Here is a 72,089-nt window from a genome sequence, read left to right on the forward strand (position 1 = left end):
AGGGTCAGGGGGCAGATTCCGATGGCAGCATTTGGTCAGGTTATTCATATTCATACAGGTTCAGAGATGCTCCTTTGCCGTGTTAAGTAATTCTTTGGACACGGGCAATAGACAAAATATTAATAATGGTTTATTCCATATTCATTCCAAACTGGTTTGATAGTTTAAATTAGAACATAAAAGACATGAACATGGAACTAACAGTCATGTATGTTTGTATATGTATATGTTGAGCATTTTCAACTTTTCACAGTTTTTGTTTTTTGTTGGTTTTGAGAGACAGAGAGAGACAGAGAGAGAGAATGGCTGTTAGTTTACGAAACACAAAACACTCAACGTTGTGATGTTCATTATTTTAATATCTGCATGTCTGACTGAATTCTTTGTATTTTTGCATTACTTACAGCTAGGTCCAGGACTGTGCAGTTAAAACCAAGGCAGAACAAAATCAGTACAGTACAGTAAGCGAATGTCAACATGATACAGATTCACAGAGACTAAAACTGAAAACTGAAAAAATAGAAAATAAACAGCCTGAAAAAACATTCACATTACAGTGTCTTTACATAAAGTGGAAAAGCTAAACAGTAATATATATATATATATATATATATATATATATATATATATATATATATATATATATGCTAAACATGGAGAATGTTGTTCTACTAAATAGTGCAATACCTAGTTGTCTGTAAGGATTCGCTGCATGCAGACAGGTGCAAGACACATCTACTCGTCCTGTATGTTACAGCTCTAAACATGTACTTCATCTTGCCAAATAGCTTACTCAATAACAGTCACACAGGGACTGGTTCAGCCCAGGTGTGTGTGTGTGTGTGTGTGTGTGTGTGTGTGTGTGTGTGTGCTTAACTAAAATGCTTATGGTGTCGAACTGTGTGCCTGTGGAGCTTCTCATTTTCTTGTGGCACCTTAAGGTTCACACTGAAATGAAATAAATAATAGCAGAGTAATGTAATGCATTATTAACAAGAGACAATGCATGATAAAAGCAGTGGTTTCTGATATCATAATCCAACCCAAAGAGATTTGCATAACACAATATACACACATTAATTGAACTACCAGCAACTGAATCATGTCCTAATTCTCTTACATAACTCTAAAAGTATGTTAATTTCTATTCACAACATTTCACTGTATTTAATGTATAAACATTACCTGTGCTTGGCAACAGAACGAAAAAGGCCCGTAAACAACCCGTAAAATGCACAAGATGTAAGTGCTGATATAAGCTAAAGGGCTCATTTAAAAGCATTATATGTAAACCCTTATGATAAGGTCTTGAGAAGACACACTGTGCCACAACACAAACTGAGGGAAGAATGATGGTATGCTGAATACACTATATGGACAAAAGTATTGGGACACCTGCTCATTCCTTGTTAATAATCACAACCCCACCTCATCTCCAACTCATCCCAAAAGTTTCAGATGGAGGACCATCATTCCAACACAGTTCCACTGCTCCACAGCTCAATGCTGGGGGTCTTTACACCCCTCTAGCCCACACCTGGCATTAGGCATAGGGTCAATAGGTTCATGTTTATCTGCTCCAGAGAGTCCTATTCTATTGGTGTTACTTCTATACAGGGACAAGACAAGCTGTGTCAAGCAATGGGTGCAACTTGAAATAGCCGAATGCATCGATTAGAAGGGGTGTCCACAAACATTTGGACACATAGTGTATTTGTAAGTAGATTCTACTTGTTTTACTTTTAAGTCACATTTAGGGAAGAAGACAGCAGTAGACACTCTTAAGGCAGCTACAGTACCATGTGTTAATGTGTGATGTAGAACAATGCTCATGTATATATTTGGTGCATTAAAGGACTCAGCTGCTTAGCAGGCTGGGCCTAATTGTCATAAGTGTTTAAACTGATCTTGAAAATACAGTCTATTAACAAGTAAACACATCCCTTAATGACTTAAGAACATGCACAAATCTGGTAAAAGTATAAGGGATAATGAAAACATTTTTCATTACATTTATAGTGCTGATATATTTACCTTTTATGTTGCAGAAATTAGGCCTGCCACCAAAGGCAAAGTAGCTAAAGACAGTCTATTCAGGTGTGTTAAAATTCAGTTCTCTATTGACCAATCACAGACTGAAGGAACCGTGTTCTTTGCAATGGGGGGGATTTTAGTGGATGGCTTCAGTCGTCAGCACTGTGCTGAAACTGAGTGTTTTTGTTAGAGGATAAAAGATTTACATGGGTTTTTACAAACCCTTAACATGAAACAACCACTTAAATTCCAGTCCACCAGTCTTTGTCTTGATCACCTTTGCTACAGTTACCAGGCATCAGAAGAAAGCAGTGAGCAATGCAATCTTGTCTAATATGGATTTGATGCGGATACGGTATGATAGCTACAATGAGCGTACATGATTGCACTCACTGCACCAAGTTTCATTTACATCAGTGGTGACGGAGTAAAGGGGTCAGGGGAAGAGCCTGGTAAAGAGCAAGGTGAGCTTGGCTAATAGACCACTGTTCATATCAAGTTTCTACTTTTCCATAAGTGCCCTCTGGAGGTCTGTACTGCTTGGGGAAGGCTTTCAGTTGAAGAGAATTGAAGGCATACTTTCGGCTGCCCACGTTCTTCATGGTGTTCTCCCTCCTGCAGCCCTCACTATGGACAGAGATGGTGGAAAGGGTATAGTTATAGGGGTGTACAGACAACTGGATATGCAATGTGCATACAGTCATGGTTACATTAAAATGTCAACTTCACAGGGGAAGGAAAAAACCTTAAAGTTCAATGGATGTCAATGTAAAAAACAGTTTGTGTGTTTCGATTGGCCTATATATCATAAAATTGACATGATGTAAAGAACACCTGTCAATATTTGTAAAAAATGTAAAAACTGCTGAAATGGAGATGCATGTTTTTTCAAACTGTCTAAATGCTCCTATTTTACATTGTTAGTTAATATTCCTGGTTATATTTCATTCTTTAAATCTTTAGTCTGTGTATAGTGTCTTTTTCCCAACCACGTCAGAAGGACAATAGAAAGAATATAACAGGTCAAGAGAGTTAAATTTTTTTCAGCTAACTCATACCTCAGTTTGAAATGATACATGGATACAGGTGTCTCCATTTAGTACAATTTAATTCAGCAGTGCCTGAAAATGCGCCTTCCCTTACCTTGTTACTTTGTTATTTGTTAGTTGTGGCGTCACTGGAATTCAAATTCATAATCCCCCAAAAATGAGTATGGGCCACAAATGTTTATTTTAGTTGGGTACTAGTTTTTCTTGTATTATTCACTAACTGAGCACTATATAATTAAGACCTGTACATCTATGCATTTTTGTGTGCTTATCTAATTAGTCAATTGTGTAGCAGCAGTGCAATGCATAAATCATAGAGATATGGGCTAGCTTCATCAGGCACTGTTCAGCAATAGTCAGAATGAGGAAAAAAATGTGGTCTCAGTGATTGAGTGTGGAATGATAGATGGTGCCAGACAAGCTGGTTTGAAAGTTTCTATAACTGCTTCTGGGAGTTTCAGGCACATCAGTCTCTAAAGTTTACTGAAGAACATCCAGAGCATCCAGTGAGCAGCAGTCAGAACTGCAGACAGGAACACTTTGTTGACAGAAAAGGTCAATAGAGAATGGCCAGACTGGTTTGAACTGACACAAAGACTATGGTAGCTCTAACACAGGTGTGTACAGAATGTTAAACCTTGAATCGGATGAGCTACAACAGCAGAAAGGTTACATTTCTGTCAACCAAGAACAGAAAGGCCACAATTTTTGACTCTAGTTTTGATAGACATGACAATATGTTCAGTGTTCTTCAGTGGGATTTCCAGTCACCAGACCTGAATCCAATAGAACACCTTTAGGACGGGAGATTCACCGCATGAAAAGAACTGTATGACACAGTCATGTCAACATGGACCAGAATCTCAAAGAACTGTTTCTAATACAGCAAAGAATGTGGGTTGTCTTACGAGCAAAAGGAGGCCCTATCCAGTATCCAGAAATACCTTCTCCGGTCAATAGCCACAGTGCTGAGTTGTTCAGTTGTTTTAAATGCATTTGCATTGACTACCATGTCTCAAATAATGCAATATACAATATAGTGCTAGGCCTTTACTGGTCAGTTACCCATACTGAACAAATCATCTGTCTGTGGAAACCTAAGTTCTGTGCACTCATTACTGGCATGTTGCTCTTTTTTTCATAAAAGGCAGTGGCAGGGCAACCTCACCTGCGCATGCAGTCCAGGGCCTGAGTGAAAACCTGTGGGGCCATGCAGTGCTCCTGCTGCAAGATGAGACACTGTTCCAGAGTGACGGACATGGCCGTTCGGTCCTTTGCACTTTTGCAGCTGGTCACGCGCACACCATTCAGGCGGCGACACACCTAATACATCAGCAGGTGAGCAAATAATGGAAAAGGGCAATCAGGTACATAATACTATACAGGAGCATTCACAGTGTCTCTTGGATAATGTCTAATTTTAGCTGAAGTTGAAAATGGTGACTGATAGATCTGAGTTAAAATGAGACAAAGTATTGGGACAACTGTTTTTTCATGGTTTCTTCTGAAATCAAGGATATTAAAGAGTTTATCCTGCTTATGTTGGCGTAACTGTCTCTACTGTCCAGGGAAGGCTTACTACTAGATATTGGAGCATTGCTGTAATGATTTGATTGCACAGTGAGTGACAGGAGCGTTAGTGAGGTCAGGATGTTGGTCACCACCCTACCTCCTTCCCAAGTCATCCCAAAAGTATTGGATGGAGCACCATCCAAGTGAAACACATTTCCACTGCTCTACACCTCAATGCTGGTGGGCCTTTCGACCGCTCTAGCCCATGCCTGGCATTCAGTATGGTGCTAATAGGTTTATGTTTATCTGCTACTTAAACATGTGAACATATAGTGCATTTGTAGTCTATTTGTCTCACTTAGTGGACAGCAAATTACATGCTGCATCAAATACGGTGGCTAGCTAATAAGGCTATTTTTGTCTATTATTAATAATAATAATTGTACTTTTTGTAGTTTCTACATATTTTACTAGTACTGCGCACATACATCATAATGAGGCCTACATGTCGTTACAGTCACTGGTATACTGTGGATATTTTTACAAGACTTAATAGAAGTAGAAATGAATAGAAATGAATCTATGAATTATGGCGCAGATGTAAAATGACCATACCTCTGCTGCCTGCCAGAGGAAGTCGACATTCTTGCTCTTTCTAGTGTTCAAAATCTGACTGAGAGATTTCAGTAGCTCTGGTACACAGTTCTGACTGCGAGATCGAGGCAGACCTGGGGAAAAAGATAATGCCTCAGTGAAACCATAAACACTCCAATAAATATTAATCAACTGGCTTAAATGACCAGTGCTGTCCTAGCGTGTAAATCTGATGAAAGATGCACATTTCGGAGCTTGTATAGGACTTACAATCCTCAGGAAGCACTTCCTTGAACTGGTCATAGTAGGAGTTGAGTCGCACCAGATTCTCCATATTTACAATATCTTGCAGTGACGTGTCGCCAAACCTTTCAGGTAGTAAGAAGTCCATTAGCATGGGGTGTACATACTGCTATCTTATTTTCATATCACCACAATACTTAAACAAAAAAAGATATTTAGCAACACTGGTCTACTACAAGCAAGCAAAGATGAGAATAAATGCGCAAGGTTTATTTGCTTACTTTTCTGCAAGTGTCTGTTGCTCATTGATTCCTATGTTGAACAGCACTGGTTGAATGCGCAGTAGCATCCCATTTTGAATCTCCCGTGGCAGCACATCAAACATGTTCCCTGGCAGTGGGATGCGGACATTAAACCCATCTCGGTTCCCTGTGATAACTGGCAACATGTCTGGACCAAAGCTGGAAGTTGCCTGGGTGACCTTAAAAGTGACATTTCTAAGGTCCATGATGCCAATGCTCATGTCCTCCAACATAGCCAGCTCCTCCCCTTTAACACAACAGAGATTTCTATTATTCTCATATTTTAAAAGCGCACTGATCATTTGTCTTCAGGCTCTAGATGTTTAGGTTTTAGTCACTTTTTCAACTTCATAAACATAGCAGTAAAAAATCACACTAGTGTTAATTTGATGCTATACCTGCAAGCAAGTAAACAGAGATACAAGCACATAGGGACGACAGCTAGACTTACCATACGTGCTAAGTAGACCCTCAAACTGAACCAGTAGGCCAATAGTGTGGAGCTGCCTGAGGAAGCCATCCTCACGCAGACAATTCCTCAGCTTTGTTATGAACCCACAGATCACAGCCGTCAGCTAAGAAAAGATTTTGATACATTTAATAACTGATGATGTAATGTGTGTGTCTGTGTGGTGTGTGTGTAAATATATATATATATATATATATATATATATATATATATATATATATATATATATATATTAGGTTACAATATACACAATTCAAGTGTGTACATTATTCTAACCCCTTCTAAACCTTCATCCCTAATTAAGTGGATGAATTGTATTTGAACAGGAAGTCTGACCTCAGGCATTAATGATGTAATACCTGATGTAATATAAACTCACCAAGCAATTTATAGGAACAGTATACTAATACCAGACAGGGCACAGATTCCTCAAAATGTTAAAATTCTGTTTAGATCACATGGTCAGCAACAGTACTCAAATAGCCTGTGACATTCAAGTGATGACTTCAAACATCAGAAATTGCTGCCACACAATTGGCTGATAAGATAATTGCATAAATAAACACAAGACTTATTAAGTTGCTTGGTGAGTGTATTTTACTCATTTGGAAATTAAAGTACTCACTTAAATCAGTTTGGAAAGGCAGCCAAATTTGCTTTTGTTTGTATTATGTTACTTTCAGTATCCATGCAAAGTGTAAAGTGTTATTCTCTTTAGTAGCTAATAATGTGTGTTTAGATAAGCATGTCTGCATGTGAGGTTTCTCACTGTTTGGCAGAAGACCACGTCTCTACGGTACTGTAGTGTTAAACTCATGCCGATGGTAGGGGCGCAGTCCTGCATCAGCACAAACACCATAGACTTCTTTGCCTTGTCACTCATCATGGCCACACACTCGTTCAGTGTGGTCAAGAGTGGATACAAAGCATCACTCCATTCACCTGCAGCATCACATATGGAAAAGTAGTGGTGATGAGACACTGCATGGATCCAGCAACTCAACTGGTCCATGTTAAGGTTGCCACACAATCAGACTTACCTGGAGAAGTGCCCTCAACACTGGGGCTTCCGTCTGTAGAGGGAAGAATCAGAAAAGTTTCAGGGACATCAAAAATAACTGTCTTAGTATTAGGTGTGATATTTTTTTCTACTAAGGATGGCAGTTTAGAGTTTAGGGAATAAGATGAGAATTTTAGCACAGTTTATAATCCATGTAAAACAGGAAATTACAAGATCTCACACAGCGTTAAAAAAGGATGTAAAACTGAAAGCACCGAAAACACAGAAAAAGTACTGCTCAAAGTTTCAGAACACAAACTAGTTGTTGTAAAAGTCTCTGGACGTACAGGAGGATCTGTGAGAACTGGGTGCGCATGCAGAGGTCAGAGAGGAGGATGACTGTAAAGATGAAGGTGACTCAGAGTGAGGATGTGATGAGTAAAGCGGGGTAGAGAGGGCGAAGGGGGAGGGCTTGTAGTCTGGGTTGATCCAGAACGCGCTTCCATCGCTACCTCTCTTGCTGGTGTTGGGCTGTGGATCAGAGAGGAAGACGTCCTCACTGCTGTCGCTTTGCAGCCTCTCTCTTGTTATCAGCCTGTCCACACAACGAATCACACACTCCAGACTCTTATCCACATTTAACCACACCTTCTCCTGCAGTAAAAGAGGGAGGGGAAGACAAATAGTATATGATAATCTGATTCTTTTGTGTTTCCATATATTACCTGTATGTCTGGCAGTAAACAGCATGTTATGTATATTATGTTACATAACTGCATGTCATGAATTTTTATTTTTTATTTTTTTACATTTTTTTTTTCCCTCCAAATTTGGTATTTTCAATTGACCCAATTGCCGCAATTAACGATGCGGCATTGCCAGACAGCTGACACGTTTGGAGGAAAGTGCTGGGTCGCGGGCTACACTGCACCAGCTAACCGACACCTGTGCTGGCCAACATGGCTTTAGAATGATGAGGAGAGAGAGCACGGCCAACTATGCTCTCCCGGACTCCAGCTGCTGATGGCAAAGCTGCATGGCTCAAGATTCAACTTTGCAAGGCCATAATGGTAGCAATTTAGACTGCTGAGCCACTTTAAGCCCTTTATAAACAACATTTAAGTACTACATCAAATTCTCATTTTCCATGATGCTGTGAGCTAGTTGCAGATGCTTACCCACTCTTCTTCATGCCAGTCCACATTCATGGAGGCTCTGTTCCCTTTCCCACTCCACTTGGCCTGTGGAGATCCCTGGTCGTTGCGGAGGACCACACGCTCAGTGTCTGGTGCAGATGGAGAGGCTTTAGAAGCGACGAACTCTGGCCGTGCTGAGCTCAGAGCCTGGATGGCTGAGGCCAGCAGTTTATTGTCACATACTGTTACTAGCTGCCTCGTCTGAGAAGAATAGAGAAGAGTGAGCTTTTTAATCCGGATTACACCTTTCCTCATAACAGCAATGTAAATGACAGAGAAGAGCAATATGGAAAGACTTATTTTTATTGAAGGATGTCATATTTGAAATTTAAGCTTGAAATGTTTGACAGATCAGTATGAAATGTCTACTGCAGGATGTGAAACTAATGAGGAAATGAGAAATGGCTTATTTATAACAATGATTTGAATAAGAGCACAATTAGGCAAAAAGCAAAGAGTAAAGAAGAGAAATCATACTGATATACTGGTCTGTGTATTGGCGAGAAACAATATGATATGTATCACTGTACAGGGGTTATGACTCAATATATTGTGACATATTGCAATACTGTAAATTAATTTCAGGAAAACTGCCATAGTATTAAAAAAATGTATGTATAAAATCTTATAAAGTAACCTTTTTCTTTCACTTTTAGAACAGTGGGTCTTGAAGACAGAACACTGCTATCTGGTAGTCAGGGTTTAAACGCAACACAAAATAAACTTTTACACATAAACTGTTAATTAGAAATATACCCCAAAAGTGATTATGATTAATGATTTGGCTTAAGGGTTCAAAAGGAAAACAATAACATAAGAAACTGAGGAGTAGAACAAATGGTGCCACACAAAAAAAAGACTGAACAGGAAAAGAAACTATGTAACATCACAAAGTACAAGAAAGAGGTATTAAGAGCTCCAAACAACAGGCAGTCTGACCTTGTCTGTCAGGATGGCGAGGGTCCTCTCTAGTGCATTAGATGACCTCTCTTTAGCAGCACGGGACAAGCGCTCTGTGTAGTAGCTGACCTGAGTCTTCAATGTGTTAATGTGGGAGATTATCTCTTTTGCTCGCACCACATCCTGGGGCTGGTACACCATGGACTGTGGACGTGACTCTCCAGCACTGGGAAGAGAAAATGATGTGAGTTAGGAGATTCAGTCCATACAACAGTGGTGGGGAACTTCTTGAACAGTTTAGTGATTTTTCCTGCCTAAACATCTTTGATTTAACCAAGCAGTTAACAATCAAGTTGACTATCAAGAGTCTGGAAATCAACAAACTGTTCTGGATTTCGCCCGTCAGTTCCCCACCACTGTTGTACAAGCTGGAACATCAACCCTCCTTATTTGACCTGTCTGCTGTTTTCTTCCTATCTAAATGGTAATGTTGATTAAAGACACGTGTGACACATTTGTATAGTGAAACATGAACACATATATGAACAAATACATGATACACAAGTGCTGCACACAAGGACATTCTACAGCAGTCAAAAAGACATTCCCTGAACTCCACTGCTGATTGACTCTGAAGCATGGGACTTATGGGAATGAAATTTAGAAGTGGCCAAACACTGACCGAATATAACACATGATGGAGCACCAGCACTAATGAAAATGAAGGTTTGAAAATCTGCATCCCCAAAACTCACCCTTCATCCTCAAATGCACTGATTAGAAAGCAAACATAAAAAGCAAATGATTACTACTGCAAATAGATTAGTTGAGAATGAAATAAAATGAAAAGCTTTAAATTCCCACTGTTAGAAAAAGAAGCAAAAACATAGAGCAAATATTTCCAGAGAAAGCAATCATGAGCCCTCAACCATGCAGGCCTTCATTTGCCCAACCTCTGTGATCACATATCATTGACCTTGATACACAGCAATGCTAATTCTAACAAGACTGAGACCTCTATATTCAGCTTTGCAAACAGATATTAAAACCCAGTTTTAGATTTAATTTACTGTCTCTAGTGAAAAGTCATTTTATTTTAGGCTGAATCTAGGCTTCATCTGTGTCTGGAAACCCAGTGCTGTTTAATTTCGGTCATTAAAGAAAGGGTTAGATATAAGACACTGCATCAAATATTGACGATAGAGGTGTATATCTTACTGTTTCTTGGTCTCTTCAAACTTCTGAATTAGTTTCCTAAGTCCACTGCCCTTAAAACCTTGATGATGGGCTGCCGGTGCTCCAATAGTGACCACATCATAGGTTCGGTCTGTAAAGATGAAAGTTGTCTGATGAACCAAACTAACTGAGAGACAAGCCTTACACCAACACTATACAGCATTTTTACCTTAACAGCTTTAAAATCAATGTGACACTCTACTGACTTGTAATAGGGAGAATAGCATTACTGTTGTTGCTACTCTGAATGCAGCGTGCTGATAATTGCAGCAAGAACTGCATAATGCTGCCTAACCTAACTCATATATGTCCAGAATCTGATAATATTTCGGTATCACATCAGTCCACAAGCTTCTTTTACTTTCAGCAACGGTTCTGAAGGCCTTAGCTTATCCAGAAAAAGTGTCCTTTAGCGGTGACTCAAATTACACTTCCCGACTAAAGGGGGAGCCAGGAACAAGAAATTCCACAGTGCTGCTTTAACAGGCATAACATCTGATATTGTGTGATGCAACAGAATATTTTCAGTAAAGAGAATGTCTTACCATAGCCTGACTCGCCCTGAACTCTCATTCTCTGAATATGGAGGTTGGTGGGCACAAACTCTAACTTCCGCTCTGCTTTCAAAGTACTGGATTTGAAAGAAGGACCTGAACAGAAAAATGACAGAAATATGGAGAATTAGTGTAAAATGCAGGTAATGTTGTCATTGGAAATATGGTAGCTTTGTATTGGCTTGTTATCTTTTATATTTCAAGCTATTAGAATATTATTAGTTACTACAGTGTTTTCCTGGTCCTGAAGTGCCACTGCCCTGAAAACTGCAATGTGCATTTCACCTTCACTTCACTCTGTCTCAGTCTATTATATGGGACCTTTAGCTTTGTCTCTAAAAGTCATTAAAATCTGCAACCACAGAACCTGGGCCATGAGCAAGTCCACACTGGCCAAAGTAACATGTAACCGCATATGTGAAAGAAACTTGATGCTGCCTTTATTGTTAAATGCACTGCAATAATTTCTGAGCAAGCATGGTTGTCCATTCAAAACAGAATTTCATTTTGGGGATTGTTACTGATTTGTTTGTAAATATGTTGTCCATATGTTATCACAAGACGAGTAGACAAAATGGTAGGAAGACCCACTTGCAATATAAACAAGATAAACAACTACATGTCCAGTATATAAAATATTAAGGCACCTATTCTAGTTAGTTTATTTGCCAAATGCAAGTACTACTGCATCAATTGAAGACACAGCCATCCAATTATGAGTACTACATTTAAGAGAATAGGATGCTCTGGAGCAACTGCACATGAGCCTAATGTTACCATGTCAAATGACAAGCACCAGCTACAGGGATACAGGGTACAGGGTTTGGAGTATGCAGGGTGGAGGTATTCAAAGACTTGGACTAGAAGTGGTTTTAAGTTATTGTACCAGATGTACAGACTGTGTTCAAGTGTGTGACAAATGCTGCAATACCTATGTACTACATATGCCACTGTGGGTCTGAGCTTATATATTTTCTCCAACATTCTATTAGGAAAGGCTTTTTACCCTTGTACTCGTGAAGGTCACTGAGAGTTTCCTGGTAGGTGAGGATGATGGTCTGATATTGAGTGATGATCTGCCTTCTCAGATTCTCCCAACATGGTGACAATTCTCCCAACTCCTCAAGCTCACACACCCTTTACACACACAGAAGTGTTTACACATGAATACAAAAAGCAAAACATATGTGAGGAATTCCTGATTCCGAATTTGTGAACATATGTACTAACATACACTTTCACACGTGTTACAGCATATACCTGGCAGCATCCTCCTCCAGTAGCAGTTTTACAAACTGTCTGGGTATGTGAAGTGACAACACGCTCTCTGCCATCTGTTCCAGGACACGGAGGTGGTTGCCATCAGTGGTGGGAAAGCGGTACATCCGTGATATTGTTCCCCCAAACACTGCAGCAATGCAGGAATAAATGACTTTCTTGATGTGTTTATTTGACAGGGACAGTAAACAAAAATGAACATCTCCATTTCCTGATGCCGATGTGTCAGATTTATACAAATAGCTCATTTAGATTTGCTGCCACTGAGCAGGTTAGTGCCAAAAAGGTAAATCAATTAGGTCAGTACTGATTGACTACAAATCAGTTAATAAGTCATCTTATCTTAAGAGAGCAAGTGCATATCTGGGCCTGATATCTACACTACATCTATGCTTATTTACTTCATGTATACAGAAGATTCACTTTTAATAGATCAGTAAACTCTTCAAAATAATGGTGTCACAAAGTATACTATTTGTATTTTTGGTTTTTATTATATTTAGAAAAGAGCTGAGTGTGAAGAACTTTTAAATTGGTAAAGAACCTTAACACAGACTTCTTTATTCCTTCAAATGGTTCTTCACACATAGATCTCTTTTACATAAATGGTTCTATTATGGCATTGCTCAAAGAACCCTTTGCAGCACCTTTATGTTTGTGTACTGTAGTGAAGTGTAGAGTGTAATGAAGATTTTACTATGAAATGCTTGTATTAATGCATTTATTACACTGAATGCTTATCACTCTAACTCCTGTCCTTTTGTCTTAATGAATGCAGCGATAGTTTCACAAGCAGTTGAAATTGTAGAGAATTTGGAAGTAGAGTGACTCATACAGCCTCAGCCACTATGTTAGGCCTCATTAAACTACAAAAGGGGAGCATATGGATAATTCATTCTCTTTTAGCAATTAAAGGACTAAAATAAACACCTGCTTCATAGCAAAGTATCAAAGCTGATTTTATTTGAGTCATTTTCTCTCTAAAAATGGTACAAATTCCCATACAACTTAATAAATAAACATTAGAGACTATAGTTCAGATACTAACCTGCCTTTAATAGAGTGTCTTTGCATAGAGAAGCAGACTTTGCTCTTAACCCCATGGATTCTGTCAGGCTCTCATCAACAGCTAACACCATCTGTGACACAGAGCACACAGTGTATGTAAGGATACAATGTAATGTACCACGTACAATGTTTTATGGGTAAAGACTATCATAAGTAATAATGATCATGGCTAAAATGACCAGGACTTTAGTCAGACTGCAATGTTTGCTGCTGGCCATCCAATTTAAATTACCAGGGACTTGTGATTCAATCATGCATTAGACATGAACTCGACTCACTCTGCCATTAACTGTGTCTGTCCGAGTCAGCGGGGCCCTCTGGTCTTTCTTCTCCTCCAGTTGCCAGGCAATAATGGTGATGTTGCCTATCCTCTCATTCTCTGCTGATCTGAGCCATTAAACAAAGATTAAATCTAAGCAACTGTATTCTCCCAGAAGTCCTAAGGACATGACAGTACAGAGCAAAATTAAGATGTGTGGTTCCTATTCTGAGTTCACATACCGTAGTGTGAGGTGTAGCCTGCGATGTTTGTCCTGCAGCAGTTCTTTGACTGTGAACATGGCAGAACCAAGAAGATACATCTGTAGAAAACAAGACAAGACACATGACTCCATGCTGCAAAAACTGATCGTCATTTTCTAAAAGGATTGAATGGTAATTGTAAATCTAAGCACAAATTTGCTATATAATAGTAAACTTTGATGTAAAATCATAGGCAAGCTTCTCACCGTTCCCTGTGAACGATCCTTGACATCATAGACAGAAAGTTTGACTTGAGTCTGCTGAGTGATCAGGGAGTCTTGGAAGAAAGCAATGCTACTGAGGAATATTGGATTACTCGTAGCCTGAAAAGAGAAGCTAAATTATTTAAAATATATACTCATAATATAAAACTTTTATGTGAACTGTGTATAATACACAGTTCAATTTACAACTGACCTGTGGTGTTTTTGCCCTAATCTTTAGAAAATGCAGATATCAGCAGCAATATCTAAACCATGATGTTATTTAAGTCTTTCCCACTCATTGCTCACTGGATTTCTTTGGCTTTGATGAAAGCTATGATTGTTCATTCTTGTTTGTGAGAAGATTGTCATTTGTTTGTCATTTGTTAAAGAAACATTGGATTCTCTGGATTCTCAGACTTTAATGTCTTCACACAGATCAATTTATCAACCTACGCATAGTCATATATAGTATACAGTGGGGAAAAAAAGTATTTACCAATCACCAATTGTGCAAGTTCTCCCACTTAAAAAGATGAGAGAGGCCTGTAATTGACATCATAGGTAGACCTCAACTATGAGAGACAAAATGAGAATTTATCAGAACATTGTCTGATTTTTAAAGAATTTATTTGCAAATAATGGTGGAAAATAAATATTTGGTCTCCTACAAACAAGCAAGATTTCTGGCTGTCACAGACCTGTAACTTCTTCTTTAAGAGTCTTCTCTGTCCTACACTCATTACCTGTATTAATGGCACCTGTTTGAACTTGTTAACAGTATAAAAGACACCCGCCCACAACCTCAAACAGTCACACTCCAAACTCCACTATGGTGAAGACCAAAGAGCTGTCGAAGGACACCAGAAACAGAATTGTAGACCTGCACCAGGCTGGAAAGACTGAATCTGCAATAGGCAAGCAGCTTGGTGTGAAGAAATCAAGCAATAATCAGAAAATGGGAGACCTCCAAGATCACTGCTAATCTCCCTCGATCAGGGGCTCCATGCAAGATCTCAGCCCGTGGGGTCAAAATGATCACGAGAACGGTGAGCAAAAATCCCAGAACCACACGGGGGGACCTAGTGAATGACCTTCAGAAAGCTGGGACCAACGTTACAAAGGCTACCGTCAGTAACACACTACGCCGCCAGGGACTCAGATCTTGCAGTGCCAGACGTGTTCCCCTGCTTATGCCAGTACATATTCGGGCGGGTCTGAAGTTTGAAATACTTATTTTCCACCATTATTTGCAAATATATATTTTTATATTTTTTATATTTTATTGATTTTTTTTCTTCTCATTTTGTCTCTCATAGTTGAGGTCTACCTATGATCTTTTTAAGTGGGAGAACTTGCACAATTGGTGACTGACTAAATACTTTTTTTCCCCCACTGTATAGTATGTTGTGACAAAAGCAACAGTAACAAAGACAATGCACTCCTATGTACCCCTCACCTCTATGATTTCAGTCTGAGCATGTTTTGTCCAGAAAGCTTGAGGAGGAGTGGTGCAGCTCACTGCTACAAAGCTACTGGGCTTACGCTCCAGCGCTGGAGTCACTAACTCACTGCAGGCTGGGGAAAAATCAGAGAAGAAGAATAGCACATAAATAACATATATTACTTAAACATACACTTTATGGACAGTATTGGGACACCTGCTCATTCATTAATTAATTAATTAATGAAATTAAGGATATTAAAAAAAGACTTGTGCCTCTACTATCCAGGCTTGTGCCTCTACTATCCAGGGAATGACTTTAAAATTATTGGCACCCTTTGACAAATGTAACAGAGAAAGTCATAATGATAATAGCATTATTTTATTTTTTTAATAATGCTATTTTATGTAAAAAAAACAAAAAAAAAACAAATAGATGCCACAAATATCCATCCACTTTCTTGTCACTAATTAGGATTGTATTTGTATTATTGTTAGCATTATTATTATTATTATTATTATTTATTAATATTATTATTATTACTACTACTACTACTAGCTAATTATTATAATTTAGATTTAGACAACTCATTTGTCACCCATTAGCATGGAGCGTAACTTGCTGCAGAAATAAGGCAAATCAGTATTTGATATTCACAACTCACATAATGTGTACAGTAACACTTTTAAAATGCTAATATCCAACATCAAATATGTAGCTGGAGCTAAAATTTGTTGATGAGCAGAATAGATCCAACAGCTGACAAAGAATAGCTGCATTATTTAGAGCAATTTAGGACAGTGAAATAAGACATGTTTTAGTCAGCTGTCAATCAGTCTAAATTGAACAAACACACATCTTTTTAACTGTGGAAAAGTGACAGACCTGGAGGCCATCCTGTCATCAGCATTAAGCACAAGGTAAATGGTGAATACTTTACTGTAACATAAATCAGCACCTGATTAACCATAGTAAAGGTGTCTGACATAACGCCCAATAGGAAGGTAGTAAAGTACTTAAACAGAATATGTACAAAGCAATCAATCTGTTAACACCAGTTAACTGTTCCATTAATTCCCATTTTTTCAATTCCTAATACTCACCCAAACTGAACTCCAGCACTGGTTCATCGGGGTCCTGGCTGTTACCTTAAGATCAATACAACAGGTGAGATATTCTGTATGTTTTATCTTATTATGGTAAAACAGCAACCCATAACAACCCATATTGCTCTCTCTCACCCGACAGTGTGAGACCCATCATTTCAGAGGACAAGTCGAATGTGTTGGCGCGGTACACAGACCAGGGTCGGTGGCGAGGGCTGCGCTCTCTCCCTGCCATCGTGGCTCCGATTACACCAAAGACCTCCGGGAATCAGGAGAGCAGGGCTGGAGATCAGTGGTCAAACACTCTTTGTGCCTTCAGTAAAATCTTCTAAAAGCCAGGCCTGTTTTACTCCATAAAACAACCTCGTAATGGGGGAGCTGAAGCGAGAAAGAGAGGAAGGAAATGAGTACAAATATGAAGCCTTCGACATGCCTCAAAAACTGCCAAGACCAGCTGTAAGGCAAATTGAGCCTCAGGACCTGTTTTAATGTAAGGCAGCAGAAGATTTTACGCTAGTGACCATTACATTATTCATTTAGGTTCAAAGGAAGCCATTTAAAATTAAAACCGGATGCCACAGAAACAAGGGATTGAGAAAACGAAGCAGTGAGACCTAGAGAACATCTTCCCTGTTTCCATGGGTGGATAATTCATGACCCTGAGGAAGCATTTAACAAACAAGATCTGGTCTATTCCTTTTGGAATCAACCACAGAAATATTCCCCTACCTGATTTCACCTTTCAGTGATGGAGCTTTAAATGTATTTTTTACAGTCGACATAACTACTTAAACTAATAACAGCAAAGTTTACAAGTATATTTCATCACTCGCTGTTTCTGCTTCTCTGAGCCCTGGAACAACATCTCACACCGCTTGAGGTGTGATTACAGGTATAGGATTACATTTACTGGTTAAGTCATCATGCCAGGATTACAGACTTTCATGTTAATTGGTTTGAAGATTCACACTCTTCCTTCTCTTTCATTATATAGGTTAACACGCTGTGAAGAATCTGGGTAATGTTAATGATAATAATAATAATGGTAATATTATGGATTAAAGCTTGTCTGCTCAGTGACTGAACTTAACTGAACTTAACACTGACATGGCTCAATGTAACACTGACTACTGAATGCAATTCACCAGTTCTGATGCTTTTCTTTCCAAAATGAGCTGAGAGAAATGAAGTGGAGGTAAAACACTGTATGCGTTTTCATTTTGTCATGGTCAGAGATAAGTGTGTATAATAAACATGCTTTTTATATATTGCCAGTAGTGCTGAGCATCACAATTCTATACTTTTAAGGTTTTGACTGAATTGCTTCAATAATAAATCACCTTTTATGTCATCACTGAATACAGGTCAAGCTTAGTCAATAAACCAATAAGCATGTTTAGTCTAAAAACAAGAATAGTGATGGACTGTCTAAAGGACATGTCATAAGCATGTCAAAAGCACAATCTAAACGAAACTGCATGAAGTAGGTAATTTTACTAGAAGACAATTATTTTTATTTAAAAAGGTGTTTTTTTGACCATGGCTGTGTAATGTGGATCAGTGTCCAGGCATCAGTATTAAATTTTAATTAAATTTTAACATTTGATTAAAAAAATAATCAGTCTATTTGTAACAATATTCAGTGCAGGGGTGGATAAAAATGTTATACCACAATATTTATCACAATATTTATTGTAATACACGACTGGAGACAACATGCATCAATGCGCAATATTTTGACAAGACTGCTATTTAAAAACTCTCCAATACATAGTTTATAGATTTTTATTCAACATTTGCTGCACTTCATCTAATAAAAAAGAATTAATCACACTCTCTGTAATAGAGAGTAAAATCATATCATCATATCATCATAAAGACAATAATATAACCCTAACCCCAACCCCTAAATCAGTTCCAGTGTCACTGGATCTTTTTAAATAGTACAAAAGCAAAAGAAACGAGATCAGGCCAGTAGGCATGTGTGCTTATCTCTAAAAATGGAGGGATCTGAGCCTGGTGGAAAGCAAATGTGTATAGCAGCAGGAAGTGGGCTGTGCTCTGGTACGGGGTAGTTTGGCTGGCTCTGCAACCTACGGCATAACAGTCACCCAACAACCCACCAGCCATCCATCTGGGTGTACTGGGCTGCAGCCTACCTTAGAGTCGTCTCAAAGAGAGCGTTCATAATATATTTATAGTGTATGTACCAGTCACACTCTTCTATTCAGCACACTAAATATACAGTGAATATACAGTATGGTACTGCAGATATTCTGCTGTAATTTTACTGCTATTGCAGTCATTATTACAACAGATACCAGCACTTTTTACCAGTGCTTTATTGTATACAAGTATACTGGCCTGAGCAACCACAGTGTAACCACATTTACATCAGGGCGCTCATACTGATGCCACTTGTAGGGGCTAACTTGGAGGGGCTACATTTTACAGATATTGTTACTACAGAGCTAACCAACAAATTTAAATGAATCGCAAAGTATAATACCATACCATCATTTCAGTTTCAACTTTCAGTCAATAACAGTAAAGGTAAAATAGTAATAGCAATATAATGCTAATAACTCTAATTGAAGATCATGACCAAAACTGGTGAAGTTAAAAGTTGAAGAACACACTTGGTAAAGCAACTGGTGCTAAAACTACAGCAACCTCCTAATCAGAACTGCTTATATTGGAGCCCCTACCCTGACTCATCAACTGATCTCCCACTCGTCAGACTTTTCAGTCAGAGTGCAGCTTCTGTCCTTTAATCTCTTAAAAGCAAAAAGAGCTCTCATATTAAAGAAGTGGGCTTCCAAGTGATCTCTCTATCTGAGCAAAAATAAGTTTGAAATAGATTAAATATGGAATGATGTGTATTTGATGTTAATTGGATACGCTGTGTGTGACCTGCAGTGCCCTTTATTGAAGTGTGACTCACTCGTATGAGTCAGACTCTGTGCCTTTATCAGCCTCCACACAGCACAGGAGTTGCTATTTATTTGCACAGAAACCTGTCACTTCAGAGAAGGGAGGGGAAATGAATAGAAATTTACACTGAAGAACACATCTCATCATTTAAAATACAGAATAGTTTGATACACGAGCACACACGGCATATTAAGTATTGGAATTGTGAGTAATCTGGTGACATTCTGTGAAGTGAGCGTGGACCGAAGTGGGTCTGGAATGCCAGACTTCACTGTGGAGCCTTCTGGAGGTGTTGTGGGCTTAATTTAGCGAAACACTGACGAAAAGAGGTGACTACCTGTTAACCTTTTTAAAGAGCTTGCAATGCAGTGGGTGATTGGTGTATGAGAAAGGTGATTATGTGTAACCTTATTCTTAGGTGTAGGATCTTGTGTCTGATCATAAATGGCCACAACAACCTTAATCATCAGCTGAAAGATCTTTTTATTTTCGTGTAATATTTCACTTTAAAAGATAAAAATGTTTAACTATAGGAAATCTGATCAGATAATAAACAGCCACAGGAACATAGGAAGGGAGGTGCCTACATGATAGAGCATGAGATGTAATGAGTGATTAGAGTATGGCGGAAGGGGGTGGGCTAGATCCTATGTGTAACCCCAATTGTTCGGAGCAGAATTCTGTCATCTTCCTGTAGTAGTTCACAGCATATCACATTAAAGTAATACATTTTCAATGTGGTCCTCAACATAGAAGTACTCAATAAAGCCCAAAGGCCAATGATGCTATACCATTACAGTGTCTAGTGCTCTTTCTGAGAGTTTGGCACTCATACTGAAACAGAAATTCCCCCAAAACAGCCTTCTGCATTATTCCTGTAACTGAGTCTAATTTTACTGTTCCGTCCTTTACAAACCTCACCTCAACTTTCAACCACATCCTCAGATTTTTGCCCAGTCAGGAAGTTTAGGAGAAAGAGAAGTCTTTCTCTTTGTTATTGAGCTTGTCCTTCAGTGCCAACTTTTTTATCCCCAAAGCACTGATCTAATAGTGCTCAACTACGGCATTTGTATTTCGTATTAGAAAAGTAATACATACATACTGGTCATTGTCTGTTGTTGCAATACTAGAAGATATACAGTGGCGTCTGTCAAGGGGTGGGATATTTTAGTCAGGTCATCTGTTAAAAACAGGAATAATCATTCCAAAAGAACTAAGGCTTATTAATGCAATCCATTGAAGCCCCACCTCATAACTTACAAGCCTTAAAGAATTTGCTTCTCCGCCTTTGGTGCCAGACATCACAGGACTCACAGGACTTCAGAGGAGTTGTGGTGGCACAAGGGGGACCTACTCAATATTAGGCAGGCGTTACCAATGTTATGGCTGATAACTGTATATTAATCTTAAGAAAGTTTATAAAATTGTAGTGTTAACTAACTGTCTACTAATTACAGCCTAACTCCATTACCCCCATGCTAAAATACAACAGAGATGGCAAGAAATACACTTCATGTCCAAAGGAATTGCACCCAAAGTTGCACCTAAATTGCCTTTGATTGGCTGATTGAGCTACTTAGCAATCTGCAATTGGTACTGGCTCCAAAAACAATGATCTGTCTATCTGCCAAACATGGGCTGTGTGGTGTAAATGTGTTCTCTGAAGTGATGAATGAGGCTTCACTCTCTGGCAGTCTGGAGGACAAATCTGGATTTGGTGTATGCCAGGAGTTGACTGGCTGATCTTTGTATAGTAATGATTAATGTAAAAAAAAACCATTTTATATATAATTAATATATATCTATATTAATCATATAGAGTAATGTTTTAAATTTAAAAGTATTGAAGGCTTATTTGTCATACTGTCATTAAGTCATGTATTGTATAGGCTTTAGCATTCATGGCTAATAAGGCATTAGCATGGACATTAACTATGCCTTTCTCTATATTTCTGTCTCTGTCCCTCTTTGTATCTCTGAACTCTGTGTATAAACGGTACATTGTACAGTGTATATACGAAACTGATCTTTAGTATGAATCTGTAACTCATATTGTGGGCTCTAAAATGGTTCTTTTGCAGTTATGACGCAGGATGTAAACAAACCATGACAGCCCTGAATGTCTGAATGTCTCTCTCCCACAATCTCTCTCCTTTACATATCCCTGTTTCAAGCTTTTCAACTACTCATATCACTTGACAACCTAAATGAATCAAGTTAACACACAGCTTAAGCAAGTTGCTCTCCTGCTGGGGGGTCCAGCCAGAGCGAGAATTGTCACGTTTGTAATAGAGCTTTTGTTTAAATGTGAAGAACCTTTTAAAGGTCTACAGAACCGTAATTTAATATAAAGGTTGGTATATAATTTATAAAAGAACCTTTAAACATAAAATACCTCTGTAGAGACACCACCGTTGAAGGGTCATGTGTGAAGATTACTGCATGAATGAACACACTGGACGTGTTTTTATCTATGGCTCAATGTAAATACACTTCCACACTTAAAGGAAATCCTATATCATCTGTCTTAGTCCATTATTCCCCAAGAGATCAACTGTTCCAACTGAATTCGTATTCTTTATTTATTACTGTGTGCATTTACGACCTTAACATTGGCAGCTACACTACAATGTCACCACATGACGCCTGTACTACTCCTGCAGAGCACAGAAAAAACACAGTCATTCATTTATGTGACACCCTAAAGAATAATCTGTAGCACTAATCCCTGTTTTGGCTGGATTCTAATCAAACTGTAATTAGAGGAGCTGTATACCTCATCATTTAGTGATGAATCATTATATGTATAAACAGGATTCTCCATGCTTTCCTTTTATCTTCATTTCTCTATTATTTTGTGCTTGTAACAAGTGTGTCAGAGATTTGTGTCCAGTTTAAGCCAGCACTCATTGATCTTAATAAAAACAGACTAAATTTAGGTAGAGAAATAAGCAGCTCTTTTACGTAAAAAAAACAAAACAAAAACAGGGTAGGGACTAGTAAGGGTATCTATAGGACATGCATGATTTAGCTGTGTGTGTGTGTGTGTGTGTGTGTGTGTGTGTGTGTGTGTGTGCAGTATATAGGCTAAAAAAAAGTGAAAAGAAAAAATGTTTGCTGCCCATTAGTCTGCAAGACCACTGAAATCTTCTGGGGATCCTTTGCTGTGTGATGTGTTTTCTGGTGTACAGTGATTAGATCACAACACTAATTTGTTGTGCTATGAATCAGTGTCTGCTGCTGTTGAAATGGCAAATCTGCGCACTCACAGAGACCTCACAGCTGCACAACATAGCCAAAATACTAGGGACATACACTGTATGTTCAAATGTTTGTGGACACACCTTAATGCTTTCCACTACATTAAATTGCATCTATTGCTGACAGAGAAGTGCAAATGCATGCATACAGTCTAGTCCCTGTAGAGAAGTACTGCCAAAATAGTAGGACTCAAAAGGACTGGAGCAGAAAAATATGAACCTATTGGCACTACGCCTAATGCTAGGCTTGTGATGGAGGGGTATAAAGCGGCCCAGCACAGCATCCAACGTCCTGACCTTATTAATGCTCTTGTCACTGAACGCAATCAAATCCATACAGCAATGCTCCACGTTCTAGTAGAATGCCTTTGTGGACAGTAGAGACAGTTACTCCAATAAATTTTAATAACCTTGATTTCAGAAAACAATGAATGAGCAGGTGTCCCAATACTTCTGCCCATATAATGAATTTAAAGACCTGCATAAATATCACTTGAAAAAATATATATTTATATAATATTGTTATTTTATAATTATTGCATAAATACATTGAGTCATCAAAGTACCTACATAAACACTCATCTGAACATGTGATTAGTCAAGAAGCTCAAAACACAGTAAAAAAAACACTGATCTAAGGGACTGGTCTAAGGGTATTTTAGCCCTCTACAATATCAGTTATCATAATAATAACCTTTGTTTAAGCTGAACCTTTTTACTTGCAAATAAAGACTGCAAGAGCTATTCATGCAGTAATGACTAAGGAACAACCTATTTTGCAGCCCTATCTCTTAGCATCTCTCACCCTGAGTGGTCTAGTTTCTAAAAGGCCCTTGAGTAAGTTCTTGGGTGAGTTAGCAGTGGGGAGGAACAGTGTGGCTGTCTTACAGCTGTGAGTGTAAGGGGTGAAGTAGACTCCCTGTTGGGACACAGCGGGCCTGACAGATCCAGCAAGAGAGCATCCCTCCCCACTCCAAAGGCACTGTCAGAACCGGCTGCACTGCGGGTCCTTCTTGCTATCTCTGTCTTTTGCTTATGAAGCTGTTTTTTTCTCCTCCTCCTTTCAATCTCCATGAATGTTTCCCTCAGTCAGCTCTGATACCTCAAAGCCTCAATAACACTCACTAACTGACACTCTCACTTTCATGACATGTGCTCTCAAGGCACCTTTCTGTAAATGGCTTTTATTCTACACTCTATTGAGGTCGCAACTCAAATACAACACCTATTTCCATATTTTCCTGATATCATTTAACCACAAGTAGCTGTCTTTGACATTATGATGAATGAGATCACTGAAATGCTCCAAAATGAAGCCACTTCAGATTAACTTGAATTTAAAAAGTGTTAACAATGTATATACTTGTTCCCATTTTGAAGATAACTTTTAGTTCTGGACAGGAGTGACATATCTGAGCATTTATCCTGCATTCGATTGTGCCTCTACTTAGTACAATTTTAGCCTTTAGCTCAATGCTTTTTTTTTCACTGACACAGACTTTAACACTCATTTTAATACAGAAGCGCTCATTTCTCTGTTCCCACAAGGAGAGGTCAGAGCATGGGGTCAGCTGAAGCTGCTTGTGGCCAAAATGGCAGTGGGTCTAGAATCACTCATTTCTGCCATCAGCATTAGTTGCTGACCTAGAACTATATGTGCTTGTTTTCCTACTGCATGGAAGTCTAAGTCATTTCACCTTTAGCTCTTTCAAAGGCTCCTCTGTACGGATTGATGTTGATCCCTCACGCTTTAGAACAGATAGGCCAAACCGGGTTCCTTCCAGGTCACAGGTCTACAGAGATAACTGTTTTCCCTCCTCTAAAACTCTGAATTTATATAATCATGAACAAATACCAGGTGTATTTAGGGATAGAGAACGTGTAGGTCTGAAGTGCTGTGGTCCATGAGGACTGGAACCTGGCATATATGTTAAATATATGTTCAACTTCAACATGGCCTTTAATTGTAAGATCCAGCGTCAATACAATTTCTGGTAAACAAAAGAAGCCCCTAACAGCTACTTCAATTGTGAGCCTGGCTGTGTGCTAGGCATAGACTATGGAAATCTAAGAAAAGATACCTGTTAAAAAAAACACAGGATTCCAGAAAAGAATGAAGTGCAAAGTGTGTGTGGCATTACCCCACTCCCAATGTACGCACTTTGGTCTTAAAGTATACCTACTTTTGATCACTGACAGCAAATGATAGACCCTTAGAAGAAACAGAGGAGCATAATGCAAATTTGACATAATTGACAAATTTTTCTGTTGTATATATTTATACATTTGGATTTAGTTGCAATGTGCAAATGCTGAGTCTAAAGAAGAGTTTTCATCATTGCCAGCTTTTGAGATAATTACAATGAAGGTCTGTTCTCCATTACCAATCAATAACTCTAATTAACCACAGCACAGCACGTCTCTGACCCCTCCAGAGAGAAAACTGTAGGCTAGCAAGCAGCAACGCAGTGACAATGAGTGAGCACCTGAAAAACAGAGGAAAACAATGAAGAAGAAATGCTCAAACAGTGAAGCTCATGTCTTTACAACTACAACAACGAGTGTGTTTGGCACTGATAATGCCAAACTTGCCTCGGTGATGGTGATGATGATGATGATGATGATGTGGCTGAGGATGCACTACAGCAATACCTTTAACATCAGGCAGCAGATTCTTTGAAATCAGGCAGAAAAGCAGGCCTTGCCCGTTTGAGTCTCACTCAGCCTGTCTGCAGCAAACCCGAATCCAGAGCAATAATGATCTGTGAAACAGGAAATTCATGATCCAGCTCCTGTTCAATAGCCATGAACGCAGCAGATCAAATCCCACCAGCATTTAATACGCTGAACAAACTGAAAGCCCGTTGAGCTCGACAGCATCTCCGATGCGTTTCCCGTCCTCACTGAAACACAGACAGCCCGTTTAAACAATCGCTCGACCAGCTCGAGCGCTGCGATAGAGAGCTCTTCCGTCCTTGTCCTGTACCAACACCACTAACAGTAAACAAGCCCTTCGAGAGACAGGCGATCACACCTAGAATCACCAGTCGGTCCTGTCCTCACAGGCACCACGGTCTGTTTATTGCTTTTTCATATAAGCGACCGTTCAGTCGACTCCAGTCAGCCGCGACGTAAACCATGCCCGGCTGTGATGAAAAGGCAGAGGAGGAGACTTACGGTTCAGTCACGGACTCGCTCCATCTTCATGATGTCTGTAGAGCTGTGTTTTGTTGTTTTGTTGTTTTTATGCGTATCTGCAGCTCTGCATCCACTTGCTCTGTAATGTATAGAGCCTCAGACTCGCCCTGTTACTCCGTCACCCAGCTCGATGACGTCAGACCTCGCCCCGCCCCCGTGAGCCGCGATTTCGCACCATTTAACGACGTCCAGCGTGCAGTGGCATATCAGATGGGTTTACTGGCAGATAAAATGGTAAAAATTGTAAAGATTTTGCAGTTGTCTCACAGCTGGACACATGTCAAATACACTAAACCTCCAAAAGTGTGTGGACACCTGCCTTTGTTTTTTTTATTTATTATTTGGTATTATTATACATTTTCTAGACTAGACATTGGAACAATTGCTGTGAAGATCTGATTGTACTGATCCATAAGAGCATTAGTGTGATTTGGTACTGATGCTGGATGATTAACTATGGATCACAACCGACCCTCCAACGCATCCCAAACGTATCAGATGGAGCTCCATCACTCCAGATCCTCACAGCTTCACAGCCCAATAATGTGGGGGCTTTATACCCCCCAATCGACGCTTGGCGTTGGGTGTTGCGAGCTTAGACTCCAGAGCGTCCCGGTTTTGTTGGCAATGCAGGATATTATACAGAATATACAGAATATTATACAGAAAAAAAAGCCTGTGCCAGCCATGGGTACATCATCTGAACCGTCTCATTATCACTGTGTATGGAGACGTTTGGACATGCAGTGTAGCTCTCCTGCATGTGCTCCCCAGCGAGACTGCACCACACAAGCACTGGCCATATTAAAACACTGAAGAAGAGCCTGCACACTGCCAGCTGGTGGTCAGCACTGAGCACTACAACCGCGGACTGTTTACAAAAGTAACCTCTGTGATGGTTTCACTCAACTAATCCACACTGGATAAAAGGGAAGTAAATACAACACAAATGTCAACACGTTTGTGCAATGACAAATAGGACATTTACAAATGAAAAAAAAAAAAAGGCTCAATGTACAACAAAAAGACTACTGTAGGCTACTCTGTATGTTCAGTGGCAACTGTTCATTCTCTACCAGCTACTGTTTTTTTCCCTTGCTAAAACTCTCTGTCTAAGTCGACTGACATATTCCACTATTTTTTCTAGTATACTAGTGCTGTTTGATGAGGTCATCAGACCAGTACATAATGCATACTTAAAGGGCAATTCCACAGAATTTCATTTTTTAGAAGTTCTGCAGAATTTAAAATGGTTCAAATGTAGTCAGTCAGAGAGGTTTGGTGGGAAATGCTCTGTTCTAGAGAGTGTTGTACAGTACTGTTGACAGTGGCGGTGATGGGGACCTGATAAAAGGCCTCTGAAGCTACATCACGGGAAAGTTCTGATTTAAAATATATTTGTTTAAAATCCATTTATATTGCAGAGGTACATTCAATGTGGTGATAAGCAAAATAGTCCTAAAAAAGCACATTTGAATTACCACTATTTAACTCTAATCAACATTACATACTCAAACTCAGAAGAAGCCGTTTAGATTCACGGGTGGTTTTAGAAAGTAAATAAATTGGTTACATTTGGCTGTGGACATTGTGACCCCTGGTTCCTATCACTACCACTATGAAGATATCTGAGGGTTCAAAGTTTCTCTACCATATATTCATTAATTAGTCATCGGCTCTACCTAACATACACATTTTAAAGGACCTGGGTATTAAGAATACACAGGTTACTTTACTTCTACTTAAATAAGGAAAGGAATTTTACTTTTTGTCCAGCACCATTTTAGCCTTTCACATGTAGTTGTAATTCCTACTTTGTGTCTCTTTGGTTGGTGAACAGTAAAGTCTAGCCTTCTGCACATCTTTCACTTCCTGAAAAGAGAAGAATAGCACCTAACAAACCTTAGTACCTATGCTGACATATGCTAGATGGAGGATACAACAAGGCAGTGGTTCTTAACCATGGTTCTGTAGGTCTCTGCCCAGTACATTTTAGTGTGTTTTTTCTGCTACTTTACTCAGGTTAAGTTGATGTGTGTTAGAGCAGGAATGCACTGACATGTGCAGAACACACTGACATGTGCAGGACCAGGGCAGAGTTTGATCCTGCTGATTCTGCTTAACAGGATGTTTAGTAGGCCTAGATTGGACTTCCATTGATCTGAAGTAACAAATTAAATCCATCAACGAGAGCATGGTCTCGGGGGTGAATGAACCCCTTCCTAGAGATTCAAACGTAACAGTAGAGGTTGCTGGATCCAACCTGATGCACAGAGACGTACAAAGCCAACCTGCGCTCCAATCAGGTGCATGCGAGAGGCCACACCCACCTGAGTCTCCCAGGCAGAAGTGAAGGGCAGGTAAATACACACTGCGAGGAAACCGAAGAGGGGTTAGGGCAGCTTGTACAGCCTGCTGACACACTGGAAGACTAATCATGGACCACGACTATGCATGAATGTGATAGAATTCTTCTTAATTCAAATATCTTTTGTATATATTTTTCTTGCACACAGTAACTGAGTGTTACAGAAGAACCAGAACATCTACAGTTCTTTACAAAAGCTGGATGAGAAAATGGGCTTTTTATTGTCAATGAGGCCAGTTTGTATTGTTTTAGTTTCTTGTACAGTGCTGGCAGTGCATAGTTTTGGAGCTAACGCAGAGGGTTCAACCAGACCAACAAGTACCAAGCCTCCAGCTAAACTTACAACAGCACATGGGCCAGTGGATACTGCTCCTCCTCAGGCGTTTCCAGAACCAGAGAAAACCTATCTCCCCCTGTTCACCCTCAACTACCCTCGTGTTCAGATTCCCTTTGAGATTACTTTATGGGTGTTACTCGCTTCGTTTGCGAAAATAGGTAAGCAAACACATAGCCATTTCTCTCACTTGTTTCTTCGCATTCTCCACAGATTTGTGACTACATGTTGTTTACTGTGACTTTCTCATTTCTGGAGACTTTCTCATTTCTGGTTTATGGTGAATATTGATAAAGGTTGTGACACACAGCTTTATTCTCCATATTCCCATGAGCATAAAAAAAAGATTACTTCATACTTTGGAAGTGATGTGTTAAATTAGTGAAGTTCAAATGAATGTCTGTCATGTCATTTCTAGACAGTGGCACATTCCATTAATGCTTTGAAATAACAGCTACCCGTTACTCATTTCATGATAAATGAACAAAAAATGCTCCCAAAATACATTAAAATCTATTAACGTTAACTTACATATTTGCCTTTACCTGTAAACATTTTAGAGATGATTCTGAATATGTGGAAGTGGGATGTAAAAGAGTAGTAAAATCATTAGCAATCAAAACTATTTTTGTCAGTATTCTTTTTCTGCCCCACTATACCAATAACATTATTAATACAATATCTATACGTTTAACATGTTCACAAAGCTGGAAAGGGCATTACTGGTAAACTGAGACAATATTTACAATTATCAAAAGTAACTATAGTAACTACTGACCAATAGAGATGTCCCACACTGTCTGAAGAAGATCCAGAGACTTGAGCTTGTTTTTTTCCCCTAAATAACTAACTTTATTGTCTTCTCAGAAACTGCTAAGAGTGTTGTACAGTTTTAGGTTGAAAATGGCCTGTGCAGACATGGACCAGTAGATATCAGTCATAAATATAATTTTCATTCATATTACAAGCAGAATAAATCATTTTCAGAGTAAAAGAATGAGGTATTAACAGAAGTCCTTAAGCAGGCTTATTCTGCCTCTGTTTTCTGTTGGTTTTAGTGCACAGGAAATTTTACCATTTATATAGGTATCCTGTTTTTTTAGTGACACATAAAAAGCCTACTTTAGCAATACTCACCCTAATTGACATGTTTATGATGAAGAAGTGACTCTCATTCAACTCCATTAAATGCAACAAGAAAATGTATAAGCTGTGCAGGTATGTTTGAATCGTATAACCTTTTCATCTTTTGCAAACAGGTTTCCATGTGTACCACAAGATCACAATTTGGGTGCCAGAGACATGCCTGCTTATCTCTATTGGCCTTATAGTGGGAGCCATTATGCACTCTGTGCATGAACAGCCTCCAGCTGTCCTCACCTCCAGTGTCTTCTTCCTCTACATGCTGCCTCCCATTGTCCTGGACTCGGCCTACTTCATGCCCACTCAGCCCTTCTTTGAGAACGTGGGCACGGTGCTGTGGTTTTCCATTGTGGGCACCTTGTGGAATTCCATTGGTGTTGGCATCTGTCTTTACGGTGTGTGCCAGATCCCGGCCCTTGGTGTTCAGGATATCAACCTGCAGGAGAATCTGCTCTTTGCCTCCATCATCTCTGCTGTGGATCCAGTGGCAGTGCTTGCTGTGTTTGAGGATGTGAACATCAATGAGCAGCTTTACATTGTGGCGTTTGGCGAATCTCTCTTTAATGATGCCGTCACTGTGGTGAGTGAATTTGTGCAGTCAGATTGTCAAGCTCATAAACAGTGAAGATCAGACTTGATTCATGTCAAAGGGCCATTTACTCAGACTCACACAGCCAGGGAGTGGACCTTGTTTAGTTTGCCTGATGCCTAGCAATCGTTCTACTCTGGAACAGACAACTCAGGTTTCTTTGTAAGCTCCCAGACACTTTTCCATAGAAAAATGACTTTTGGCTCCCTTAAGAACTTTAAGAACTAATTTTGTAATTGAGGTGTGGAAGTGTAAAGTAGGCTTTTAAAGTTTAAAAGACCCATATTACACTTTTTTTCTAGTAAAGTTTTGTTCCTGTTTATCCACATTGTACACAAAATAAAAACAAAATAAAATTTTATATTATCATATTCGTATTTACACCTTAGAATTAATCAATTTATTTCTGTTCTGATTGGCTGCCAGGATTAATATTTCTGAACTCTTCTTAATACTTCAGTGCAAATGTAAAACTGCTGTAGGCTGAATATGTGGATTTATGTAGAAGGTGCTGGTTTAATCACAAAATCAGTGAATACAAAGCAGGCTGTGATGGTTTGTTGTGAAACGTTCCGATGTTTTCTTTTTTCAATGTATTTTCCATGATATGGGCCTTTTAGAGAACCTACACTGAGTAGGGTCTTTAAAGAGATGTACATTTACATTTATAAACAGTCCATATCTATTTATGGTTTCTGAATGTTTATGTACAAAATTTACGTTTTTGGTGGTTAATGAGATATGTTGCCCATGTAGTGTGTCTAGTATCAGTCTGTGTAGTGATTATTTGAACCAGACGCCATTCTACATATGCTTCAGCACCATTAATCTCTCAATCAGCTTAACCTTTCTACCTTGTGCTACAACAAACAAAAGGAAGATAAACAGACATAAATGAATGTCATACATTTCCACTCCATCTAATAAAATCTGGACACAAAAAGCAATGTGGTATTTGCCCTTTGTTTGTGCATGGATAATGTCTGTCCCAAAGCTTTCCCAGTCACACTATGAGAGCAGTACTGTGCCTACTTTTGTGAGCAAGCCTTTTGTTTTCCATGCAGTATCTGACAACAAGGGCAAACATTTGGCCATGTAAGAGCAGGCGTGGTTGCCACCTAGGAACCTAGGAGTTTCGGTGATACAATGACAAAGGAAAGAGTAAATGTTTCTTAAGTCAGACCAGGAAAATGCCTGCGGATACAGAAATACCTGCTCTGAACTGAACTGTCTGATGCATAATGCTTATAATACGAGTTATTACTTACTTGTGAAATTAGTTGTTAATGTTGGTGTGAACATTTGTTGAGCAATATGTATATTTGCCTATCTGTTGTCAGTATCAGATACATGAGGAAGTAGTTCTGCACTCTTACTTCAAGGTACTACAAAGAGTTCTTTGAATGTATTCGGGTCTACAAAGAACCATTTTTGTAAATGAATTTTAACCTTTTGAAGGTTAAAATAATCTTTTAAGGGTTTTAATGGTTCTTTATGGACCCTAAAGTGGTTCTTCTATGCCCTTGCTCTCAGAATACTTTGTGGCACCTTTATTTTGAGTGTAGTTTCTTAGCAGTACCACATTTAGCATGATAGGATAATCTAGCAAATCAATTAAAAATCAATGATAAATCTTAATAAATCTTTCCTGTTAACTCTTGTGTATATATATGATACTATAGTTTGTATGACATATTGTCTCATGTTTTATTCAGGTGCTGTATAATCTCTTTAACCACGTGGCGGAGTTACCTGTGGTGGACGCTACAGATGTGTTTCTAGGTGTGTTGCGTTTTTTTCTGGTGGGCCTGGGTGGTATGCTTTTTGGCTTAGTGTTTGGCTTTGTGGCAGCTTTTACCACACGCTTTACAAGGAAAGTGAGAGAGATCGAGCCTCTCTTCATCTTCATGTACAGCTACCTGGCCTACCTGTTGGCCGAGCTTCTGTCCATCTCTAGCATCATGGCGTGAGTGAAATCATGCAGCATTCACACACAGTAGTTTTCACACTGACCACATAATATGCAGGCCGTTAAGTAGATCATGATATTTGTCCCTGATGGTTGTGTCATAATATTTTCAGCATTGTCACCTGTGCCCTGACGATGAAGTACTATGTGGAGGAGAATGTGTCTCAGCGCTCTTGCACCACTATTCGCCATGTCATCAAAATGCTTGGCACAGTCTCAGAGACACTCATCTTCTTTTTCCTGGGTGTTGTCACCATAACGACTGATCATGAGTGGAACTGGGGTTACATCCTTTTCACCATACTGTTTGCCCAGATCTGGAGGGGATTGGGTAAGTACATTATATGTCCAAATGTTTGTGGACATCCCTTCTAACTAGTGCATTCAGCTACTTTAAGTTGCACCCACTGCTGACACAGACTTATCTAGTCCTTATTAGCAAATATTTACCATGGATTAGGACTCTCCGAAGCAGATGAGTATGGGCTAAAGTGGGTATAAAGCCCCACAGTATTGAGCTATGGAGCACTGGCACATGTTCTGGCACAGCTATGCTCTCTGAAATGATGGTGCTCCATCCAACACTTTTGTCCATATAGCATATGTCGTTCCTATTAAAGAGTAATTCAGAAAGGGCATTGACTGATCAGTCATCTTAAAAAGAAAGGCATCATTGCATTGTTAAGACCATCTTAAGTGTTAGGCTGAGCCTATCTCTCAACTTAATTGCCACTGAAATCTTAAACCTCTATATTCTTTCAGGCATCCTGGTCCTAACGCAGATCATTAACCCCTTCCGCACCATTCCATTCAACTTCAAAGACCAGTTTGGTCTTTCCTATGGTGGCCTTAGAGGAGCCATAACGTTTGCCTTGGCCTACACTCTACCAGATACTATTATTCGTAAAAAACTTTTCATCACAGCCACAATTGCCATCATCATCTTTACAGTCTTCATCCAGGTACTTCTTTGAAGATTTATCACCTTACCAAGTTTAAGATCCAAACTACAGAGCAGAAGTGATGAACTGGTGAATTAATGACCAGTGATAAGTAAACACACTTTTGAGTTTTTTTTGTTTTCATTAGGAAACTGGAAAATGCATAAAGAGTTTCTCTAACAAAGACTAAGAGAATAGTCAGCCATTAAGGAGTCGTCAATAAATAAATTACAGTGTGGTCAAGTTGAGTATGAACGTGTGTTGAACAAATGAAAGTGTTTACAAAACATAACCTGAAATACTCTACTATAAATAAAAAAAATAAGATATTGTTTTTTTTCATTTGCAGGGTATCAGTATAAGGCCAATTATTGAACTGATGAATGTCCGGAAGACCAACCGGAATCTTGGCACCATCAATGTTGAGATTCACACTAGGGTAAGTAATCAGAGGTGGACATCCCAATCTAAATTATTTAAGTATTCCTGACATAAATCATGGCTGATGCTCAAGCGTAATGCTGATGAGCAGAGACATTTTGAAATTACATACTAATTGTCCATAGCCCTCTACAATCAAGCTGCCCTGTCTTTCAGCTGATGGAACATGCCATTGCGGGTATAGAGGATCTATGTGGACAGTGGAGCCACCATTCCTTGAAAGATAAGTACGTATTAGGTCTCTGACTAGGTGACGAGGTTATAGGAGGAGAAATACATGATAAACCTATGGTCTCTACTGTCTACGGAAGGCTATCTACTAGATTTTGGAGCATTGCTGTAAGGATTTGGTAGCACTCAGCGACACGAGTGAGGTCAGATTGTTGGATGATCACCACTCCACCTCATCCCCAACTTCTCAACTTATCCCCAACTCATCCAAAAGTGTTGGATGAAGCACCATAATGCATGTTTAAGAAACTGCCATGCCTGGACAGTGGTTTCCATTTAATTTAAGCAAAACTGATTAAGCAACTTATGATTGGCCATGAAGTAAATCATACATGTTTTTGACTGACATGATATTTTGACTTAAATTATACACCCTCATTATCTTCTTATGTTATTTATGTATATACTGTTCTGTATTGGAGTACCTGCCTTCATATTTCCTCAGTTAGTACGTCATCTGAAAGGGTATGTTATGGTTTTTTGCATTTAAAGTGTAGGGAGTCATTTTTCATCATATACATTTTTTTTGGTGATTCCCTGATTATTTGACCTGTCAGAGTATACTTTTTCAAGGTACATGAGTTTAATGAGTGAAACATTAGAATTTTCACATGATTTTGTTATGCATGATGCGTGACTTGAGTTGGCCCGTATCTTGTTTGTTCTCAGGTTTATGAGGTTTAATCATCGCTTCATCCGCAAGATTTTGATCCGGGATAACCGGCCTGAATCGAGCATCGTGGCTCTGTATAAGAAACTGGAGCTTCAAAATGCCATGGAGGTCTTGGACACAATATCTGGTGACATCAGTGCAGCACCTTCACTCATTTCACTGCAGTATGCCTATGTCTTTTACTAATTATTTACCGGCAATGTCTCTGAATTTTAACATTAATGTAGCAAAGACAAAATCACGCTTGTTTTTGGTCTGTTTAGTGAGGAGAAGACTTCTCATAAGAGTTCATATAAACCCAAGAAAACATTCTTGGCATCTGATCTGATCACAATGCATGAAATCCTGTCTAAGAACATGTACAAGATCAGAGAGCGGGTGAGTTTGACACTTCATATAACTGAAAGTTTAACGTGTTGTGTGTCTCATATTAAGATTGAATTACTGTGACTTTTGTAAGTTGCTTTGGATAAGAGCGTCTGCTAAATGTTTTAAATGTAAATGTGCGGTTGTTGTTTACCTGCCCTTTTGTAAGTTGTGTCCATTTTCTAAGGTGTGTTCATCATTGTCATGTTGTATTTGCTATTAAAAAACTTAAAATGAAAGGAAAAATCAAATATCATCAAATGTCTTAGTAAGTAAGGTGCCACCACAAACCACCAAAACAAGTTAAATGCATGTTTGGCAAGGATTCACTGGACCTGTGCTGGAGGGATGTAATACCATTCTCCTAAAAGATATTGCCTCAGGAGCACTGTCTTATATGTTGGTAATAAAAATCCCACAGATGTTCAGTTGGGTTGAGATCTGGTAATTGCGAAGGTCAAAGCATTTGACTTACATCATTTGCATACTAATCAAACCATTCAGTGACCCCAGGGTGGCACAGTCATCCTGAAAGAATCCACTTCCATCAGGACAGAAATCTTTCAAATGAAACACTGGTCACTTGAACATTCTCTGTGATTGAAACTCCTGCCATCCACGACCCAGTAATGAATGCCATTAGATTGTTCATTCACCATCTTTATTCAAATCGAAATCCACTGGGCCTGCATTTGTATTTATACCAATGAGCACGAAAGGATGTTAATTGCTTAACTCCTTATGCACTACATCTGTCTGGAAACATTTTCGGTATAATAGCATCTAAAAGTAAATTATAATGGAATAATTCATATTTCTTTATATGTTTGGTGAATGTATAGAATCATGTCTGTCATTCATTGAATGACACAGATGTTAATAATATTTCTCATAATTACATACAAATCCATATAGGTTTATATTTAATCTGTTTATTTTGAGCTGTGAAGTGAATGAATATGGGCATCTTAAGATTTTATCTTGTACTCTTTCAGACGGTATCCTACACCAATAAGCATACCCTGCCTAACGACAGCACAGCCAGAGAGATTCTGGTCAGGCGTCACACCAGCATCCGACGCAGCCTCAGAGCCAGAAGCTTTCAAGGCTCAGTAAGGAACACTGTTTTCATTGCAGCATTCTCACAATGTGATACAATACCCAATTACGGTTGTAATACCACCTTGCAGTTATGCTAGAGGTAGTTATGCTTTCCCACTTCACTCTTCCAGGAAGCAGTCAGGTCCCAAAAGTACTTTTCTCTGCCTCTGGGTCAGAGTCTCGACGCCGGATGTGCTACAGAAAGACCCCGTTACAAAAGTGAGAACCATACATGCAATCTGCTACTGTAAGGATACAGAGGCTGTGACTGCAATAAAGGATTAAGTAGTGGCTTTTTGTCCCTCCCTACTAATGCCCTAGATCTCAAAGCTCTACAAGCTTGCAGTGTATTTGGCTACAGAGATTTTGGACGAGCAGGAGGTCTGACTTCGGTATGGTGTTTTTTTAGGTGATGGTGACACTGCCTTAGAACTCAGCAACCGTTCAGCCAGGCCTAGGTCTAGGCAGCCTCGGCTTTCTACGACCAGAGCAAGGCTGGACCCTCTCCAGGAGATGCACACTGTGGCGAATATGGTGGATGAGGTGAGAGAAGAGCCACACGGAAGGTCACACGGGCCATCCCACCGAAGCTCCAGCTCTATTGACTCCAGATCGCGAATTCAACACCAGCGATATGGTTTATTAGGCAAACCCAGCACTGATGACAATGATTCTGAGGGTGAAGAGCAGCAGCCAGAATCTCCCCCACCTGCATGGACTCCAGAGCCCCCTGACCGGGAAAGTGGTGGGTCACAGAACCCTCTGCTACGGAGGGCTCAGTGGAAGCCACAGCACAAGTGAAGCATACAGAGCAGTGAGAAAAACAAGGAAAATTATGCACTACTGGGTAAGAATTTGGGTTATAATCTGGATCTTAATTGGATTTTTAGGATTTACAGAAACGTATTATTTGGCAGTTTTATATTTTTTGGATATACCGAAATAATCAGTATAGAAATTCTTCATTTAATTCTGCCACTTACTATTAAAGTTATTAGAAAGAGGGAATTATTGGTATTTAAATAATGGGTGTGCAGGTTATGAAAACATGGATGTTGATGGCAAATTGCTGAAAAATCGAAAAAATCGATTTGCTGTCATTTTGTCATGTAATTAAAATATGAATTTTCTATTTGCATTTTACTGCAGGATTTTTCATAATTTTTATAGCAACATTAGATTTAAAGAAGACAGCGCACCAAACATAGGTATCTTCCAGAGTTTGTTTTATTTTAAATTGTATTTAGCCTAAATTAAATCAAATTGCTAAATTAAATTGCCTTTGTTTTTAGCATCATTTGGATAAGTGCAGTTCTATGAGTATGTTCTGCAGCAGTACCTAAGTAGTTTAGTACCTGGAAACAAGCAATACTCTAAAGCACAGGGCCTGAAATTGTATGTGTCAACCTAAGGTGAAACAAAAAAAAATGTGCGTACAAAAAAACAAAAGTTTTTTTCCCCAGGTATGGTTTTATTTTTCCCATTTTTTTTAAATTGAAGATATAATTTAACACACATTTTCACTTACATTCAGGGGCTTTGAGAATATTCCTAGTCTACATAATTAATACATATTACAGCAATATAAACTTTGTTTTTGTCTAGGTAAAGAATGCAATACATTTTATAACATCAAAGTACAGAATTTCTGTCTGCCAATTTTTCACAGCTACAATAAGCTGTATGGGCAACAATATTGACCTTGACGGTACAACCTGCATATAAAAAAAACCACAAAAGAGGAAGGGCCTATTAGGAAGTGCAATAAGAATGAATAGTGATTTGTCCTACTAATGCCTCATTGAGGTTATAAAAACAAAGTGTTTTTCCCTGTAATGCATAGATCTCTATGGACCAGGAAAATGTGACTCCAGTGACTGATGTGATTAGTTGCTTTGAATATATTGGTTAACTCCTACTTTCTATGGGTGGTCATGAAATGAATCCAGTAGTAGCACTAGAAATACATGTCTTGGTATGTAGGCATGCTGTTTAAACCTTAAGCTGGTAGTTTCCTGCATCTGCCTTTGAGTGTTCATGTAGTCCGGCAGGTCCTTCTGAATGTAGAGGGACAGGTGGCTGCTCTGCTGGTGACCATGAGTGTCTCACAATACTAAAACTCACTGCTGCGATTGCTCCAAGACCAAAACAGGCTCCTGTGGTAGATCCCACGTAGATCAGAATCGTAGCTTTAGCTTTAGTTGTAGTACAAAAACTACAATTTCAGACAGACACAAATCACTGCCAAATTCAATGCAATGCCCATTCTTTCTTGTGTGTGCTTTTGATGTTTCGGATGTCACTATTAGGAGTTCTTCTTCTTCTCCTTGGCTTTACTGTCCCACTTTGGAGTCCTGATGAGCAATAAGCCCACTGCTAGCAGAGCCAGCACTACTCCTAGATTGGGTGGCCCACAAGGGCTGAACTCCTGGGCCAGACCAGACAGCAGAGGGGCCAGAACACGCCCAACTGCCGTTACTGACTGGCCTGCCCCTATCAAGGTCCCGCTGGCCTGCGAACCGCCTCGCTGCAGCTCCAGGTCGGTAATGCATGTGCGGCCGATGGTGGTGGAGATGGCGAAGAAGGTGGAGGAGAGCAGCACCTGCCACACGCTGGGTGCTGTGGCATACAGCAAGATCAGCAAGCATGTGAGCACAGTTGAGTGCAGAAGGAGAGCAGACATGTTGTTGCCATAGAGATGAGTGACGGGTCCCACCAAAAAGCCAGCGAGGGCGCCCAGCATGCTGCTGTAGCTGATCAAGTAGCCGGTCACTTTGGGCTTGAGGTCAAAGCGCTCCTCCATAGCCAAGGAGAAGTTACTGTAGTAGAGCATTATAGCTATAGCCATTAACAGACGCACCAGGAACACGTCCCACATGTCTGAGGAGGCCACCATGCGGATTCGCACCACCATGGAGGTCAGCTGCCGCCAGGCAGGCCGGAGAAGAGCCGTATCCCTCCAGCCCCTGCTGGAATTTCCAGCAGTACCACGACGTGTGGTGGAAGCGGAGTGACCATGGTGGTTTCCAACGGAACAGTTCTTCAGCCTGTCATGAGGTTTGCTGCTGTTAGTATTACTGTTAGCATCTATACGGTGATTTAGAATCTCATTCCATGGTAACATACAGACCAGACCTGAGGGAGAGTACAGAAGGGCTGAGTGATTCACAGATTAATTTTTCTAGCTTTATTACATGAATACACAATAACAGGAATGCACAAATGCAAACAAATCCTGTTTCAGAAGACCTTAGTAAATCTAAGGCCTAGTCTACACTGCAGGATTTTTAAAATGCTATCTGAGCTAAAACTGTGTGAGACCCCATACAAAATGACCCCCTGCAACAAGAGTTAACCAGAATAAAAACAAAACAAAAAAAAATAGATCAAACCAATCAATATGTTATCATGACAATCTTAAGCAAAAGTCTGGGCAGCCCTGGTTAAATGGCACAATTTTGGTGATTTTCTAAGTGAACATTTTGGAGTTTTGGAGCACAGTTCCTATTTTTGAATTTTAAAAAAAAAACCTAATGATAATGAAAATAACTAATTTTTAAATATATGGCAGCTAGATTGTAAGACGATCAGAGGGGTAGAGATGAATTATACACAGCCCACATCACAGGATAATCTGAGAAAATCTTGGTTTAAGACCAATCTCAAATTGGGACACCTTGTGATTGTCAAGTGGCGTGAAACGGCTTCACAATCAGCCTAATAGTGTAATAGCCAGCAAGATTTGAGTAAATTCTAAAATAATAAAAGTGCTACATTGCTCAACTTTGTTCTCTGCTCTCTGAAACACACATATGTTCCTCCTACCTGCATTAATAAGGAAGATGGCTGCACAGACGAATGAGGACAAGTAGAATCCTCCTTCATGTTCAGTTAGGTAGCCTCCCACCACTGGACCCAGAATGAATCCCACACTGGAAGCTGCATTAAAGTGACCCATCACTAGGGGACGCTCTGTCTCTGAGACCAGATCTGACAGGAGGGCTCGACAGATGGACAGGGAATGTTTAAATAACCCTGTGGAAAGGAAGAAAGCACATCTGTTAATAATACAGAATAAACCTCCAATAAGTGACCCTTCATGATCACTAATCAACCTAAGATTAAAATAAAACATGAAAATAAACACTAGTCTCAAAGATGCAGTTCCATTATACAATACTTCATAACTTACCCACAGGTATTCGGGCCAGCACAAACAAGGCAATACTAGTTGACAACCCCAAAAGACCATATCCGAAGGCACTGAGCAGAAGGCATGTCAGCAAGGAATAGCGCCTCCCCACTACATCGCTCCAGCTGCCCTGCCACACAAAGTTGACAGGGTATAACGAGAGATCAATACATGGGACATTGTGTGTAGGGACGTCTTCTTACGTTATTTTTTTTTCTGTTTTTTTACTAATTACTAATTATGTAAAGCTGCTTTGTGAAAACAACAGTTGTAAAAAGCACTATACAAATGCCTTGACTTGAGTTCTCCATTTAAATTAGATATAGCTTTGTTTAAAATTTCTCACAGTCAGACATTGTTTCACATCAGAGGGGAACAAAGGCTCTGTGTTGTTAGTAAAGTATGCCATACAGGAAATGGGGCATTTAAACAGGCATACTAAGGATAATGCAAAGTGTTTGTCATCTTGTGAAGAGGTCTGATCTAATTGCTTAAACTGGCCTTAAATAGGAAACTTGTTGGAGTCCCGTGTTGTCCCCATATGCATGTACAGGATTCAGCTCGACAAATTCCACAGCTCAGTTCCTAGGAAGAGCGCCTGCAGGGCGCTTCCAATACCGGCACTCATTAACGTGAGATATGACACGCGCGCACACATATTCACACACTACACTACACTAGACACACACATACAAAACATGCTGACATAATGCAATCAGAGCCCAATTGAATTTGCTGTGTTCTGCCTGTCGGCTACAGGCGCGTCACAGAGCTTTGGCTGTTTTTCTCCTCCCTGTCCATGCTTCGCATCCAAGAGAAAACAAACGCTTCCTTCACTTCTTAATTTGCCTCATGACCCTGCAGTTCTAAACCAATTTAAAGAAGGCAAGGAGGCTTCCGAGGATTGCTGAACCGATCTGCCCTGATACATGTCTTACAGTAACATTCATAGCTTGTGAGTAAAATGTCTGGTTTGAGGCAGCATGTAAAATTAACAGCATAGATTTACCATAAAGTACATTAAACATGTATAGCAATTTATTATGTTTAATCATGTTTAAGTTAGTAAAAAAATGGGTATTTTTGAGGAGCAAAATATCCAGATTGTAATAAACAGTAATAAAACATTACTTACAACTATAGTGCTGGAGAAAAGCTGTAAAATCCCGTAGGTCGACCCTGCAATGTACAAGTAAAAGAAAGTTGCATTTAACTCTGAATTATCTGCTTGATTTCAGTGTTGTTTTTAAACTGGTGTGACAGTCTATGGTGTAGAACAGTTCAGAACGGTTCAGAACAGAACGGTTCCCAACCCTGGTCCAACCCTGGATATTTTGGCTCCAACACATCACCTTGAACTCAGGATGCTTGTAAAGGAGCTGATTGGCGCAGGATCAGGTGTGTTGGAAGCAAAGTAAACACTAAAGTACGCAGGACTGGGGGTCCTCCAGGCCCAAGATTGGGAACCACTGGTGAAGAAGAGCTAAACATAGCAACAGATATACAGTGATTACAGCAATTTTAGGAAAGAATTCTGGGGGAAATAAAAGTCTAGCAGAATTTGTGACCATGTGATTCAGCATATTTGTTGAATGAAAAAACAAATGCCTTAGTATAAAGATAAAAGGCACCATGAAATCTAATATTTCTTGAACACACAAAGAGTATATTTACACCTTTGTTTGGTAATTTGATATTTGCTATTGCTATATTCAGAGCACCCTGTATAAGCAGTAAAAGCCAGCGACATAGCAAGAGTCTTGTCCTAGAGAAATGTTTTTCTCTGATTGGCTGGTTTACAGCAATGTGACGTCTCACACGAAGCCACATGCTAAAGCATTGCACAGATTTGTTTTTAGCACTGTAAAAAGCACATTTACTTGTTTGTAAATATTCTGTTGTCTTAGTGCTGCTATCTTGTCCTGTGGTGAGAGGGTACCAAGCTAAAGAGATGGTAATATAGGTCAACTGGGGTTTAAGCACATCATAGATACGCCCCTGGCATGGCGGTAACAAGGTCTGGTTCGTGTAGCAACTTTCTGATTACCAGCAGAGTCTGCCATTGATGTTTTCTCCTCCAGAAGACTTACTAAAAATATCAACAACACCATATACTCCCGAACTGGCCGTTTTACAGCATGTCCGCCTGTAATTTTCTGTGAAACTGACCAATGGACACCCAGAAACTCTTGCCTTCTGCCTCTCATTGTTTATAAAGATTGTTCTGAATATTTTGATGTAAAACATGTGGGTGTAATCTTATATACCGATAGATTCCAGAGGATTAAAATGTAAATTGATTACTATGTGCTTTGGATTACTAGATCTTATGCGCTTTAAATCTTTAAATACATATTTGCCATAGGAGCATTCGATAATCATCGTTCATAAACAAGTATATTTTATATTTTTCCAAGAGCTCATTCATATTCTTAAAAGGGACATATCACTACTAGCTCAGCACTAACTTGTTTGTGTGCCTAAAATGGGTCAAATTCTTAGAAACTGACCATACATCAAAAAAGCAGATATTGAATTATGGATTTTGCACAGAATGCCCCTTTAAGGTAATTTCAGGAGAGACTGACCAAAGAAATTGAGACCTTGTGATCACAATTAATGTCCATCTTATGAAAGACATTAAAATATTACTTAATTGAAGATCCCAAGATAAGTATAACACAAGAAATAGACTCTTGATTGCAAACAGGGAGTTTGCAATTAACCTATGTTTTAATTCTCAACATTAAATTACAAGTCTCGTAGATGAATGTCACAATTAATGCATTAAAAAAGGAAATATCATTAAAAAAAAGCACTATTCACTACATCACTATTCAGCATTATATATTTTACTCATGGAATGCAGAGTGTTAGTTTAGTGTTAGTGTTTAGTGTTATTTTCATTCTACAATATTGGTGTGGTCTAAATGACTGTTACAAATAGAAATGTCTATCTGTTTATTTCAATTACACTGTCATTATCTGGTACTGAATATGATTACAAAGATAAAATGCAGTCTAGTTATCTAACACAGCTTTCCTAAAACCTAACAGGTCAGTAACTCAGCATTGACTGACACCTAAAAGTGAATTAACAACAAATTCCCCAGAGTTTCCTCAGCTTTTATAGAAGAAAAAAAGGTTTGGTCAGCAGGTCAAGGTGAGGGCAGAGACATTACAAGTATTAAGCATTATGCCTAATTCACCATTACCTGTGCTGAAGCAGGTGTATACATTAGTGAAAACATTAAACCATACTTAGCCACAGGCTCCTGGGGTGAGGGACGGAAATCAAACACAGTATAATACATTTCTGAATGACTACAATATCTGCTTACATTATATGCACTGTTCCATGTAACACATTTGTTTTCATGTAGCTGGTTGAAGGTCATGGAGTCTTACCCACTATCCCAGCGACTGTAGGGCTGGCTCCTAATGCCTTCACGTGATGACTCAGCAGAGGGATGATCATACTGACCCCGAACAGGTCCTGTGCAGAAATCAGACATTAATGAGTGTCACTGTACATTTTTTTTTTGTAACCCCCAGATGTATAGATAGTGTGTTGTTGTACAATTAATACTTTTTTAAGCACAAGCTGGGTCCACAGAATGAAGACAAGCCTGTCTTCACTACCTCATTTGCTAGGTTATGTTTTAGCTGTGCTTCCTAATATTACTCCTTTATCTATACACACTTTATTAAGAAGACCTGTACTGTCATTCATGCAATTATCTAATCAGCCAATCATATGGCAGCTGTGCAATGAATTAAAAGATACAGAAATGGGCCAGCAGCTTCGTAATGTTCATATGAACAATCAGAATGGCCACTTTCAGTGATTTAAACAGTGGCATGTTTGTTGGTGCTATATGGGCTGGTCTGAGTATTTATATAACTGCCGATGGGATGTTCAGGCACAACAGCCTCTAGAGTTCATGCAAAACAGTGTGAAACAAGACCAGGGAGCGTCAGTTCTGTGGAAATGCCTTGTTGATGAAAGACGTCAACAAAGAATGGCAAGACTGGTTTTAACTGACAGAAAGGCTACAAAAAACAGACTCTGTAGGACTGTGTTCAGCAGAAAAGCATTTTATAATGCACATCACATCCAATCTTGAGGCATTTGGACTACAACAGCAGAAGACTACACCGAGTTCCACTTTTGTCAGCCAAGAACAGAAAGCTGAGGCACGGCAGTGGGCACAGGCTCACCAGAACTGTAGAGCTGAAGACAGGAAAAACATAGCCTGGTCTGATGAATCTCAAATTCTGCTAAAGCACACAGATGGTAGGGTCAGAATTTGGTGCCAACTGCAAGAATCTATGGCCACAACCCGTCTTGTACCAACAGTCCAGGCTGGTGGAGGTGGTGTAATGGTGTGGGAAATCTCTTCTTAGCACACTTTGACAACAATCCCTGTTAACACCAATCAATCATCGTGTGAACGACACTGCCTTGTTGAGTATTATTGCCGACCATGTGCATCCCTTCATGGCCACTATTTACCAATCTTCTAATGACCACTTCTAGCCTGACAATGCATTTAGTGTTCATCAGTGGTCTTCCCAGTTTGGGATGTGGAAAAAAAAGAAGATTCACAGCATGAAAGTCTTTATGTGATTAAATCATGCCAACATGGACCAACATGGACCTAAATGAATGTTTTCAATATTTTGTGGAATCTACACCTGGAATTATTTAAGCTGTTCCGAGAGCAAAGAAAGGCCTTACTTAATATTAGTATAGTGTTCCTAATAAAATGCCTGATCAGTGCATGATGGTGTTTCTATTCAACAAAGGGAAGTGAACATTTCTGGAATTACTTTATTATAGACACAATAGCATATCTCAGACAGTAGCTGTATTTTCTTCACCATTAACCAGAAAATATGCAAAATATATGAATATTAAACACACATGCCAACACGCAGCAAAATGTTACACCCCCTAAACTAAATCTTATCATTCAGTTATTTATCTTAGAACTTATTACTGAATAACTTGAATACATTATTCAGTACCTAGTTGTTTGTTTTATTTATTAGTAACAAGACTGTGGAACTGAAGTATGCAAGCATACACAGATCCAAGGCGTAATTATTGTGTATGCCTAGTATAATCTTTCAGAGTGAAGTCTAAGGGCGGTGCAGTGAAAATGAACCGGCCACACAACTTCACAGCCTGTTCAGTAGCATTTTTTAAGAACTCGCTCAGGGTTAAACCAGCCATGATTGAAGTCACACCACACTGCTACCAGTGTCACGGCACTTTCTATTAAACTAACAGTTTAATTCTGGATATAAGCACCTCTGCTTCAGAGTGGGAACCAATACTGTGTGAATACATGTGAGTGTTAGATAGATACACATATAGATAGGTCGACAGAAAGATAGATAGATAGATAGATCTGTCGAAGTAAGAAAATGAAAAGGTAAATTTAAATTTAGGAAAGGGTTTTACTTTATATCTTTGTATTTTATCATGTCATATCATATCATATCATGTCAGTCCTATGGCTGGGATTAGACTGAGAGGGGAAGCTGTGGTGACAGTGAAGCTCGTCCTGCTGAAGTGTCCTCTAGACGCTGTAAGACACCAGCACACTGGATTACAGTGTTTTCCCCTCTTCATAGAGAAGGACAAATGAAGAGACACTGACGATCAGCAACGAATCGCCTTGTACAGGGAAAGGCGAGATGAATGAACTGGCAAACATCGTTTCAGTGCTCATGATCCTACAGAAGAAAAAGTGCAACGTCAGCCAGAGAAAGTGGAGCTACTCACCATGAATCCGACGACGTAAATACATCTTATGATCCTAGCGGGTGTCCTTGATTTCTGATAAATGCTACATGCTGAGTTGTTCATTCTACCTTCTGCTCAGCTCGACCTACGCGGAAGCGCCACCGGACTGCTCTCATTTCCAAACACACTCAGCGTCACCGCCGGGCTCAGACCATGTTCCTACACAGGGGGGTGTCCCGAGTCTCTGAATGTGTTAACCCCCACTGCACTACGTCTGTGTGCTCTGCGAAGAAACCTGCGCTTGTTCAGCAGCAGCAGAAGTCTTTATTGGAGGAATGGATAAACCATTAACGTGTGTGACCTGAGCGTGTGACTCGATATTGATCCGTAATAAAACCGCGTCCCCTCATGGCTTTGTCCGAAACCTGCGCCATATTATGAGTTTACACGCGCTGCATTTAAACCCATTTTTAATATCATCGATGTGTGCTGCACGGTATGAAAGACAAACTATACAAAAAAGAAACATAATCATAAATGAATTACAATGAAAATAAACGAATAAATAACAAAACGCACAATAAATAAATCAATATAAAACAAACAAACATATAAGATACACAAAGGCGTTAACAGTTCAATAAATATAATCGATTTATACATTTATTTAAGTATATATTTATGTATTATGTGTTATACATTAATTTATTTACAGATGGTGAAACGAATCAGCGTATGTCATCACTCGTGCGTCGCTTTTTGAATCACGTGACCCCGACTAAAGCAGTAGTGTGACCTGTATAGCAGCTCTTGCTGTCTTGGGTGGAGGCTGTGAGCCGAGGCCGACAGCAGTCTCTGTGCATAGTCTAAAGCACACCAGCGAATTCTGAGATGCTCATGCTTTGATGAATAAAAATGTATCTCCAAAATGGTGACTTTACAGGAGATGAATTTGACCATTAAACCAGAATTACTTACACATTGTACAAAGAAACTAGACCCTAAGCTGATGGAGCTCTCAGAAAGAACAGACTGAAGATGTGACTTTAAATGCTTGAGTCTATGCATTTATGTCATGTGACATTGGGAATTCCAAACAGTGTATCTAAATCACTAATATGTCATTGAACAGCACAAGAAAGAACAATCAATAAATACTGCAAGAACCAATTATATGCAACTTATCAATAATAATAATAAAAAAAACATTAACAACAACAAAAACCAACATGTAACATTGAGTTGTCAGCAGTTCCCCACGTGGCCGCCAGAGGTCTCCCTCCCCCTGAGTACTAGAGCTGCTTCACCTTTGCTCACCTTACCTAAGATAATCCTTTATATAATTATATAATCCTACAGCTCATTGCTGGCATAATTAGCCTCACTTGATATACTCCACTACTACAGCAGAATTTCCAATATCTCCTAGTGTCTGCCACAGTTTTGCCTTTTATCTGTTTTGGACCTTTTCTTGTTCTTCTGCATCTTTAATACTGTTGCTAAATTTTTGACTGATTTAGTGCCTGGCTTTTGACCTAGTTTTTTGGATTAGTTTGCAAATGTATCCATGGCCTGCAAATGGATCTGTCACAACTTATTTTCCATTCTCAAAGGAGCATGCTTGCAAAACCTTTCAGTGAAGATCCAACCACTGGAAATAATGCTATTGAATAAAAGAACAGTGACATTCATAGGAACACATTTTAATAAAGAAATAGTTTACCATTGCTGTAATATTCTAATATTGTGATTTCCAGACTTTCTATACCATCATCAATAATATGATCCCAGTTCCATCATTGTGATCTAAAATGTCTGATCTTAGTTCAATTTTCATCTTCCAAAACTGTTATCCAGATTTCACATTTTTAACTCCACAACCATATATTACATTCCATATTTGTAATCTAGATAGAAATGTGGAAAGTGGATCATTTTTTCGGGACTATGGATCAAATATTTAGAGTCTAGATCACACTGTTGATCCTAAATTGGAAATGTAGTGAGCTTACTGGAGTGAGAATCAATACACCTTAAATATTCTGATTAAAATTATGGACAATTTTCATTCATCTTCCTATAAAAGTATTCAGGCATTTGTAATATATAATCAGTCTATTAATTTCTTGACCAGTATGCAATGTATAATAGCCTGGATTCCAAGTTTAAAATACAATATTTTTATTAACTACATATTAACTACATATTTAACCATGTAACATTCTTTGGTATTTTAAAATATTATTATTATATAATAACTATTTGTATATCATGTTACTATTTGTCGTGTGGTATGATTTTAGTATATTTGAATTCCGAACATAAATGGTGTTTACTAAATTTGTTGCATGTTAAAAGAATTCTATGAAAAATAAAGCATTTTTTTCATGTCATTGTTTGTCATTCCCAAAAAGGGCTGCCAACAGAAGCAGGGGGGTGCCCTGCTGCATACATTACCTGTAGCTTACTCCTATACACAACTATCTTTGTTACGTCTTATTTTAGCATCAGCAGAGATGTGATGAAGTGGTCAGTTTGATAAAGGCCTTAAAAATACAGACATGCCAATCCAGACCCTCCATTGGTGTCCACAACAGATATTGAATTATACTCGGATAATGAAGAAATTGAACCTGAAGAAAAGGACAGAGAATGCTGTCCAGGTGCCCGGGCTGTGTCCAGGTGTTGGGATCTTCCAAAATCATGATCTTGATTTCAATGTAAATTTCAAAATTTCTAATTTCTTCATTTTTGCAATCTTCTGAAATCATGTTTTAAATTCTATATTTGGTATCTTCCAAAACTGTAATCTAGATTCCATATTTGTAATCTTCAAAAAAATCGTATTCTAGATTTCATTTTTGTGATCTTTCAAAATTATGATCTTGATTACAAATTTGGGATAATTTTTGTAATCTAGTCCAAAATTTGAATATTTAGATTAGATTATTGGCACTGCAATGATAATTTTGCAAGTAGGTTAATACTTTTGGAATTAATTAATTAATTAATCAATTAATTAAGATGAAATGTTTTAAAAGCATTATTACAGTTTAGGATTTGATATCACAATTGTGGAACCAGGATTACAATGTTGGAATGGTGGATGGTATGTAAAAAACACATTTACATTAATGTTAATTAAAGTAGAACAAAAAGTATGTGCACACAAAATATCAGACTACAAAATATGTGCAAAATATGCTAAATGTTTCCTATGAAACAGCAGCATGCAATAAGCACATTGGTTTTAGGCATTACAGTATCTTAATGTTAGCCTGCTAATATTTCTACAAGCACCTCCACAACCAAAGTGTGTTTGGGGTCATTGTCCTATCAGAATACTCAATTCTGTCCAAGTTTTAACCATCTAGCTGCTAGGTTATGCTGAAGGCTCTAAGTGGCAATATGTATGTTAAAAACTGTACACCAATTATTTTTCCATTAAAGAGGGATGTTGTACGCTCATTATATACAGTTCAAAGAAATCACTGAGCACTTAATATTGAAGATATTAAACATTAATATTAATGACATAAAAAAACTGTAAACATAGAAAAATTCTATTTCTAATTAAAAAGGCAGAATGTGGTTTAAATTGCCACCGGAAATGATCCACAGCAGCATTTCCTAGAGCACCTTGGCAGAATGAGAAATGGTATGGATGGATACAGTTGTTCTATATGCTCCCATATCCTTTTTTTGCCTCCAGTGAGTCCACAGTCAGCACTGTGATGGTGCTCTCATTTCTGATTAGTTTATTGAGACATTGAGACACTGTTCCTCAAGCGAACAATTACAGAGAAAAGAACACTGGCCACTGGCTGTACTGACCTGGGCCTCCATAGAGTTCACTCCAAGTTCACTCTGGCCCTTCCTAAACAGAGCGTCTGTGTTATCTATCCGTTCTGTTGTTGAAGTAGAAAGCCTACTTTACCCAACGTATTCTCTAGCTTTTTACTATACCTCACAGCAAACAGCAGAGGAACCTCACAGCAGAGGGAGTACAGTAAACTATGGTGAAATAATATGTTGGAAGGTGTTCGTCTGTCACTTCTGCGTCTCTGATCGCCACTCACGGCACAGTGCTAATTGGTATCTGGTTTCTCTGCTCTCTGCTAAATGCCCCATTCAACAGATAATGAGCTTTTATTTCAAATTCCTTTTACACTTTTTGAACCCAGACATATTTTCAGAATGCTCATTTCAGCTTTTGAGACAGAGGACAGAATTCCTATTTCAAGTCAAGACTCATTAGAGGAATTAAATTGTAAAGAAATGAATGTTTTGCTAAGTACTTCCATTCCCATGAAGCTTGTCAGAACAGACCTTTGAATCCAGAATGGTGGCCTTCAAGGACGCATTTACTTTTTGTAACCTCCCACTGAGTTCTTTACAGATATCTGTGGGCAGCTGGGTCTGAGACGATGTCAGGAATGCCACCTCTGGTGTCTTTATTCTCCTCCCATTGCCAACTATCTAGTCCCAAGGAGTGGCCTTCAGTTGGCAGGCGATATTTTGGTCCATATCAGCTCCCTGCCCCCAATACTTTTCCCATTCCCAAGCCACTCCTCTAAGAGAGCCATCAGGCACCTTCAATCAGCAGTCAAAAATAGCACAAGGGGGATGGCTCCACACCAGAGTGTGCTTTTGAAGCCCCTTCCTTTCTCTTCTATCCTCAACCCAGCTCCATTCTGACACAAACACTGTGGGAAAGATAGAGGGCCTCAGGACGCAGATCCAAAAATACAAGTGGAGAAGACTTTAAGGACATCAGCACAGCCTCAGAGTGGACTAACCCTGAAGCTCTACTATTTCTAAAGAACCAAGCCAAGGACTTTAGTTCACGCATTGAGAGGACTAACATCTGTTCACAGCACAGGACAGAAAACAGTGGAATGAAGTTGAGCGTAGCATTGTTTTTCGCCGGGCTCTTTGGTGCCTTGGCAGCAGTCTTCATCCTCCTGTCCTTTGGAACAGATTACTGGCTCTTGGCTTCGGAGTCGTGCCAAAAGGATTCTGATATTTTGGGTCCTATAGAGGTGGGTGGGAGCACAGTTTTAATCACTGTTTATTATAAAAAGCACCAGACAAAGAAATTAGATTAATCATAAGGAACAGGGATACGTCTGAGACATTTGAATATCATATTGCCATGAAGGGCAATTTGTCAGTTACACTGTTTCTGGGAATTACACTTGTCACACAGTCTGTCTGGTTATTAATAGTTGAATCTAAAAAAACTTTATCGACAATAAAGTCAATAAATTCTAATAATAAGTTCTTAAATTCAGGCTAGGCTCCAGAATTGCATAAATATACATATTTTGGGTTTGGATCAGGTTGTGATTGAGACCTTGTGTATCAGACGTCACTATTTACAGTCTCTGTGAAGCTCAGAGGGTACAATATCACATGGTGAGGCATGACACCACACTTAATGGTGAGCAATGAAACTGGAATCCTAGCGTCTTCGTCTGCACTATCATGCCAGATCTATTTGTGGCAGTCACACACATTGCAGTAGTTTCCAGGGGGCCAACCTTTGCCACTGCAAATGCAGGGCTGCCAACATTTACCATATATCCACCCATAGTGCTCTTTTTTTAGAAGTACAGCCAATTTTACATGCCTGTATAAACAACTGCGTTAAGCTCAGCTGACCAAGTCAGACAACTGTAATAAGTATAGAATACGCTCCAGTTAAAGACAATATAGTATTCAGAACAGTTAAGGAGACTGGCTCTGTTTACAGCAACCAGCAGTGCTCTCACACTCTTCAGTTGGCTGCAGTTGATAAGAACAGATTTTAAAGCTCACATCTGCACAGTGGAAACGGGTAATGATAACTTAGTGTCAGCGCTGGCTACTGATAAACAGAACCACATTCAGTTCATACTGTAAACTATGTTAATATGTGTAACTTTGGTCATGATTTAGTTGAAAGTCCCACATTGGTTTGCTGTTGCAATGAGTACAAGTCCACGCCCCAATCTACTCACACATTAACTGGCTGTGACTGACTAGCTAGTTAGCACTCTCTTCTCTACTCCTTCAAAAAGCAGCCCAGTCTGAAACATCCGGAAGTGCAGTTGTTAAAGGAAACTTTTTCTGAAGATTGGTTTGAAGAGAAGAGTAATTGAATGGTCATTAAAATGTGTGAGATATAGCATGTATAGTGTGAAAGCCTAAGCTAATTGTGTCTCACAGCAGTTTGTGAAAGTTGGCAGCCCAGACTCCAAGACACACTCCTTATATACTAGGGTCATGGGTGAGAAGACTACCTATTTGTTTCTGTACAATAAAAAGGGTCAAATAATTGTCAGTTTGATGCTAGCAGTTACTTACAAATGTGAGGACAATGCTGCAGCAGCCCATGTTGGTCTCAAATGTATGTAACATCATGTTTGTGTACTGTCTGTATGAACATGCATTTTTATGCCATAAAGTCATGGAAATCCAGGTATAATCCAGGAAAACGAGGTATAATTATAGCAATAGTATAATATATATATTTTAATTCTCCTTTAAAATTTCTATATCTCTGTAAAAACTGCATAATAACATAATGACTCTTACTGTAGAGTTGTTTGTCTAATTCTTTTTTCTGCAATCATACAACCGCCTATTGATACTCCCACCTCCGGGCCCCACATACCCACCCATAGGCTGTGTGCCCATTGCCCTCTGACCTCTGTGCTCTTTCACAGCGAGGTGATTTGCTGGTGAACGAGGCTGCAGATGATGGAAACAGTTCCACGTTTTACCATGAAGGCTTTTTCTGGCGGTGCTCCTTTAAAGGCAGAGTGGAAGAGGATAGCATGTTAAAGTTCTGGTTCAGTAAGTAACACCTTTTTGGTTACAAAGCTGATTTGCTGTTTACACAGATACATTTGGCCTAAACTAATAGAATCTGTGTTCATCCCCACAGCAAATCAGCCACACTCCAAGCAGTGTATCCATGCCTACCTTTTCCCTTTTCCTGTATCTGAGCAGACCCACAATGCAACCACCTACGACTCTGCCATCAGTAAGAAACTTCCCTTTCACAGCTATGCACTGATGTGCTCGCCTTATAACCTTATATTGTACTGTCCTTATATTACAATACCTTGTTTGTTCACTTGAGTTTGACCATCATAATTATTAATAAGTCAGTCATGACATCACATCATTACTTTCCTTAAGTAGTAACTGATTGTTTGTGTTTTTTAGTCTACAGAGGCTTCTGGAGTGTCTTTGTGTTACTGGGTGTGACTGCGGTCATACTTGGTGGCTTTATCATCATCTGTGCTGCTCCATTTGCCAGTCACTGTCTCTACAAGGCAGGTGGTGGACTGTTCCTCGTAGCTGGTGAGTCCATCATTATCAGCATTGTTTTGAATCGGCCCTTAACGACTTTGCTTTGTGACTTAGACATGAGTAACACAGACAGAACTAGTAGAGGAGATCATTGTGTAAAATATAGGGGGTCCTGATGGTCCAAGAATGTCTAATTAACCCTTAGGGCCCCCGTACAGCTTTAAAGTGGGTGGTCTCTGAAAATAAAGATGATAGTATTATTTTTATGTAATCATTGGTTAATTTCAAGCAACAAAGCAAACAATGTACACGTAATAATGTACATGGGGCTGGATGGGGGCAAACAAGACAACAGTTACGTAACAACACTCCTAAACCACTACAGTTTCCACAATACCATGCAAATCCCACACCTTGTAAAATGATTGTATTTACCCTAATGGCACTTACTGTATAATTCTCTGGGTGACTCCATGTACTGATTCTGGGTGACTCCTTTCTATTTTCTTACCTTCTCATTGTCTTACTGTCCTCTCATCCCTTTAGGCTTCTTCCTCCTTGCTGCCACTGTGATGTATGTGATCTGGTTGGAATTGTTGGATGTGGTGGATTTGTATGTGGATTACCAAAAGGCTCATGTGTGTTCAAGCTTTCAGCTAATTATCTACTATGGTCTGTCATTCATGTTTGCCCCAGTGGGTGTGTTTTTCTGTCTGCTCTCTGGCCTGCTCTTTCTCCTGATTGGTCGGTCCGTGCGAATGCATAATCATTAAAAACCATGAGGAAAACAGAAAGATTGGAAAAATGACATGGCTTTATGTCTGTGGTTATGACTATAAGACAGAGAGGCATAGAAAGCACATTTAGGATAGAGTGATAAAAGGAATACTGTAGGTATTTCTTTCCCTTTTGAACTTGGGGGGGTGGAGGGGGGGGGGGGGGGGGCAGAGCTGTTTGTGCAGCCTCTCCAGTGACTTCACCGACAATTAATGATGATGATGATGAGTATTTTTTTACAGATTATCAAATTTAAAGGCTGGATAAGGGACGGGCCAGGTTTGGGATCATGGGATGGCATTTGTGTGTATTCGTGTGGGTGGGTGGGGGTGCCTCAGAGGGTTCCTTAATTAAAGCCATAGACTTTTTTGTGAATTAACTTTAAGAGTGTGATGCATTTTTAACAAGTTTTGTTTAGCTTCTTCTATGGCAGGGGTGAAGAACTCCTCTTCTGGAGGGCTGCATTCCCACAAAATTAGGTACATTTCCTGCTCAAACGTGCCTGATTCAACTAATCAGTTAATTGCAAGGTTACCTGGGTGTGCTAGAGCAGGGAAATCGTCTTTGCTGGAATCCTGGCCCTTGGTTCCCCACTCTTGTTCTATGGCATGGTGCTAAGAACCCTTTAGTACCTTTATTTATAAGTAAGAATGTGTGTATGAGTTCATGTTTAATGTTTATCTTTCTTTTATCAGTGTGATTAAGCAACTGTATAGACTGAATTCATGTATTTTGTGAGTAAAGGGCTTTATAACACTTCTGTGTAATCTATCTGACGTGTTCTGATCAGCGATCTAAGTTATAGGTTAAGAAAATATGCATCCAACATACATATTATAACTGGATGTTATAACGCTTATCCCATCATACAGCAAGTAAAGCCATATTTTATTATTATGCACCCAGATGTAAGTTTGTTATTGTTGTGATGTTGAGTGAATTTGTTGTATAGCAATCACATTTATAAACATAAGACTAATCTTGTGGTGTGGGCAGTTTGGAGGCTTGATGTTATTTGGTGTCTGGCGTGTTTCTCTTTGCAAAAAGGATATTTTTTATACCAGCTTAACCCGTATTATATGACTAAGGCATTTATGTGCTCTTAGTTTTTGTATATCCAACACATTTTCTCATGAGTGGAACCTTTTTCAGCTCATGCTTCTGCTTTGTAAATACCATGTAAACTTGCTTTTAAAAAGTACTGTATAATAAGCAATAATAAACACTCTATCGTTAAAAATTCCTGCATTGCTTCTGATTCTTTCACAGAACAGCGACAAGAGCATTAGTGGGGTCAGGATTTTAAATGATCACCGCCACTGAATGGAGCACCATCATTCCAGAGAACACAGTTCCACAGCTCCACAAATCAATTCTGGAGGACTTTGTACTGCATCTAGCCCACCCCTGGCATTAGGCATAGTGCTAACAGGTTCATGTTTATCTGCTCCAGAGAGTCCTATTTTATTGGCAGTACTTCTCCACAGGGACTAAACAAGCTGTTTGTGTGCATGTGCACATCTGTGTCAGCAATGGGTGCAACTTGATAGAGCTGAATGTGTTCATTAAGATAAGATAAGATAAGATAAGATAATCCTTTATTAGTCCCACAGTGGGGAAATTCTCAGTGTCTCAGCAGAAAAGGAATAGCAAGACACTCAGATGCAAAAACATTGATAAATTACCACTATATACACAAAATAAATAATAGAAGTAAAAAAAAAACAATATTATTTACAGATTATTTACAGATATTTGCATGCATGCACTGTGTCTGTGTTGTACCATGGTCCTGGAGGAACGTTGTTTCGTTTCCCTGTGTACTCTATATATAGTTGAAATGACAATAAAAACCCACTTGACTTGACTCTTAATTGCACATGTGAGTGGGGGGGGGGGGGGTGGTATTGCACATTGTATTTTTACATTAAGTGATCTCTGTTCCCTGAACATGTGTGTGAATTAGAAAAGGTGTCCACAAACATTTGGACATATAGTATGTTTGAGTAGAAGTAGCAGTACTTAAATCTGAGTAAATGTAACAGTAGTTAATACCACCCACCTGTCAGTACTCCTTTCTAGCCATGGATACATTTCCTTGCCACTGTCACCTTTGACTTGCTCACCAGGGAGCTTCATGTTTATGTCTTATAATTTGTGGATCTCTTGTCCTATCACTGGATTCCTGTAACTCTGCTTTGCCACAACATCAGTTGTGAAAAGAGCTGTACAAATCAATTAGAATTGAACTTTGAAAATTGATTTTTTAAAGGTTATGTAAAGAACTGCATATAACAGGTTATATATGATGCAGTAAAACACTGAACCATACAAAATGATTATTTACACATTTACTGTATATGGCTAATTGAGGTTTTCATGGTTCTATATAGCAGCACTGCCTTTTCTAAAAAACAGATCCTGTTCTTTAGACTGTTTTTATAGTCCTACATTTAATAACAGAATCCTTGTAGGAACATTAAAGAAAAGTTCTTCAAAGATATATATATATATATATATATATATATATATATATATATATATATATATATATATATATATATATATATATATACAAAAGGATTATCCATGATAACAACAATAAAAAGAAATATTCATAAAATATATATATATATTTCTTCAATAGTATCTTTAAATTTCATGAATCTATAGAACCAGTGCCTTTATTAAAGAAGCCTTTAAGTAGAAGTATTTGCAGTATTAATTTCAGATTCTCATGTACAAAGGTGAGGGGAGAGCAGAGGAGACTAAATTTAAAGTTAATGTTAACAGTGTTTACATTTAGATCTGCTGTCAGAGACACATTGTCAGCAGACGAGACACTGGCAGCTGATTCCATTTAATACCTGCTTCTGGAAATATGACTCAACTACATAGCGGGTGACAGCTGTTCAGTGTGTGTGTGGGTGGGTGCATGTGATTATGTATGTGTGTGTGTGTGTGTGGCTGTACTTTCATACTTTCAGTATCAACTAGAGTGTTGAGAACTAAAATCAATGTAAAAGTAAAACAGCGGGTCAGTAAAAACCTTAACCTAATTAAATGTAAACACTGCTGTGTTCTCAGAGTGGCTTAGAGGTGAGTATCTGGAACAGGTGTTGCAAGAAATGTGTGTGTTTGTGTGTTTGTAAAGGTGATGTGTGGGCATGTGGTTTTGTCTGTATTGCATTCTGTTTTAGGCCTCTTTGGTCAGTGTGTAATGCTAGCCAATGAACTTTTAAAGATATGGGCAACAGCATTTTACACGTTACTCACAGAGAGCCAAAGAGAGAGTGATCCAAACCTAAACCGCTGACCTCTGACCTCTGTGTAAACACAAATGCAAGCCGACACATGACATAGTGTTTCTGAACTGCAATAAATCACAGCAGATGCATTACTCTAAGCCTGACCGAGCCACCAGAGGTCAGTGTTGCATTGTATAACACTGAGCTTTTCACAAAGCCATCTGTATTTTAAGAAAATTTCAAAGCCTCTATAATGTCCTGAACCAATAAACATCTCAAATTCTGACTTAAATACATAAACATGTCCTTGGTCAGGAGACGTGAGGGGGTGTTTACAGGAAAACACCACAGGAACGGTTTAGCAGGTACACCTACAATTCAAGCAGAAAGCGTTCTTTGACTTGTAGCAATAGCGGAACCCTCATTAGTGCCATATAGAAAAACAGTTTTTATAGAACCATCTACAAATGGTTTCCCACCAATCTGGAGAACCTCTAACTACACTCTAAAATTAAGGTTATTTTAATGATTCTTTGAGAGATGCCATAGAAGAACCACGTTTGTAAATGAGATGTAATACAGACGTAATACTTTTTTTTTAAATGTCTAAAGAACCTTCATTTGATGTAAGGGTTCTTAACCAAGTTCTTCACACTCACACACCTCTAGTACAAGCGTAGGCTGTCATGGAACCAATAGCCTTTGAAGCACCTTTATTTTTAAGCATCCAAATGGCTCTTTAAGTTGTCATTGGTCTATACAGAACCATCTTACTGAAGAACCCTTAAAGTACATTTTTAAAAAGACTGCACCAGAAATGGTTCTTCAAATTGTCGTGGTTCTCTATACAGTAGAACCATTGCTGTTGCTAAAGTATAGAGCCCCTGAAGTGACATGGTGGTAGTTTTTAATAAGTCATGGTATCAAGAGGACACAAGTTCACAACTTCTATCTAGTGGCCACAAGATTATGTATTATTTGTGTGGCCACATTATACTATTTCATAGTCATAATATACATCACTTTTGGCCTCAATGTAGTATCTTGTGGCCACACTTTATGAAAAACAACCCTTATGTCACCTTAGGGGCTAAATGATTCTTAGGGGCTAAATGGACGAGAACCCCTTGTATATACCTCTTTTTAGAAGACTTTTATATACGATCGGACCCTGTGGCCCAATCTCAGGGACACCAATATGGTTGTGGCGTGTTTATGTTACTGTGTGTCCCTAAGTGTATCAGACATAGCAGTGTTTAGTGGCTTTTTATACAATAGTTAGCTCCGGCCACACAAGCTGATTGGTTGAGAAGCATTTTAACTGAGAACACACTCAGGCGTGTTCTATTGCTTTATTAAACACAATGTACTCTTGCCACTTTCTTCGACACGTCTCCTTTATGGTAAATTTTCTAGGTGGACAGTTGGAGACCGTAGCTCACACCACAAGACCATTGTTGTGTGCGTATTTGGGTAGTGGACTATTCTCATCTGAGCAGTGACACTGAGGTGGCTAGAACCACAGCAGCCCTGGCGGATACAATCATACCAACACAACACAGTGCTACTATGCTACTACTACACCATATGGACAAAAGTATTGGGACCCCTGTGAAAGAGTCCTACTCTATTGGCAGTACTTATTTACAGGGACAAGAAGTAGTTGTGCATTTGCACATCTGTGTCAGCAATGAGTGCAACTTCAAGTAGCTGAATTCATTCTTTAGAAGGGGTGTCCACAAACATTTGGACATATAGTGTATCTTGATGTCACTGCTGTGCTGAGAATGGTTTCCCCCCCAAGACTATCTGGTCAGTGGTGGAGCATTCTCAGTAATGCAGTCTAATACAGGTTACATTGTGTTTTCCCTCCTTGTTTCTTTCCTCTCATTGTGAGCCACCTCTGCAGTCAGCAGAAGGCTATTCTCGCTCTCTGCAAAGCTGTGAAAAAAGGAAGAGGAGACAGATGCTATAATATGTACAATACTTGGAAGTTGACTTGTGCACTGTGTATGTGATCGAGAGGTGCGAATTAACTTGCAGACTATGTGAAACAACACAATCATTCTCAGCAGATGGTTTATAGATGGCTTATCTGACATTGTGGCAGGGAATCTAAGTATTTCCATGCATACATGGATTACATTTCTTATTTCATTGCTTATAGATGTCTGTAGATGTGCAGATGAAAAAAGGCAGCCTTGAAAGGAATTGTGCATTCATTGATTGCGACAGAGAGATAGAGATTGAGATAGAGAGAAAAGCCTATTGCTGCTGTCCAGTGAAAAACATGCATCTGCAAAATTGTGTCTTTACAGGCAGAAAGCAGAAATGTCCTTAACTTTGAATGGAAGTCAATGTAAAATTAGAGTTTATTCTAGAGTTTATCTTATTTTTAAAGTCATTTAGAACATTTCTATTGGTCCATTCATTCAGAAATATTCACACAGTGTACAGAACATCTATAGGGTTCAAGCCATAGAGAAGACTTAAAATGGCAATGACAACAACCTTGTATCTCCAAAATGGGAAGGATAAAACCTTATTAACTTTTAATGTAAAAAGATTATTCCAAGCCATTTTGGAGCATTTCCATTGATCCATTTTTTGGAAAAGTTTGACACAATGTAAAGAACAACTGCGAGATTCAGATATGTCAAGAACTGAAAAACTGCAAAAATAGAGATTCAAGATTTTTACATGACAATGACAATCTATGTGTGTGTGTGTGTGTGTGTATGTGTGAGCAGGGTCAGAAAATGAAACATAAATATAATAAATATAAATATTATATAATAAATAAATATAAATCAATGAGCCAAACACAGATACACATGAAAGAAAGAGAGAGAGAGAGAGAGAGAGAGAGAGAGAGAGAAAGAGAGGGGCTATAGAGAGAGATGGAGCCAGTGAATGTGTCTCTTATTTTGAGTGTGTGGTACTGTTCTATATGTGTGTGCTGATGCAGGTGCTGCTCTTGGTGAAAATGTCATTAGTTTCTGAGTCCCAGGTGATTGTTGCGCAGTTCCACACGATTAAGCCAGATAATTGTGTGTTGATAGCAGGAATGTTCACAGGACCTGGCGGAATACATTTCTTCCATGGCACGCTTCCCGTAGACGCCACGAGGGCAGAGCTGGAGGGCTAAAAGCTCAGATTAAGGTGGAGGCTGAGCTGAAGGCTAAAGACTCTGATTAGAGTAGAGGCGGAGCTCAGAGACCATGACCTGCCTGTTTAGCACAGAACGACTCAGTGTCTAGACATAATCACAACACACTGATGATGCAATACAATACTGCAATGCCTCACACCCATTAACATGACACCAGAACCAGGAGGCACAGTTAAAACGTCCAGCTGCCCATTACAATGAGTTCACTATAGAAATGTTACTCCTTACTCCTTACATTAACATCCATGTGTGGAACCTTTTTACTGGTTACAGAATAATATATATATATATATATATATATATATATATATATATATATATATATATATATATATATATATATATATATATATATTATTCTGTTTCATGAATGTTTATTTATGTTACACATATTAGCATTGACATATATATTGACATAACTGACAACAATACCAAAAAAAATTTAAGTGACATCATACAACAACAAGTCATTGCTTTTGTGGGCGTTAAAAATCTGTCAGAAAGTAAACAAAAATGACTAGAGGGAAACACTAGAGGGAGCCACTTCACCACACGAACAAAAGGAATTGCACTGTAGCAGAAACAGCGTAAAGCTGCTTCTGAGTGTTCGGTACTGAATAGCCAACTGAATGCAATTGTATGTGCAATTGTGGACACCCTTGACCAAATGACCCATTGGTCTTTTTTGTTTGATTGAAAAGTAATCACTGCCGCTGCAGCTAATCAAATATAGAACACAGTGTATTTTGCAAATATTAATATACAGTTACTCTTTCACATGCTTTTTATACTCTTTCATAACATAAAGAAATAGAAAAAAAGTCCTCACTTGGTTAAAGTTTGGACACTTTAATATTGCACCAAAAAACACTTTGCTCGTTTGCTGGTAAGAAAGGCAAGCCAGCCTGTTATATGACTCCAATAAGGATTATCTGAGTTAAGAGTGGTGGTGCACCATTTCACTGTGCAGCACTGTTCACACAAACATGATTTTAATGGAAGGAAGCCTTACCCGAGACCTTGTCACAAGACTCAACGTTTGAAGTATGCTACAGAACATCTGGAGAAGCCAGCTGAATTTTGGAAAAAGTGCTGTGGACTGACAGAGGCAAAGTAGAACTTGCCAGCTACAATTAGCAAGTATGCATCTTGAGAGAAAAAAAAAATGCATTTCATGAAAATAATTCTTTGCTAAATGTGAAGCATGAAAATTAATCTAAAATGAGTGGCCTTGGCAAGATAGGGTCCACAGAATACCTGCAAACCCCACAGGATGGCTACTGTAACATGATATCTAAAATCCACCATGGATATCCTGAAGATACACAAACTAAAGCTTTTGAAATTGCCCTCACAGTCCCCTGACCTAAACATCGTAGAAAATTACATTGGTGGGTAGACCTTAAACAAGCTGAGCATAAAAGACAACCTAAGAATAGCACCGAACTAGAGGCCTTCTGCAAAGAGAGGTGGGAAAAACGACAAAAATTTAGCTGAAAAAAAAGGCTGTGATTTTTGCCAAAGGGGATGTTACTAAGTAATATTTGTGTGTTATTAAAGCCAGAGCCTGTGCATTAGGATTTGCTGAAAATATTGTTTCATGTTTTATTGGGTACAGAAGCTGTGTCGTCTTCTCATAAAAAAATAAATAAAATAAAACCAGTGTTCCACTGGAGTAAAATCTCAGTTCAGAAACACAGGGTCTTCATCCAATGACACAAGCCAGGTTCAAGAGTGATGAAAAATGAAGGCTGGTTCACAGTTATAGTTTTTTTTTACAGTGTGACATAAATTCAAACTACTGCCTTCATTCTTCACTAGAAAACTCATTTGAGGATAAGGTTACATTTTCAAATCCTTGGCAATTTCAAAGCATTGTTGGCATATAACAAAATGTAGGCTAAATGCACCAGGATGTAAACTCAAATTGTGGAACATGGAGTCAAATAGTGCATTTAATATGTACTGAAATAAAATAATGCAATTCCTGGACAATACTTAAGAAGCACAAACAACAGAGTAACTGGCTTCAATGTAATATTCAATTTGATTTAATAAGAAGGACTAGTTTCAGTACAAAATAAAATAACATTAAAAAGTGTCAGTCAATTCCACATGAATGAAATTTAGCTTACTGACACTTATTGCAGAAAGAAAATATGCTGATGTAAGTTGATGTAATATACATTTTATCTTATATAATAATATATAGAAGTAATAAAAGTTATTTCTTGAAATGATGTACATAGTGTATAATACCGCTGTCCAATGAAAAACACAACATTTTTGTCTGTGGTAAGTTTTCTCCATTACTCATACCCTGTAGATGCTGATGTACACTGAGTGAATCATTAAGTATGAAGACTCCAATGAAAATTATTTAAATTACTAATAAATTATTCTACATTATTCTCCTGTAAAGTCACCATGTTGGAGATACATGTTTTTCATTGGACATTCATTTTCATTCTTCATTGATATGAATCAAATAAATCCAATGCAGAATTATTTCAGTGTTAATTAATGTTTATAAAATGCAATAGGCTGTTTTGGCAGCTCATTTCTAGGAATACAAAAGAAAGACTAAGTAAATGGAATGGGTGTTTGGCAACCTGGGCAACAGAACAAGTTTAAGTAAGGTGTAATCAAGTATATGTTAATTATAGCTAATTTTGATGGGTATTGTGGGTTCTTTTCAACACACTAAAATTTTATTTTGAATTTACAGAACAGGCTTCTTATCACTAAGATGTATGGCCTTTTCTATTTGAACCATTATACACCATACAATGTGCACTGCGTTAAAACTACATTATTTACAGGTGAATCGAATAACATTGATAACTTGATCACAAAGGCACCTGTCAAAGGTACATATGAGATATACATATATACAAATATACATATTAGACAGCAAATGAACAGTCAGTTCTTGAAGATGATGTGCTGGAAGCAGGAAAAATGGTCAAGCTTAAGAGTGTGAACTACTTTAACAAGGGCCAAATCATGATGGCTAAACGACTGGGCCAGAACATCTCCAAAATGGTAGATCTTGTGGGTTTTCCTGGCATGCAATGGTCACTACCTGACAATAGTGGTCTAAAGAAGGACAACTGGTAAACCAGTGACATATAACCTTGCAATTTACAAGACGTACAATGATCTGCTGCTAATGTCTTGGTACCGGAAACCACAAGACATCTTCAGCGGTCTTGTGGAGGTCATGCCTTGGGGGGGGGCTATACACAATATTAGGCAGGGTTTAATGTTATGGCTGATCAGCGTATATATGAGAAGGCACATTATACATGGGATCAGGTCATTGTGGACTGTGTTCCTGATGATAAAAGGGAAGTTTCTTTTATGAACTTCTGAAAGTAGGCTAAAAGGCTACTTAAGGCTGATTGTAGGCCTATAGTCATGCATGCCGGTGTCAGCAGAGGAGAAACTTAGGCCCATTTCCTTAAAGTTTTTCTTCTCTGTGTGTTCCTAAGGCCGTATTTATATAAAAAGTACTTGTAATCCCTTTTGACGTTTGATTCAGATTTTGTAAGGCTTGCCCCTCGGAAAGTTGCTAGTATTTGAATTGCATGAACAAAAAGTGGCAAGTCTTATTAAAGACTGGGTTTTGTTTAGAAATGGTTTAACATAATTTCAGAAACGGCTCTGAAATAATGAATAAACAATGGGTTATGTAAATAGGCGCATTAATGCAGAGCACGAGCGTATAATTAAGCCTCATAATTCCAGATGAAGTGAGCTGGTGGAGGTGTGCTCATGGAGAACAAACAGTGGGCCCAAACCTGCGTGCTCTCTGAGCCAGTGCCACTGGATTTAATGCTTACAACCACAGAGAAGTGTTATGTGGCTCAGTGCACCTTCGGATTTGCCACTGAGATTGAAGTGAAAATAAGCAGCACTTTAATGCGATTAAAACAGAAGGGAAAGAGAAAGGGTTATGTGCTACTCTGACTTTTCAAACATAGGATGGCACCTCATTATTGAACCATTTTTATTTAATCACCAGCCATGGTTTAATACGATTACAGGGTCTTTTCATATTTCGTTAATGTGCCTGTGCGCTGCAATTAGAGAGGGATCTCCTCGTGCTGAAGTGATGGCCTACTCGTGCTATTTGATGCCGCAGTAAGAATGTAGGTAAATGTCTCATCATGTACGCCAGTCTCAGCTGTCCGTGTCATCCCATCTGCTGTTCAGTGGCACACAAAGGGTTATTGTGGACTGTTGCTCTGCTGTGCCAGGCTTTTGATTTTAATTGCGGTGGCACTCATCTACTCCTCTTCACTCAAAGGCTCAAATGCCCCGTTTGAAATCTAGCGTGTGAGACGCTGATTTTTTTCTCCCTCTCCTCCTCTCTCTACCCCCCACCCCTTCTCCCCTCCACTTAACGCTTGTGATACATTAAAAGGTGTAATCCGACTGAAATGGAAATTGCGCTTCTTGAAAACAAATGATGAGAGGAAGATGGCAGGGCCAGCGTCGTGCTCCATCAGAGAGCCTGCGAGGCGGGCCTTCCTCTTTCACTCCCAGATTGTGCTGGGCTTGTTATAGTGGTTAATGGCGGAGCTGCCAGGCAGGTTGATTACAAGGTTACCATAAACAGTCCTTTTCAGCTGTGCCAAGTGAAATTACAGGTTGTGTTTATACTGTATGTGTGAGGCTAGTTTGTCCCTCTGGCCATGATCTGTAGTGTCAGGTGCTTAGTGCTGGGGCAGTGGCCTGAGCTTTGATTGCTGCACAGCAGCAATCATTCCTGCACAGACACAAAACACGGGTGAATCTTTGGGGCTATTTTCACCTGACATTAACGTCCAGTTTTGTCATGTTCGGATTTTACTTGATCACTTTAAATCCAAGTGTAAACAAGGCCTGGACGTATTGTGATCGGATTATGATTGGATCATTCCAACCACATTTGGAGACATGCATGAAACATTGACCCAAAGCGTATTTGTTTCTTTGATGCACACATCCACTGTAAAAGACTTTTGACTAATATAGGAGCATATTACTCATGTCAAGTGGCACATTTACAGCATTTGGTGTGAAAGGGGCTTTATACAATCAGAAATACAAAAATACATGTGAAAAAGTTAGGACACCCCATTTGTCCTTTAAATATATTTTAAAATAGGGACATTTGATCTTCACTTGAACAATATTGAGAGATGGGGGTAATATATCTAAACACATTAAACTGAAGATGTAAAATGTAATTATTAAAAATACTATTTTCCTGTGATAAAAAAGTTGGGAACCCCCACATTTATTACTACTTCAGATGCCTAAAATAGAATCCGGTGCAGATGATTAGAACATCATTGGAGGGGTTTTTTTAAACCTTGGACATTTAGTTTGGTTTTCTCCCGATTGATAAGTTGTGAGTGTTATTATTATGGTATTATGAGATCCAATAAACTCTCTAAGACCTTAAGAAAGAAGGTCGTGGATGCAGATGAGTCTGAGAAGGGATTTAAAAATATCTCAGATAAGATATAATTAAGAATAAATTGTCATGGGGGCTGTGCACAGAGGATGCCCTTTCTGTCAAAAAAAAAGAAACCCTGAATCTGAAACAATGTGCTTTAGACAGATGAATCCAAAGATGAATCATTTGGACACAGTAATAGAGGATATGTTTGGTGTAAACCAGACACAGCATTTAAGCGCACGAACCCATATCAACTGTAAAGCATAGAAGTGGACAGGTCATGGTTTGGGGCTGCTTTTCTGCAGTTGGATTTGGAGAGCTCTACAACATAGAATTCACTAGGAATTTGCTTGAGAAAAATGTAGGAGTGGGAAAAACTTTCTCACAGCTAATTTCAGAGACTAGTAGTTCATTACAGGAAAGTTTCAGACAAGGGGTGATACCAGCTATTAGGGCATAGGGCATTTGACTCAAAAGAAATTTCTATTAATTACAATTTAAAGAACATTTCTTCAGTTTTATTGGTTAAGTTAAATCAGCTACATCTCTTAATAATGTTTTAATGAAGATCAAATGTCCAGATGACCCATATATTAAGAAAAACATTTTCATGTGGTGTCCTAACATTTTCACATGAATGTGTATTTGCTGAAAAAAGTATTAGTAGATGATCGACCACAGACGGCAGTATTCCCCTTTGCGGTTTAAATAGACCTTCGTTATTTCTGACAAGACTGTTAAAGTGATGTGTGAACTATCTATTGTTCCACCGTAAAGTGAAACCCCTAAACATTCCTCTATAACCATTCATGATCTTGTAGAATTGTGCCACTTTCATGAGAAACTGTTGGTTACAAGAAATTAAAATTTTGTACATGTTGCTTTTGACTCAGAAAAGTAAAAATCAGATCTCATCTGAGATTGCTGAAGTACATTCTCCTGGCCTGTAGTGCTGCGTCACATCAGAGCGCTCTTAGCTGGATATCCATCTTTGCAATCCACACACCCAGCGTTTTAGATGTCTTTCCTTTAAAAGTCCATCAAAACTCAAAAATGAATGTTTCTGAAATTGATCGAATAGTCAGCAAATAATAATCAAACAATAACATATAACTGTTCAGTTCCTGCATGGCTTCAAATAATGCAAATTAGTGTACAAGGTTCATTGCAATTAGCAAAGTTGCTTTTGGGCTTTGGCAGTGGGATGTGTGTACAGTACATCACTTGTAGGGTTCACTAACTGATTCCAAACACACAGTGATTTAATTGCTGTTTGATCTGGGAAGCATAATATTATTACAGTCCAAGCCAATGCAAATTTGGTTTGGTGTTCTCAAATATTGTTCCCTCAAAATGAAAACAAGAATGCTACGTAACAGTAATAACATCCAAACACTCAGAACTGTAATATATCCTTAATGAAGGGTTTTTTTTGTTATTTATTTGATTTAAGTTTTTTTAACAGCTCAAAGCACACAAGTTGCTTTACCTATGTTTATATTTACGTAATATAGATTTTTTTAGATCTAATTTTAATGTGTGTTATATTAAAAGACATTGCTGCAGTTGGTCTGCTGTTCCTTGGGCTCCTCGTGTGTAATAAAAAGGCTTTTGTATCAGAGTAAATGTGAAGAACTTGTGACTTTCTGAATGTGAATGAGCTGCAATTAAAAAAGGGGGGGAAGGCGGGAGGTTGAGCCTTATGTTTCCATTGAAATAGGTTTGGAAATTGAAGCAGGTTTTGGGCACTGCCTCGGCAATAGAAAATAAGCAGGCATTTGGGTGTCGGAGTAATTAGTTTAATTTAAAAAGGTTTGCCTCACAGCAGGTAGGGGTGAACAGTAGGGACTGCTGGAGGCCTGTGAGGTTTGACAGGCGTGCGAGGGGCTGGGGCTCGGATCATAGCTTTGGGTCATATGGGGCAAAAGCGGCCTCATATGGGGTAAGGGACCCTCTGACTGGGGGATGGAAACAGCTGCATTTCACTCTATTACAGCTATACCTCTTTAGACCACGTTGTACAAAAAAGACACCAAAACAGTATTTCCACTTTCTTTCTTTGGGTGGTAGTAATAAAAATGTTCTGAAACCACATCTATACATTATATTAAAATAAAGGTGCTTCAAATGCTTCTTTGATTGATACCAGAAAAGAAGCACTTCTGTTCCATAAAGATCCATGATTGTAACAGATATGTATGTGGGAGGAACCTTTAAATTGGTACCTTCACATCATTTAAAGGTTCATTAAGCCTTTAAAAGAATCAGAATTAAAATATCTTTATTATAGTATGTTACACATACAAGGAAATGTTACTTGGTGAGAGCAACACAAGGTTCTACATATTCTGTTCTGTTCTACTTCCAAATATGGTTCTTTAGTGAACCAAACATAGCTCTTCTATGGCATCACTCAAGGAGCCATTTGAAGCACCTTTCTTTTTGAGAATGTACTACTGAAGACACTGTCACTTGAAATAGGAACTGTTATGCTGAAAAGTTTTAATTAGAGGAGTGGGTTGATTCCTGTGTTGTAGTATAAAGATTCTAAATCCGGCTGTTTAACAGGTGCAACCTTGCATTTTCATGTAGCTAATACCAACAGCATAGAACAGTATGTGTATCCAATGAGTCAAAATGAAAAAAACTAGCAGCTCCAAAACACGGATACCAAAGACCATTAATGAGGGATATGACCAGTTACACAGACACAGAAATGACACAGAAAAATGGAATAGAAGTAAAGGTATTCTTTCAAAAATGTATTTGAGTATATCGTTGTTGTCTTGTATAAACCTTACATTGTCATAATAGCAACATTATTTTATTGAGAGTCATTTTGGAGCATTTCTATTGGTCTTTTAATCATTAAATGTTGCTCAAAAAATTAAAAAATAGATGGAGAAGTGGAAAAGAGGGTTTGGCAAGACAGCGGTGCAGTGCAGCAATGCAGTTATTACCCACCTTTAGTGCTTAAACATCTTGCCATATACTAATAAAGTAGTAATTTGATGAACATGAAAATTGTGTAGTGTTTCATACTGATTGATACAGTTCCTACATACATACATACATACCTACATACATGCAGCTCCAGACACATTTGATACTGAGAGCTTTTGGTTTCCCATGGTTTTATATCAAACAGGCTTGTTATCTTGGACTGCAAAGCATTTGTTTAGGATTCACCAGTTCCATTCAAATTTTATTTCCCAGCTTATGGATAATTCCTTTATAGAAATATCAATTATTTTCCTCAGTATCTCAGATCCTCCTCTTATACTGGGTGATGCACCTGCAAAGCCTCATCCAAATGGGACAAATGGTCTTAATGAAAGTGGAACGTGCAGAGAAAATGCAATGTTTTGTGCTATTGCAAACACCGGAAAAAGCACAATCCCATGCATTGGACTATACACCTATATTTGACCACAGTATAGGCTCTGAATAGATTTGTATTGTAAATTTTATGATAATTGTCCTTGGAGCACATTATGTTAACTGAATTTCAATGACCAGCTTGTTTATACAGGTTATGGTAATTGAATTCATCCACTTGGAGAGTTTGTCAGTGTGACAATAACATATTAAAATGTTATGATAATACACATGGTAATAATTACAAACATGACAAATGTATGCGCTTGCTCTACATGCTAAACATAATGCCATACACATTTATGCTCTTGTTGATACATTAAACATATGATTATGAATAATGTACATTTTAATGTTATGGAAATTAAATTCTAAATAAAGGGCAACTCATTAAGGGGCAAGCGTAATGGTGCTATACATAGATAAATCCACAGATTCACACAGGCTATTACTGTTTGTTCATTTTGGCTTAAGAGCACAAAGCTTTTAGGGTGTATATGGAGCTAAAGAAAGCCTATAATGACACTTTTTGAAGCAACATCATAGAAGAACCGCTTTTTCTTAGTTCATATCTTCAGAGGACCATTTTTGAAGATGAGATGTATGCATGTACAGTGTTTCTGAAATGTAAAGAACCTCTACTTAATGTAAAGGTTCTATATCAGTGTTACTTAATTGTGCTCATGGCTAACTGAGGCCCAACACAGTTTCAATTATTTCCTGACAGTGCATGAGCTGCATTACGTGTGTTGATTCAACAAATACTTGAAAGCAATGTGGGTCTCCAGGAGCAGGACTGTCATGATATTTATGGTCAGTAATAATACCACAAATAAATCACACTAGTACATACACATTACATGGACAGAAGTATTGGGACACCTGCTTATTTGTTGTTGTTTTTTTCATTCCAGAGAACATAGTTCCACTGCTCCAGAGCTTAGTGCTGGGATACGTTATACCCCACTAGCCCACGCCTGGCATTAGGCATGGTGCCAATAGGTTCATGTTTATGTGCTCCAGAAATAAATACTTTTTAACAAGGACTAGACAAGCCATGTGTGTGCATTTGTACATTTGTGTATATACTGGGCATTAGCCAATGTTACAGTAAGTTTACAGTTTACTCTTTAATGGACCAAACTGGCTTTTAAAATTATTTTATTAGAATTAGAAACACACATAATCGTCAATACACAGCAGTACAACAGATTTGCACCTCTGTATTTGACCCATGGCATAGCTCATGACAGTGAGCGCTCACACCTAAAGCAGTGGGCAGCCACCTCAGCACCCAGGAACAATTTAGGGGTTAGATTCCTTGCTTAAAGGCACCTCAGCCGTAAAGCTTAAGTAAGGAGAAAGTACTGTTTATTCATTACTCTAACCCCCCCACTTCCTGCTGGTCCCGGGGATCAAACCGATGACCTTCTGATCCCAAACCTATTTCTTTAAACTTTAGGCCTCACCTGCCCCTGATTATGTGAAAATCAGCCAAAAATCTAAATAACAAATTGACAGATTGTCGGTTACATGTTTGAAGCAAAACGTGGATGATTCCAGTTTTGTATGCCTAAATGTAGATTACCCTTAACTGTTATGGTTAAGCTGATAGAAACACCTGTGTGTTGACTCTGTGTGCTGCAAGACACTAAAAAGGACCTTCCAAATACAACATGAAGTCCCATGTGAGAAACCTTAGCAAGTGTGTTTCATCTTTCTGGTGGAGTCACATCTGGGCAACATATGTACTGAAACATGTCAGCCTCATGCCAAGCTTTACCCAAAGTATTGTGCAGTTTTAGGTCTTTTTTTAGTCATTTTCTGCAAATTCAGCACAAACTTTGAAGCACAGTGAGTGTTTTCATGTTTTTTACAGTGTGTGAATCCTCAGTCTGAAAAATGTGTGACTGTCCATATGTTTGTGTGTATTTCTTTGAGATGTGTATGTGGATGGAACGTTCGTGTGAGTGGACCCCCCCCCCCCCCCTCCCAGTACCTTGTTCAAACCTAACAGGCCATTAGTGGGATTGTGGGCCTCCAGCATTTCAAACACCTTAATTAGTTATTCAGCTCCTTATTTGTGTTTGCTTCCCCCTCCGGCGCCTAATTAATGCTTAATGGAAACTGCTGAACTGAGCCTGTGGAGAGCTCATGAATATTGAAATTAGCCTCAACGATTTTTTTAAGGGGTTGCAGAGGGGAGAGAGGTAAGGATTGGTAGCAGTGGTATTCATTACTGTTGTAGGATACACACTTCTGATGTAGCTGTGCAGCTATACATGCATTGAAAAACACTTGCACTGTTATTTACGGTGCACTCAAACACAGTGAAGACACACCTTTGACAACAATGCATGCTAACATGTGAAGCTCAGGGTATAATTTACTTGCCTTTGATGAGCAGTATTGTATCTGATGTTTATCGCAGGAGCACACTTTGAGGAATTGAAGAAACTTATTTGCTCCAAATATGCCACAAAAGTTCTAGACTACTTTATTTACGTTTTAGAAGATCTTCTGACAGTGCTCATGTGGCGAGGACTTGGAGGCT

The 72,089-nt window shown here is 38.9% G+C and overlaps 4 protein-coding genes across 5 annotated transcripts; 2 read left to right on the top strand and 2 right to left on the bottom strand.

Annotated features, from left to right (window-relative positions):
• Positions 1-338: 338 nt before the first annotated feature.
• inpp4aa (inositol polyphosphate-4-phosphatase type I Aa) lies at positions 339-26,249 on the bottom strand. 2 transcript variants are annotated; one of them, XM_072686070.1, is made up of 24 exons: positions 26,083-26,249; positions 16,847-17,089; positions 16,709-16,753; positions 15,620-15,738; positions 14,164-14,280; positions 13,937-14,016; positions 13,714-13,822; positions 13,416-13,506; positions 12,350-12,497; positions 12,096-12,226; positions 11,081-11,185; positions 10,518-10,626; positions 10,055-10,072; positions 9,339-9,525; positions 8,382-8,600; positions 7,716-7,857; positions 7,244-7,276; positions 6,973-7,145; positions 6,186-6,309; positions 5,714-5,981; positions 5,460-5,557; positions 5,211-5,323; positions 4,252-4,406; positions 339-2,661 (listed from the first exon to the last, which is right to left on the bottom strand). In XM_072686070.1, exons 2-24 carry the CDS (start codon positions 16,944-16,946, stop codon positions 2,529-2,531), a joined length of 2,817 nt encoding a protein of 938 aa, XP_072542171.1. In that variant the 5' UTR covers positions 16,947-17,089; positions 26,083-26,249; the 3' UTR covers positions 339-2,528. The 2 variants fall into 2 exon arrangements, with proteins under 2 accessions (XP_072542171.1, XP_072542173.1); XM_072686072.1 differs by lacking the exon at positions 26,083-26,249 and adding an exon at positions 25,558-26,022.
• Positions 26,250-28,680: 2,431 nt separating this feature from the next.
• Positions 28,681-37,060, top strand: slc9a2 (solute carrier family 9 member 2). The gene is made up of 12 exons (XM_072685177.1): positions 28,681-28,966; positions 30,065-30,528; positions 32,253-32,503; positions 32,620-32,837; positions 33,269-33,468; positions 33,797-33,886; positions 34,045-34,115; positions 34,789-34,956; positions 35,056-35,170; positions 36,154-36,270; positions 36,391-36,478; positions 36,669-37,060. Exons 1-12 carry the CDS (start codon positions 28,681-28,683, stop codon positions 37,058-37,060), a joined length of 2,460 nt encoding a protein of 819 aa, XP_072541278.1.
• Positions 37,061-37,723: 663 nt separating this feature from the next.
• On the bottom strand, positions 37,724-46,361 carry mfsd9 (major facilitator superfamily domain containing 9). Its single transcript, XM_072685178.1, has 6 exons — positions 46,246-46,361; positions 43,860-43,947; positions 41,587-41,630; positions 40,452-40,581; positions 40,085-40,294; positions 37,724-39,394 (listed from the first exon to the last, which is right to left on the bottom strand). The coding sequence occupies exons 1-6, from the start codon at positions 46,327-46,329 to the stop codon at positions 38,565-38,567; spliced, it is 1,386 nt and encodes a 461-aa protein (XP_072541279.1). The 5' UTR covers positions 46,330-46,361; the 3' UTR covers positions 37,724-38,564.
• A 4,458-nt stretch (positions 46,362-50,819) lies between these two features.
• Positions 50,820-54,422, top strand: tmem182a (transmembrane protein 182a). Its single transcript, XM_072685180.1, has 5 exons — positions 50,820-51,248; positions 52,917-53,046; positions 53,138-53,236; positions 53,422-53,559; positions 54,055-54,422. The coding sequence occupies exons 1-5, from the start codon at positions 51,105-51,107 to the stop codon at positions 54,279-54,281; spliced, it is 738 nt and encodes a 245-aa protein (XP_072541281.1). The 5' UTR covers positions 50,820-51,104; the 3' UTR covers positions 54,282-54,422.
• The last annotated feature ends 17,667 nt before the right edge of the window (positions 54,423-72,089 follow it).

The sequence above is a fragment of the Salminus brasiliensis genome, chromosome 8 (genome assembly GCF_030463535.1).
Source record: "Salminus brasiliensis chromosome 8, fSalBra1.hap2, whole genome shotgun sequence".
Taxonomy (NCBI): Eukaryota; Metazoa; Chordata; class Actinopteri; order Characiformes; family Bryconidae; genus Salminus; species Salminus brasiliensis.

Excerpts from the sequence above, each read along its gene's own strand:
- slc9a2 (XM_072685177.1), top strand. The coding sequence starts at position 28,681 with ATGGGCTTTTTATTGTCAATGAGGCCAGTTTGTATTGTTTTAGTTTCT. Across the intron at positions 28,967-30,064 it reads CGCTTCGTTTGCGAAAATAG|GTTTCCATGTGTACCACAAG; the intron begins GTAAGCAAACAC and ends TTTTGCAAACAG. Across the intron at positions 33,469-33,796 it reads TCTTTACAGTCTTCATCCAG|GGTATCAGTATAAGGCCAAT; the intron begins GTACTTCTTTGA and ends TTTCATTTGCAG.
- inpp4aa (XM_072686070.1), bottom strand. The coding sequence starts at position 16,946 with ATGGCAGGGAGAGAGCGCAGCCCTCGCCACCGACCCTGGTCTGTGTAC. Across the intron at positions 8,601-9,338 it reads TCGCCATCCTGACAGACAAG|ACGAGGCAGCTAGTAACAGT; the intron begins GTCAGACTGCCT and ends TATTCTTCTCAG. Across the intron at positions 2,662-4,251 it reads GCCCTGGACTGCATGCGCAG|TGAGGGCTGCAGGAGGGAGA; the intron begins GTGAGGTTGCCC and ends CTCTGTCCATAG.
- tmem182a (XM_072685180.1), top strand. The coding sequence starts at position 51,105 with ATGAAGTTGAGCGTAGCATTGTTTTTCGCCGGGCTCTTTGGTGCCTTG. Across the intron at positions 51,249-52,916 it reads ATATTTTGGGTCCTATAGAG|CGAGGTGATTTGCTGGTGAA; the intron begins GTGGGTGGGAGC and ends GCTCTTTCACAG. Across the intron at positions 53,047-53,137 it reads CATGTTAAAGTTCTGGTTCA|CAAATCAGCCACACTCCAAG; the intron begins GTAAGTAACACC and ends TCATCCCCACAG.
- mfsd9 (XM_072685178.1), bottom strand. The coding sequence starts at position 46,329 with ATGAACAACTCAGCATGTAGCATTTATCAGAAATCAAGGACACCCGCT. Across the intron at positions 40,295-40,451 it reads GCTGGCCCGAATACCTGTGG|GGTTATTTAAACATTCCCTG; the intron begins GTAAGTTATGAA and ends TCCTTTCCACAG. Across the intron at positions 39,395-40,084 it reads CATCTTCCTTATTAATGCAG|GTCTGGTCTGTATGTTACCA; the intron begins GTAGGAGGAACA and ends ACTCTCCCTCAG.